The sequence below is a fragment of the Lathamus discolor genome, chromosome 3 (assembly GCF_037157495.1).
Source record: "Lathamus discolor isolate bLatDis1 chromosome 3, bLatDis1.hap1, whole genome shotgun sequence".
NCBI lineage: Eukaryota > Metazoa > Chordata > Aves > Psittaciformes > Psittacidae > Lathamus > Lathamus discolor.
This window is the reverse complement of record NC_088886.1, coordinates 137,520,053-137,574,862: the sequence shown is the minus strand read 5'-3', so window position 1 is coordinate 137,574,862 and position 54,810 is coordinate 137,520,053. Positions and strand designations below refer to the sequence as shown.

Genomic DNA, 54,810 nt, shown 5'->3' with positions numbered 1-54,810 from the left:
ACCCTGTCTGCGGACCGGGGGGGCTTGCGGGAGGGAGAAATCGGGATCCCTTCCCCCGCCGCCCAGCGCGGGGCCCCGGCGCTGGCGGCGTCCCCCCCGGTGTCCATACGGGGACCCGGCTGTCCCTAGGGGTGCCCTGACCCGCACGTCCCGGGGCAGTCTCGCTGGGTGCGGTGCTGCGCACATCGCTGGCTGCGGCTCCGGCGCCCCGAGGTGTCCCTTTGGGGGTTCCGTGTCCGTGATCCCTGCTGCTGCCCCTCCGGCAGTGGCAGGTCCGTGCTGGGGGCTGTTGTCCCCACCGCCCCTCCCGGGGTGGCCACAGCAATCCCTGGGTGCCTGGAGCAGCGCACCCACTGCTAGGCTCCCCTGCCACCCTGCGTGCCACGCTGGCACTGCTCCCCCTGTTCCTGCCGGGTGGGGGGCTGCGTGGGGCTCAGGGACCCCCGCTGCCGTTCAGCACCCTGACCCCCTCCTCTTGCTCCTTCCTGCTTCAGCGGCCGGTAGAGCTGTGTTCGTGGTGTGGGGGCCCGAGTGGACCGGACGGATGGGCAGCGGCTGGCGAGGTGAGCAGAGCCGGGGTGGGGGTCACCCACCTTCCCACCCCGGGGTGTCATGGGCATGCTGCTCTGGTAGGGGTGCTGGTGGCAGGGGGGGTTCTGACTCGCCGGTGTCTCTCCCGTGCTCGCCCCCACCCCAGGCACTGGCAGGCGGATTGATTTCAGGTGACAGCTCTGTGGGCAGTGCCCCCCCGCCTGCACCCCGTGCCAGCCGCAGCCATGTGCGAGATGCGATGAGGCAGCAGGGGACGGATCCGGCCCTTCGGCTGGCGCCCGTCACGCAGGCGTATGGCCTGGGCTGGGGTATGGGGGCACTGGCAGAGCACCCCCCAGCTGGAGGGGAGTGCGTGGGGTGGGAACAGGGGACACACATGCACTGGGGCTGGGAAAGAGCCTTGTGTTGCATCCTGAAGCACCCACCAGCCTGGCAGCTGCCCCCTAAGTGGCCCTCTCTGGGGGACCCTGCCCCCCGCTGTGGCTGGTTGGGTGTGGGGGTCACCTGCAGTGGGGTCATTGGCAGAGAGGTGGGGGCTGTGGGGCAGGGAAGTGGCTGTCCCCAGTGTGTGTGGCTGCCCCCCACTCTCTGTGGGGGCTGCGCTGGCGGGCGCCGTGGGGCAGGCAGTGCCGTGGGGCAGGCAGGCAGGCAGGCTGCCCGGGAGCTGGCTCTCCGTGGGCCTCTTGGGATTTGCCTCCAGCCCTGGCACACTTCCTGCTGCAGGGTCATGCCAGGGCATGGCGGGGGCAGGACCACATGCCACTGCGTCATGGTGCCACCAGCACCCCACAGCCCCAGGATGCTCCACTGGGGTGCTGAGCCCAGCTTGGGGGGTGCTGCTGCCACCCTCCTGGGCTAATCCTGGTTTTATTCTGGTTCGTTTGGCATCTCCTGCCAGCCCTTCCTTGGGTCAACCTGCAGCCGTGGCACTGGGGACGGTGGTAGCCAGTGGGGCACGTCCAGCGGTGCCCACAGCTCTGATGCCCTCTCTCCGTTGCCTGCAGGCTGCCCGTGTGCCCCTGCCCGCCGGGGCTCCCCCCGTCATGGCCATCGTGCAGACGCTGCCAGTGCCCCTCGAGGCCGTCGCTGAGGGGGCTGCACAGCTCCGTGCTGCTGCCCATTCGCCCCCTGCCACCATGGGCAGCGTCGGCAGCCTCCTGCCCGGCCGGCCCCGCCACGACCGTGCCAGCCAGCCCTGCGATGGGGACCCCCCCACCGCCTCCTTTCGCAAGCAGGAGGGGCTGCTCCGGGCCACCCAGCGGGACCCCCCATCTCCCGAGGAGTCGCACCCAGCCATGCCTGGTGTCACCCATGCCTATGCCAATGGAGGCTTCTGCGGTGACTGGCTCGACGTCCCATCTCCCACCAGCCCCTGCAGTGACTCGGATGAGCCCCGCGATGACCAAGCCCCAAGTGGTCACCTCCAGGGTCCCCCCCCCAAGCTTGTCCCTGTCTCTGGCAAGCTGGAGGAGGTAGGGAGGGGGGAGCAGCGGGGTGGGTTGGGTGTGTGCTGGGTCTTGGCTTTGCCCCCTGTGCCACACTAGGGCCATGTTGCTACCTATTTGGTGTCCCTGGGCAGGTGGTGGTCCCCATGCCCATGATGTTCCTTCTTTCATGGGGGTTGTGTGAGTGGGAGCCCACCTGGATACCCCATGAAGGGGGGATGGAGCAGACAGCAGCTGGCCCTTGTCTGGAGTGGGAAGGCATCGCAGCATCCCCATGGGAGAGTGATGGGTCCTCCCCAGCCCCCCCTACTCTTCCTCTCTTCCTTGGCAGAACGTGGAGAAAACCCTGATCCGCCCCATGGCCTTCAAGCCGGTGGTGCCCAAGCTCCGGAGCGCCCAGACAGTGGTGCGCCCTGGGCTCTCGGAGAGCCAGGTGAGCCTCACCCACTTGCTGGGTGCCGAGAAGCCCGGCTCCCTGAGCTGCCGCGCCAGCACCCTGTCGGACTCGGGGCGCAACTCCCTCTCCAGCCTGCCCACCTACAGCACGGGCTGCAGCCAGCACCCCGAGGTGGGAGCCCTGCCGCCCACCCCCCATGGTCCCCCCGACCCACCGGGGGGCTGCCGCCCCTCCAACTCGGACAGCGGGCGCTCATCCTCCAGCAAGAGCACGGGCTCGCTGAGCGGCCGGGGCCGGCCCTCCTCCGAGAGCGGCTCCTGCGGGCGCTCGCCCCTGCCCGGCGAGGAGGCCATGCTGGTGCAGGAGCTGGAGGACAAGCTGCGGGAGAGGGAGGCCGAGCTGCAGCTCCTGCGTGACAGCCTGGATGAGAACGAGGTGGCCATCTGCCAGGTGTGCCTCTGGTGTCCTCTCCCTGTTCCCTTCCCCTGAGTGAGCTTCCCCCTGGTTGGAAGGCAGGGACACCCTTTGGGAACCCTCTCCAGACACTTACATGAGGATGCTTTTTGCTGTGTGTCGGTGGCTTTTCCCTCATGGTGGGTAGTCTTATGTAGTCCCTGGGTTGTTGGGGACCAGTCGTACAGCCTGGGATGCTCCATTTTGGAGTGCCCTTTTTGAATGTGCCTGAGACCTGCAGCTTCTCCCTGCTTGTGGTGCAGCTGGGGGAGCCCTATAGATTCTGGGGGTGCTGACATGGGGGAGCCAGCATGCAGAGGGATGTGGGAGAGCACAAACTGGGGGGGCAGCACCACATTGCACCCTTCCTGTACCCCTCCTCCATTTGGGGGTATGCGCTGTGGGGAGGGGGGTGCCCATCCCGCAGCAGGCGGAAGTTGAATGTGTTGTGTGTGCGCCCCTTGTCCCCCCCAGGTGTACGAGGAGAAGCAGCGGCGCTGCGAGCAGGAGCTGGAGGGTCTCCGGCAGCGCTGTGCGGCCCAGGCGCGGCAGGCGGCCCAGGCAGCGCAGCGGGGGCAGCAGGTCCTGCAGCTCCAGGTGCTGCAGCTGCAGCAGGAGAAGAAGCAGCTGCAGGAGGACTTTGCCCAGCTGCTGCAGGAGCGGGAGCTGCTGGAGCGCCGCTGTGCCTCCTTCCAGCGCGAGCGCACCGAGCTGGCACCCCGGCTGGAGGAGACCAAGTGGGAGGTGAGCTGCCTGACAGTGCCGGGCAAGGCAGGGGTGCAGCCGGGGGGGTCCCGGCCGGCACCTGAGCCCCATTGTCCCCCTGCAGGTGTGCCAGAAGTCGGGTGAGATCTCCCTGCTGAAGCAGCAGCTGAAGGAGGCGCAGGCGGAGCTGGCGCAGCGCAGCACGGAGCTGCTGGGGCTGCGGGCGCAGCTGCGGGAGGCGCGGGCGCAGCTGCAGGCGGGCGAGCGGCGGGCACAGGGGCTGCAGGAGGCCGCCCGCCTCAAGGCGCTGGAGCTGGAGGTCTGCGCCAACGAACTGCAGCGCCGCAAGAGCGAGGCCGACCTCTTCCGCGCCAAAGCCGGGCGGCTGGAGCAGGAGCTGGCGGGGCTGCGGGAGGCTGCCCACGCGAGGTGCCCTCCACCCGGCGAGGGGTGCCCACCCCCCGGTGAGGGCTGTCCCCAGCCTGGTGAGGAGCCCCGGGGCAGCGTGGGGCTGCGGCGGCAGCTGGAGCGGCTGCGTGCAGAGGTGGCCCTGGAGCGGAGGCGCGGGCAGGAGCAGCGGGATGCCTTCGAGCAGGAGCGCGGCACGTGGCAGGGTGAGAAGGAGCGGGTTATCCGCTACCAGAAGCAGCTGCAGTACAGCTACATCCAGATGTACCGCCGCAACCGGCGGCTCGAGCAGCGGCTCCAGCATCTCCGGCTCCAGGGTGAGGAACCCCCACCTGAGCACTGTGACCCCCCTGGCCCTGAGCCACCCTTTGAAGAGATCACGGCCACCGAGATTTGAGACACTGCCTGCCCTCACCCCGTGCTCGCAGGGGTGAGGAGGCTCCAGCTCCTGGGATTTTGGGAGCTTGGGTGATCCCTGCTCTCCCTCTGGTTCTGCAGAGACTGCTGGTACTGGGAGGGGGGGCAGAGGGGACCGAAGGAGCTGCCCCCTTCCCACATGGAGGTGTTGGGGTGAGGGTGGGTTGGCACCCTCTGCATTGAGGGGTGCCCGTGAGATGTTGGACCAGGTGGGTGCTGAGTCCTGGCATTGGGGCCATCCGGAGCTGGTTCCTGCTGATCCTCTTAGTGCGCAGGGATTAGCAGCGCTGGCTTCAGCCAGGGTCACCTTGGGCAGAGGGAGGGCTGGCTTGTCCCCTCCCTCTCATCCCTACTGGCACTGCTACACAGCCACTTCCACATGAGATGGTGTGTGCCCATCCCTGCCCATGCCAGCCTCCCCCTCACCTCCCGTGTGTGTGTGTCAGGGGATTCATTTCTGTGCCATTTTAAATAACTCTATTTTTATAGGCCCTACGAAAACATATCACCTTGTCCTAGCTCACACCCCACCTGTCTGTGCCCCCATCACCCCTGCCACAGGGAACCTTGCCCTCAGTGCCTTTCCCATACCCTCACCCCCAGCATCCCCCTGTTCCTCCTGCCTCCAGAATAAGCTGGGCCCATGCCCCTGTGATGCCCAGCCTGCCAGGGAGAGGGGCACAGTGCCAGGGTGGGCAGAGGTGGGGGTCCCAGCTGGGCACCCAGCAGGGTCAAACCAAAGGAAAAGCCTGGCTGTGCCCAGCTCTGGCTTGGTCGCCCCCGGCTCCGGGGGTGGGGGTTGTACTTTATTTCAGTGGTGTGCTGTTCCCAGAGCCCGGCTCACCCGTGTACCACCCGGAAACGCTGATTAAAAACAAGCCCCTGGCTGTGTTTTTTTCAGGGCTGTGTCTGTGTGTCCAGAGCAGGGTCAGGGGCTGTCTGTCCTTCCATGTCACCACTTGTGCCCCACCTCAGGTCCTGCTGCGAGCAGTTTCCCCATGCCTGTGGGGCAGGTCTGGCTCTTGCACCCTCTGGCTGCACTGAGACTGGCCACAGCTCAGTGCAGAAATGATCCACCCGGCTCCTCGGGAGCACAGGATGGTTTCTTGAAGAGGGGGATATGTACAGCATCACTCCGGGGCACCTCCAGGCACCCGCACCACCAGCTCCATGGGCTCCTTGGCCTTGTTGCGGTAGGCCTGGCGGATGATGTCCACCGCCCGCTGGTGGGTGACATTCTGCAGGCTCTGTCCATCCACTGACACCAGCTCCTGACCCGCCTGGACCCCATAAGGAAAGGCAGTGGAGTGAAGCGCAGGTGCTTTTGGAGTGCCAGGGCACTGCCAACACCCGGCAGCACCACGGGATGGGGGTGTTTGGGTGCTCTCAAGTCTCCCCCATACCTTGAGGATGCCGCTGAGGAAGGCAGCTCCCCCAGGGAAGATCTTCTCAATCTTCACTACCGGCTGCGCCCTTGACTCGATGCCTCCAGAGATGCTGATCCCTGCAAAGGAGCCAAGAGGCCCTCACACCAGGTAGGATGCGACCCACTCCCAGGCATGGGACACCCTCTCCTGGGCACGAATGAGGGGCTGGGGCAGAGGCACCTCCTTCTTCTCTTCTATTTTGGAGGAGGGCTTGGGGCTTTGCCCCCTAAATGGGGTGCCCTGCAAGCCAGTGATGCTGGTACCAGGAGGAGAGTCCCACCCCTAGGCTCCTACCCATGTGCCACCTACCCAGCGAGTGCTTCAGCTTGGAGAGGGTGACTGTAAGCAGCCGATACTCCTCCTCTTCCTCCTCTTCCTCTCTGCCAGCATCCCCAGGGCCATTGGTGGCCGCCCCAGCTCCCGCCTCACCCCCTGCCCCCCCAAAGAGAGGTGCAAGGGGGGGCCGTGCTCTCCGAGCCTTCCCCAGCACCTCGGGCCCCCCATCGGGCACCATCCTGGAGGGCTCCTTGTGCCAGGAGCTGCGTGAGTGCCTGTGTCCCTCGCCCGGGGGGGCCTCGGCCAGCAGCCAGTTGGGGGGCTGGGGGGAGGCGGGGGCCGGGGGGCGGCTGGTGCTGGCGTAGGCATCCACTGGCACGTCGGGGAGCGGGGTGTAGGTGCACGGGTGAAGCCGGCGGGGACTGGCAGAGGCCCGTGGCCGGCCTGGGCTCGCCTGTAGCCCCCCGGCTCCCTCCAGATCTGGGGCCCCCGCTGGCTTCAGCAGGAACCCGCCACGATAGTCTGCAACGAGAGGGGCTCAGATGTCCCCGCCAGACCACACAGACCAGCTTTCCGGGACCCCTGCCACCCACGGATCCCTCCTGAACCCCATACACCAACTGCCTGGGACCCCTGCCATCCCCTGGGAATCCCAAAGCCACCTATGGACCTCCTTGGTGTAAAGGGCCCCAGATCTTCCTCCTCCAGGGACATTCAGACACCCCAGCTCCCCCTCCCTAGGACCTCTGACACCTGGGAGCCCCCAGGCACCCCATCTCTCTCCAGGGGCTGTGTCTCCTTTCCCCTGGTACCCAGGAACCAGAGATCCTGCTACTCTGGGGCCTCCCAGCATCTAGGGACACCAAATGCCCTCTCTGCTGCGACCCCCTGCACTCAAGCATCCCAGCTCCCTTTCTCCCACCACAGACTGCCCCTGGACCCCCTCCAGCCGGCAGACCCCACCACAGGCCAGGCAGCCCCCATGGGGTGGCACTCACCAGGCACTGGTGTAATGAGGTGTCTCCTGGGAGGGACATCGTGGTGAGCCGGGCGCAGGGCAGGCGAGCGCACTGCACTCAAGGAGAGACACCGGTCACCCCCCCACAGTGGTACCCACCCCTGCCTGCTGCCCCCAGCCAAGGTCCCTTGGGGACCGGGCTGTACCTGAGCGGCTCTTCAGGGCATCAAAGGCTTCCAGCTCCAGGGGCATCACCATGCTGTCAAACCGGCCCAGGTCTGTGGGAGCCACCACACTCCTGCCGGGGTAAAGAGGGGGGACAGGTTGTGGCAACCTCTCGGATGGGGTGTGATCAGGGCTGGAGTGCACGTGAAACTGGGTCAATCCACCCAGCTGGAAGCACTGGGGTACCCCAGGACACATGCCCGGTACACCCACCTCACATCCCGCAGCAGCAGGACCTTCTCAGGCCGATCCAGGATAGCCAGCAATGGCCGCACCAAATCCTCCACGCTGCCCTCATGCAGGTACTGTGGGTGCAGGAGGGGTGTCAGCAGACAGGTGCCCACCATGCCTCAGTTTACCTCCCAGAGCTTAACATGGGCACATAGCGCTGACGGCAATGCCCCCGGGATGCAGGAGCTGCCTGGGGATGATCCCGGGATGCTGGCACTGCCCTGCTCATTCTGCCCGCGGTGCCATACCCTGGAGCAGTGGCGAAGCACGGCCGTCACCTCGTCAGGGCTCAGGAGGCGTGCAGCAGTGTCCTGGATGTGTGCGAGTCTCGCCTCGGGGTCGCTGCCATTGGGCTGCAGGGCAGCAATGCCCATGGGGCCTAGGATGCTGGCACGCCGGCTTTTCTCTAAGGGGGCACAGCAAAGAGGGATGGCCAGCGGGGCAGGGACCACCCCGGTCACCCCACAAAGCCCCCCACCCCAATGGCTCATTCCACACCAGTCAGGCACATGCAGCACAGGGGCAGGCACATGCAGAGCCTGCCCCGCAGCACCCCTGGGCACACGGGCACCCCGTTACCCCGCTTCAGGCTCCGGATGACAAACTTCTGCACAGCGCCTACTGCAAGGGAGATGGAGAGGGGTGAGCGCCAGGGGGAAGCAGCGTCGCTGCCCATTGCCAAAGCTGCATGAATGGACACACCTCCCCGTGCCCCCCTCCGTGCCAGGGATGCCACAGTAAGGCCACAGTGCCCACATATGGGGGAACCAGTCCAAGGCTGGGTCCCTTTCCATCCTGTCCCCCAGTCTGGTACCTCTGTCCCCGTCGGAACGCCCTGGGGACTTGGCGCGTGCCCTACGTTCGGAGGCGGGGGGCTCCTGGCTGGGGGGGGCCCAGCTCTGGCTGGTGGCACGGCCCCCCTTGAAGAAGAGGTTGACGAGGGTTTTGGAGCGGTGCAGCCCCGGGGCCCCCGCCCGGGCCCCTTGTCCCTCCGGCTTCTCCTTTTTCCGTTTCTCCTCTGGCAACAGAGATGAAGAGGGCTGGAATAGGGAGGCCAGGGGATGCCACCCCTAACGGGAACTTGAGGGGGACGTTTGGAGGGGCTACTGGGGGTGCTGACTGGAAGAGAGTCCTGCTGTGGGGTGCAGGGGGTCTTCAGGGGCTATGGGGCTGGACTGCCAAGCCCCAGGGGCAGTGCTGGGGCTACTCAGGACTATAGGATGGCCAGGGCTGGTGGGCAGAGATCAATATGGGCTGGGGGAGCTATTGAGCGCCCAGGAGCAGGAGCCAGGTGTCTGTGTGTCAGGGGCTGTACGATGGTAGAGCAGGAACAGGGTCTGAGCAGTGGGACTCCCAGGGCCGGGGCTGCATGGTTGGAGGGGACCGCAGCTAGGGGCAAGACTCACAGACAGAGCCATGCCCCGGTGCCTACCAGCGACGGTGAGATCGCTCTGTGAGCGTGTGATGGGCTGCCGGGGCCGGCTCAGGGCCAGCAGCAGGGCTGTCTTGGGCGAGTGGGCAAAGGTCCGTCGCGGATGGGTGCCGGGGGGCTCGCGGGCGCCCTGGCCTCGGATGGCCGTGTCCCGCAGCAGCTCGGGGGGCCGCACCGTGCGCCGCATCTCTGGCAGCGCCTCGGCGGCCGGCTCGGTCTGCATGGCCCGCTCGGCACGGTCCCGCACCCAGCTCCGCCGCGGGCCATCCTCTGTGGAGATGGCCACGTCCACGGTGCGGGCAGGGGGCCCTGGGCCGGCCGTCCCCAGCCCGTTCACCACCCCTGGCGCTGGCCCCGAGGAGTAGGAGGAGATGGAGGAGCTGGTCTCTGAGGTCTGAGAGAGCTGCTGCAGCTGCCCGTCGGTCACTGCGAAGGCACAGCCGGGACATGGGGTGACATGCTGTGGGGTCACAGGGAGCTCTGCATCCCAGCACAGCGGGTAGGTGGGGACCTGTAGGGCCACAGGGACTGCAAGGCTGCTGGTCCTGTGACCCCTACAATGAACATGTGGAACCCCACAGAGTTACGGGAACCAGCAGGCTCCAGGCGCAGGGAATACGTAGGACCCTGATGGATTACCAGGACCACGGGGCTGCTGTCCATGGCAGGGGACAGGGACCCTGCAAGCCCATGAGGAGTGTGGGATGCTAACCATACACAGGGAGCTTCATGCCCCCTCCAAGGCTGTGGGACCCCACGGCATGTGGACCTTCTCCCTCCCCATGGTGGCCAGATGCCACTTGTATGGGGCCCCCAGCCCGGTACCCCTGCCACTACCCGCACAGCGTTGCCCTTACAGCGACTGAGCCAGCAGTACTCGGCCACCAACTCCTTGTAGGCAGGGAACCGGCCTGTCTCCTAGGCACAGGGGGAGAGGACGAGGGGTCAGCACACACCAGCCATCCCGGGCAAACCCGATCCGGTGCCAGCCATGAATAATGCATCCCCCTGCCTTCCCACCCGCCTGAAACCCAACCAGCTGGCAGCCACACCAGCCCCACAGGCGCCTGGCTGAGCTGGGGCAGTGCCAGCATGGGGACACGCCAACCCCCCCCCTCACCTGGGGGTCCCATGGGGCCAGGCAGACGTACCTTGATGGTTAGCATGATGTGGGTCTGCCCCTTGAGCACCTCCACTGCCTTGCTATGGCTTATGTCTTCAAACTTGACTCCATTGGCTGCAAGGACTTGGTCTCCCACCCGAATGCCATTCTGCTCTGCAAGCCCCCCAGGGTCCACCCTAGGGCAGTGAAGGGGGGACAGGATGGGGGCAAGCCCTCACGGGAGCCCTGCTCCTGTCCCACACCTCCAGGCTCCATGCTCCAACACCCATGGAGGTGATACCCACAGTCTTATGAGGATGGGTGAGGTAGCCAGGGAGGGGGGCAGAGCCCCAGCACGGGTACAGTGGTGAACAGAGCACCACATCCCCCTTGTGCCCTCCAGGGTGGCCGTACTTGGAGACGTAGATGCCGAGGCCGAACTCCCTGCCACCGCGGATGTTGAAGCCCAGGCAGTAGTCATCAGAGGTGGTGTAGAGGTGGACGATGCGCCGCAGCCCGTCCTCAGAGCCACTCTCCGATGGAGTTGAGCCACTTTTCTCCACCACCAGGCGCCTGTTCACCACGTCCACCCTGGAGCATGGGCACAGTGTTGTGGGGGAGCTCAGGGGCCACGCTCTTGTCCTCCAGCAGGATGGGTTCATTGGTGTCACCCAGTGGAGGAGAGTGATGGGAATGGGGGATGTTGAGGATGGGGCTTGAACCTACCCTGCCTGCTCCAGACCTTTCTATCCCATCCTGTCCCTCACCCTGGGCTATCTCCACCTTTGTCAGATACCCTCAGTGCCCTCCCACCCTGAGGGTCCCCCAGCTCTGGGATCCTCCCTGTCCCCCACCATCCCTCACCAAGCCTCCCCACGATGCCCTCCATGGGGCTGGGCTTTGGATTGCTGGCATGGGGGATGCCCTGCTCACCACGCCGTCTTCTCCTTGGAGAACTTGATGCCCGGCACACGGCCCATCCGCCGGACCACCATACGGAGGCGGTTGTTGCCGGTAAGGACCTTGACGGCGCTGCTCATGGTGATGTTCTCCAGGCTCACACTGTTCACCTCTGTGATCTTGTCACCAACGCACAGCCCAGCCTGCTCTGTGAGGGGCACACAGATCAGCCGGGCACCTGACCCCACGCTGGTGCCCCTGTTTGGTGTCCTCTCCCTAAATGTGTCCCAAACCTGATCCGGACCCCAAGAGAACAGAGTTGGGGATGCCTGTCAATTGTACTGAGGCCATGGTAGGCATGGGGGGCTATCACCTTGCTGTGGCTCGGGGATGGAGTTCAAAGCCATCAGCATGGTGCTGCTCTCTCCCGTCCTGTTCCCTGTGGGAAGCCTGAAAATCCCATGGGAAGGGGCAGCAGGGGCAAGCAGTTGCTTGTCACTGTGAAGGGTGGCATCACCACTGTGGCACCATGTCCCCGGGAGCTCCCTAGGAGGGTCTTGCTGGCACATGCCTGTCCCCACCGGTGCCCCTCACCCTGTCCTGCTTACCAGCAGCGCTGCCGTCCTCCACTTTGCTGACAAAGATGCCCAGCCCGTGCTCGGAGCCACCCCGGACGCTGAAGCCGAGCTTGCCATCCACACTCTTCTCCACCGTGATGGCGTTGATGATGTCGCTCTCGTTGCTGCTGGCTGTGGGCACAGGATGGGTCACCCAGGCAGCAGCAAGAGGGGGTTTCTCTTGCTGGGGATGTCCCCAGTCCCAGGTCACCTCTCCCTGCCCACAGAGCCAGGAACCCCAGACCTCCAGGCCCTCTGGCCGTACAGTGGGCAGGGGGCTGGGACACCCCCCTCACCTTCGATGGGGGTGTTGATGAGGATGACACGGCCCATGGGGGAGGCGGTGCGGCTGCCCCGGCTGGTCCCGTTGAGCAGGCGGCTCTGCTTGCTGAGGAGGCAGCGGGGCGCCAGGCTGGCCTCGCTGCTGGAGCTCCATGACCGGCTGCCTGCCGTCATCCCCGACAGTTCCGCATCCCAGCCCTGGGCCATGGCGGCACTGGGCACCCCGGTGTCCCGGTGTCCGGCTCGGGGCTGGCTGTGTCCTCACGGGGCTGGGGCTGCCCGCCGGCCGGGGAGGGACATGGCATATTCCAGCAGCACATGCCCGGGCTCGGGACTGCTCCCTCCTAGCAGCGCGATAGCGGGGACGGCTGGCGTGGGTGCCCGGAGCTGGCAGGACCGGTCCCGGGAGCAGCGGCACAGCCTGGGGAGGCAAGGAACTTCGTGACCCCCTCTCCAGCCTTGTCCCCTCCCGCCCTAGGACCCTGCTGCAGGGCTCCTGGGTACCGCCATCGATGGGGCAAGGACTGGCCCTCCCTGCGGAGGGGTTGCAGCAGGAGCAGGGGAGGGGGACCCGCAGCCCGGAGCTGCCGTGGGGAAGGGGATGCTGTTCCCGCGGGGATTTTCCAGGCGTGGGGTGGAAGAAACTCCACCACGGCCCCTCCACCGTCCTCCCCGCTCCGTCCCCTGCTCGCCCCAGCCTGACCTCAATAAATAAGTGATGGCCCGGCCAGGGGGATACGTCGGTGCCCCCGCCGCCTGCCAGCCCCCGACGGCGACCCCGCCGCTGTCCTCCTTCCCCAGCCCTATCCGGCACTGATCCTCCCCGGAGGGGCGCTGAGGACCCCGCCACGGCCCCCGTCCCCCCGCCCCGTGCCCTCCTCACCTGTCCCCATGGTGCCACCGGTGAAAGAGACACCTGCCAGCGGGGGGGACGGAGAGGACGGGGGGGGACGACAGCACCGCCTCCCGCCGCCCGCCCTCGGGCATTGGCTGTCCCTGAGGGACCGGCGCTGCCATCGGGAGCTGGAGCTGTCAATCAAGGGCGGCAGGGGCTGGCCTCGCAACGGGGCGGGGGAGCCCCGTGCGTGTCTCACCCAGCGGGGACGACGTGGGGAGGTCCGGGGGTGCATCCCCCGCGATGCTGTTGTGGGGCGCAGGACGCGGTGTCCCCCCGAGAGCCTTCTGCATCCCGAGGCACAAGGGGGAAACTGAGGCACGGCCGGGGAGGGGACACACACACATACACGACGGGTCGCCCGTCCTGCTCACCCCGGCTACTCAAGCCGGTGTCCCCCCGTGCCCCCCTTCCCGGGGGGCATCGCGCCCACCCTGGGCTGCCCTTGACCCCCAACCCGGGCCCGGCGCCGCCGGCGCGAACCCGACACCGCGGCGGTTTCAGGTGATGCGCGGTGGCAGGAGGAGGGGAGGCGGGGACCGGGGCGGGGGGAGCCCCCCCCCAACAACCTACCGGGGCAGGTCCCGCCCCACGGCCCCCCCCCCGGGCAGTGGGGAGCTGCCAGGGGGGAAGGGGGGGCAGATGCCGCGTGTGCCCGGGCACGTACCGGTTCCCCCCCCCGCGGCTGCCCCGGTCCAACGTAACCCCCGCCGATCCCCGCCGCGGGGCCACCCTCCCCATCCCGTGACGGCTGCGGACGTCAGCGCGCCGGGAGCGAGCGGGGCGGCGGCGGCGCGGGCACGGCGGGCGCCTCCCGGAAAGCCGTGAGTGGCTGTGGGGGGGTTCCCTGGCCCGGGTCGCTCTGCTGGGGGGTACGCGTGAAGGGAGGGATGCTCGGCACGGGGTGGGAGCAGGGCCCCCCTTCTCGCGGGGAAGGGCGTGGAAATGCGGCCGAGCGGTGTCCCCGTGCCTTCCGGGGGTACTTCTGCTTCCCGAGCCCTTCCGAGCGCCCCCGCCACTGGCAGCAGAGGGTCCCCGTTCCTCGCCCGTGGCCCGGGGGCCCCGGTGGAGTGGGGGGGTCCCGGGCTGGGTGGTGTGAGCGGACCTGGGGATCGCCACTGCCGGGTTGCGGGGTGAGGGCGGTGCATGATGGGGTCACCGCACCAACGAGCTGCTCCGGGTGCTGGGGGCGGTTCCTACTGAGCTCCGCTGCAAAGGGGGTCTCCATTCCCTGCCCCGTGTCCCCGCGGGCTGGCGGAGCTCCGCTAGGAGTGCACTGGGGGGACACACATGGGCACCACGTCCCACATAAGCGCTGCCCCTCCCACCCCAGAAGATGCCACCGTCCCTGCCTGCCACCATCAACATCCGTGAGCCCCGCTGGGACCAGAGCACCTTCCAGGGCCGGGCCAAGCACTTCTTCATGGTGACCGACCCCCGAAACCTGCTGCTCTCGGGGGCCACTCTGGAGGAGGCCCGCCGGGTGGTGGAGGACTACAGGTACCAAACGGGGGCTATGACCCACACGTACCCCCACACCACTCCCAGGCTCCCTGACAGAATACAGCCCTGGGGCCGTTCCTCGGGCTGGGAACGGGAGGTGGTGCTGTCCCGCCCTGTCCAAAGCCAGCTCCCCAGGTTGCCTGACTGGTCCCTAAGGCATCTCCCAGCTGCCCCACACGGGGCGGGAGGGCAGGCAGGACATGGGTGTTGGCAGAGGGTCTCCCAACAGGTGCTACCCTTACCTGGCAGGGCGGGCAGGATACCCCCAGGGCTGACAGAGGACCAGCTTTGGAAGGCAAAGTACATCTACGACTCAGCTTTCCACCCGGACACGGGCGAGAAGATGCTCCTCGTGGGACGCATGTCTGCCCAGGTCCCCATGAACATGACCATTACTGGCTGCATGTTGACCTTCTACAGGTAGGGTGGAGGGGTTCCCCCCACCCCTGGCCCTGGGGTGAGATGGGGGGACACATCCCGTGCCCCACAGCACATCCATGCTGTAGGAGCATGGGTGGCATCCTGCAGTGCCACCAGCACCCTTCTCTCTCTGGTAGGACCACGCCGGCCGTGCTGTTCTGGCAGTGGGTCAACCAGTCCTTCAACGCTGTTGTCAATTACACCAACCGCAGCGGGGATGCACCCATCACCCCCAGGTAAGCATCTCTCTGAGCAGTGCCTCGGGGCACCCCAAAATGACATAGCTTCTTGAATAGCTTCTTGAATGGTGGGGAGTTGTGAGATGGGATAATGGGGACCTGGCACAGCCAGAGATGGACACCAGTGGGGCTGCCAGGATTAGTGGTGTACTGATGCTGTTGAAGAGCATGCTGTCCCTTCCTCTGTGTGTGGGGGGGTATAGGTGGGATGTGGGGGGGTATAGGTGGGATGTGGGGACCCTGGCTCGTCAGTGTCACCTCCTGCTCTTACAGCCAGCTGGGGACAGCCTATGTGAGTGCGACCACGGGGGCAGTTGTCACAGCGCTGGGGCTCAAATCTCTCACCAAGGTAAGGTGGCCCTTGGCCATCCCTGGCTGGGGCACTGGGACCCTCCCTGTGGGGTCTCCCTGAGCTCTGAGATGAGCAAGGGTTCACCCCAGCACCTGGGGCAGGAGAGAATGTGGAGAAAAGGGGTTTCCTGGGGGCATCCACACAAGGCAGCTCCTCTCCCCAGCAATGGCTCTGGAGGTGGCCTGTCCCTCCAGCCCCTTTTCGTCCCCAGCTGGGTCTCTCCAGGCTTCTTTCATCCCTTGGCTTCCTTCCAGGGCTGGGAGGGGACATGGGACACCCTGAACCCCCTGAGCTGTGCAGCTTTCACCATCTGGGACCTGCAGGGGAGGAGGGAACAGTTTTCTCCACTGGTCTTGCAGGGGGATGGTGGCAGACCTGGGGACAGCCAGCTCTGCCCCCAGACCCTCTGTGTGACATGCTCCCTGCTTGCCCCCCCAGCACTTGCCAGCCATCATCGGCCGGTACGTGCCTTTTGCAGCTGTGGCTGCTGCCAACTGCATCAACATCCCACTGATGAGGCAGAGGTGAGCCCCTGGGCTGGGATGGGGTGCTTGGGCTCACACTGGGGTTCACCAGGCACTGGTGGAGGATGCGGGAAGCATACGGGCTTGCAGGGGCACCGTATCTTCCTTCCTGGCCCTGCTGGCATCCCTCACCTTGGGGCATTGGTTTGAAGGTGGAAGCACTCAGTTGCATCACAAGCAGTTATTGGCTGAGCTGGCTGTGAATTCCCCATCCCCATCCAGCCCTGTTGAGGACCCCTTAAGTGGGAATGTGGGGTCAGCTGAGGCCCTCCCAACTTCCTATGCAGGCAGTGAATGGGGAATACTGGAGGATGTCAGCCTCTCCTTGGAGATGTGCTGTATCCCTGCCCTGTCCCTTGATCCCCCACCCATGGACACTGGGCTCCACTCACTCTCGCTGTCCCTGCAGGGAGCTCAAGCTGGGGATCCCAGTCACGGATGAGAACGGGAACCGCCTGGGTGAGTCCACGGCCGCAGCCCAGAAGGCCATTTTCCAGGTGGTGGTGTCCCGGATCGGCATGGCAGCCCCGGCCATGGGTGAGTGCACCCTTTCTACCTGTGTCTGGAAGCTGCAGCCAGTCCCTGGCAGCACGGGAAGGCTTTGAGCACTGGAGCTCATCTTCTTCCCCTCTGCTCAGCCATCCCCCCCGTGATCATGAACGTGCTGGAGAAGAGAGCTTTCCTGAAGGTACCTGGTGGTCCCGGGACGGGAGGGTGGGCAGGGGGCACTCCCTGGCTTGTCACAGTGCTGGCACCCTGTCCACCCCACTGACATGGCTTCTCCCTGTCCCCGGCAGCGGTACCCGTACCTGAACGCTCCGCTGCAGGTTGGCCTGGTGGGATTCTGGTAAGTCATCCTCTGCTGATGGGCATTGCTGCCAATAGACTGAGCATGGTTTTGGGGGCAGTGCTGCTGGGGGTCTGCTTGGCAGGGGAGGTGAGAGTCACCCCAGAACTCCTCGGGGAGATGCCAAGGTGATGCCCCCCAAGGCAGATGGGATGGGATACAAGGCCCTGGGGCTGAGAGCTGGTTTGCTCCATCTCAGTGTCTCTCGAGCCTGCCGTGGGCTCCTGCTCAGCATTGCTGTTCTCCCACACTGATGGGGCAGGCTTTGCAGGTGATTTGCGCAGCCCCACTTCTGTCAGTGTGTTTCCCTTGCAGCTTGGTGTTCGCGACCCCGCTGTGCTGCGCACTCTTCCCTCAGAAAAGGTAATGTCCGCACCTTGCCTATGTGTGTGGCTCCCATGGGGCAGGGCATGGGGTGCAGGCAGGGGGGGTGTGATCTCCTTGTGCTCTCTGACTCCCAAGAAATGTTTTTGCTCCTTTGAGCAGTCGGAGGCTTGAAACTGTGTGCACACGTGTCCCTGTGCACACACAGTGGTGCAGACCCAAAGGTCTGTGCTCACCCATGGGCATGTCCCCACGGGGTGCTGCCGTTCCGCAGTGTGAGGCCACTGATGGGTATGCCCCCTCAATGCTCTGTATCCATGTCTTTTTTGCAGCTCAATGCCTGTGAGTCGCCTGGAGCCTGAAGTCCAAGCTCGGATACGGGAGAAAGACCCACAGCTGGAGACCGTCTATTTCAACAAAGGGCTCTGAACCAAGGTCCCAGGGTGTCCAAGATGCGTGCCATGGAGCTGCCAGGCCAGCGCATTGCTGAGCTTCACCCTTCAGATCCCTTTGGGGCCAAAGCTGCTTTCCCTTGTCCATTGCGTGTCCATAGGTCCTTGCTTCCTGGGATGCCCACAGCACCGGACCGAACCCTATTCCCATACCCAGGCTTAGCGCTGCTTTGGAGACCTGGTTGTTACCCTGGTGTGCTTCTCCCATGCTCACCCTGTGTGTGCCCATAGCTGTGTGTGGTACATGGGGGAACATAGGCAGCTGCACCTTGTAAGCAGCGATGTGGAGTGGGGAAGAAAAAGGTGCTCCCCAGCTTTAGGAGGCAGCAGACAGTTAACAGCCATCAGGGGCTGAACCCTTCTGCAGGCACCCCGCGCTGCCCAGCAGTTCAGCAGCTGGTGCCTGGGGGTGACAGAGCAGTGTTTGGAGAGGGAAGCTCCCCATTCCCAAAATAGCCATGGGTGAGTGATTTCAAGTGCACACAGTGGCTCAAACCGAGGGGGGGGGGGGGGGCTCTCCCTGCCCTGGTTTGTGCTCTCACCTCACCCTCTGCTCTCTTCCTGGCTGCTCCAGGGATTTAATCTGGATTTCTGCTCCTTCCATCCCCAGAACAAATGGCACATTTTAATCCCAGCAGAAAGTCCCTCTTTTTATTCTCATTTTAATGCCATCTCTGTTCAGGGCTGGGCTCCCCCAGAGGGGTCACCCTACCCCTTCCTGGAGTGCTTTGCTTTCAGGTGGACCTTCTCAAATAGCTTTAAGTGCACTGTGGTTTCCTCTAGTTATTTTTTATATACATATCATATACCTATATGTACCAAATAATAAAGGCAGGTTCATACAAAACCAAAAGCAAAGAGAAGCATGCTGCTTGCCAGTTTGTATATGGTGCAAAGGGACTGCTGTTGGGATGAGGATGGGAGTGGGAGGTAAGGGAAGGAGGGCTGCCAGGGTGCCCCTGTTCTCCCTGGGGCTGGGCTCTGCTCCCTGTTTTCCACCCTGCTGCTTTTGCAGCAGCTTGGGCAGGCTTGGTGTGTGCTTAAGCTTATCCAGCTGTCAGGAGGGCTTTTTTTAGCACAGTCAGCTTTGTACCTCGCTGTGGCGCAGAGGCTCTGCTAAGCTGCTGCCCTGCATGCTGCTGATTTGGAGAGTCCAGAGCATCCCCCTGGCTCTGCCCGTGCTCGCGCCCCTTCTCTCAGCCTGATCACAGGACACTCAGCTTCAGCCCTGGCCTCGGGCCTATGCCTGTGCCTGTCTCTCCAGCGGGGTTATTTTTATCCCGCTTTCTCTGCATGGCTGTCAGAGAGCACATTGCTGCTGTTGTGGCACCCTGGCAAACCTGGGTCAGGCTTGCCAGGTCCTGACTATCCTGGCCAGGGTAGTCAGGAGCGATGGATGTCCACGCAGGGAGAGGAGGGATGGAGGCAACCACGCTCCAATGACCCCTGTGCCAAAGGATGGAGGAGGAAGAGTTGTTGCAAAGCCCAAGATGGGCAGATGCAGCAGTTGGGTGACATAAGGGACCAGCAGCCCAGAGCCACCCTGTGCCGCAGCTTCCTGAAGGGCAGGGGCTGTGGGTGCTCCCCCAGCAGAACATCTGCACCCAGCACCCACCCAGGGTGGGGGAGAGGACTGGGACAAGCACATCAGGGATCTGTTCCCCTCCTCCTGCCAGCCCCGGCATATTGCAAATATCTCCCCTGAGCCAGCCATTGGCGGCTTATAAATAATGCAGCCCCTCGCCGCGCAATAAGGGCTTGTCAGTAGCTATTCTGCTCTCATAAATTAAAGATGAAAAGGTACAAGGCTCTTGCCAGAAAAATGAAGACAAATTTTTAATAGCTTGCCAAGACACAGGGAGATGGAGCGCTCGGGAAAAATGAATTACGTTTTTATTATGTGTTTTATTGTGGTGTAATTGAACGGGATTAGCGGAGAATACAATATATATCCAGGGCAGAGCAAAGAAAACAAAAATAATGATGACACCTGCCTCCCCCCACACCACCAGCCGGTGCAGGGACATCCTCCATACCTGCAGTGGCTGGGAGCTGGCCCTGGCTCCTGGTCGAGGCAGAGATGGGGATGGGAAGGACTCTGGATGGAACACAGACTCTGGACTGGAGACACAGAGGCTCAGGGTGGCAGGGCCTGGGCTCACCCCAGTAGCTCCCAGTGTTGTGGGGCTGGTGTGCACAGCAGGGTGGCATGGCACCACTCAGCCACACAGAGCCACTGGGTGTCTTTTGCCTGTCCCCATGTCCTCAGCTGCTTCATCCCATCTCTGACATCTCCTTTGGTCTGTCCCCAACCCACACAAGCTGGCACTGCTAAGCTGAGACCTGACAAACTCAGCTCTGGTGGGGAGAGAAAGATGACTCCCTGGCCAGTGAGTTCGGGGGGGCTGACAAGCCCAAAGGCAATATAGCTGCCTCTGTGGGGGAGCCCATTAGCATGGATGCTCAGTCCCTTCCTGAGCCGGCACATCCCAGAGGTCATGGGCCAGTCCCCAGAAGGCAGCAGCTGGGTGTCCCCAGAGGTGCTGGGCAGCGCTGGGCTGGGGACATCGATTGGTCCTGGCATTTTTGATGAGCTGCCTGACCGCAAGCTTTAACCTTGCCCATAATGAGGGCGAGCGGCAGCAATTCCTACCGCCACAGCCGGCTCCCCCAGCCTTAATGAGCTAATCAATACTTGTTCTCAGCTTAATTTCCAGCTAATTGCTCTTTAATGACGCCTGGAAATGGGTAGCCTCTTGCAGGGGGGGTAGGCAGGCTCCCCCTCCCCAGCTCCCGTCCTCGGTGGCAGCGGGTGCCGGGGCACTGGCGGTGGGTCACCTTCCCTGGCTGTGTCCCAGCCCCGCTGACGCTAGAGGAGGATGGGAAAAGGGATGTGGCAAAGGGGACAGTGTACCACTGGGCTGGCATCACCCTCTGGAGCAAATACCCCATCCGGGGGGCTATGCATCTTATGCACCAAGGGCAGGCTGAGCAGAGAGCTCCTAAGCCCTTGAGGACACTACACTGCGGTTGGGGCTTCCAAGATGGGTTCATTGCGGGGGGGGGGATTGCTTTAGGGTGCAGGGAGATACAAGGAAAGGGGCTGAGGTGGCCGTGCATTGCTCCAGGTCAGTGCCACGGCAAGGGGACAGCGACGAGGCCGGCAGTGCCCTGGAGGTGGCAGCAGAGACCCCGCAGCCTGCTGCCTGCACCGCATGCCTGCACATCCTGCCCGCATCGCCTGCCCTCTACTCTCTGCCGGGTCAGCCCCGCAGGCGGTGCGGGGGGCAGGCAGGGACGTTTAGGGGTGCTCCCGTTTGCTGCGGGTCAGGGATGCGGGGGGAGCCCGGCATGTCGCAGGGCAGTGGGAACCGAGGTGTCAAAGTTAACATAGCCATGTCAGCCGGAGGCCAGGCAGAGAGGGGGCATCCCTGGGAATGCAGCCCCTGCTGCCTGTTTGGTTCCCGATCCCAGGTTATACGAGCTGCTCTTGGATGAGGCTGCTGGAAAAATCCCAGCAGGGAAGGAGAAGGGAAGCATCCGGTCCTGCCAGACCCTGGCTCCTGCGGGAGAAGAGGCCCAGCAGGCTGCGGTTGGGGACACCATGGCAGCCTGGGGACTGGAGCATCCCTTGCCACCCAACTCCTCGGGGCTGGCTGAGAGCCCCCCATCCCTCCTGCACGCAGCTGCAACCGTTTCCCTAAGAATTTGCTGACAGGTTTGTTCTTGGGAGGAATTTGCTCTGGAAAAGCTTGGAGAAACCTGAGCCTGGCTGTTTCCCAGTGCGGGTCCTGCCTGGCACGAAGCTGGGAGCGATCTTGTCCTCTCAGCAGACTCCGGGGATGTGGCTGAGACCCCCTCAAGAGCTGCACAGGCTTGGGGTGGGCTCGTGGATCCCAGCTGTGTCAGGCTGCTCCAAACAGCAAGAGAGAGGAGCAGCAGTGTGTTTGGGGTGAAATGAAGGTGACTTAAGTTTATTATCAGAATGAGACCCCCAGGGCCCCAGGCGGTGTGCTGGCAGCACCCCTGCCCCAGCATCTCCCAGTGACACTTGCTTCTGCTATGACATAACCTGCATTCCTGTCTCGGCCAGCCCTCCCTGATGCGAAGTGCATGAAGTCACTTGGCACAAACCTTTTTTCCAGGGTGGGTTTTTCACTTCCTCTTGTCTTCCATAAGCCCCAGATCCCCCTGGGGTGATCCGGGAGATCAGCCTGGGGCCTGGGGTGGGGTTAGTGGGGCCAGGAGTAGGGGGCACCCCAACCCAGCTGTTATGGCTCTGCCATCAGGAACATATCCTGATGACAGAGCTCTGGAGGGATGCCATGACTGTGGGTTTACCCAGAGCATCCACAGACTCCTGGCTTCAGTGGGACCAGCATGGAATGGGGGAAATGGTGATGGAGAACAGCCCACCAGGGAGGGGAGAGGGGGCTTTGGTGCTTGGGGTTTGCTGAGCCTTTAAAGCCAAATTTCAGGAGCTTCACTGAGCTCAGGGCAAATGAAGAGAAAAGAGGGATAACTAGGCAGGGAAAGGAAGTGATTTACTCCAGTGTCAGGCCATGCAGGGCTGCGAGCACCCTTTTCCCCCTAAATCTGCTCCCAGCAACTGGAGCTGCAAGCCATGGGTGCAGCTGGAGGGTCACACTGGTTGGATCAAGCTGTGGCTGAGCACAGCTCCTTGTTAAGATTAGGTCTTCCACCCCTCAGTCGTAGCTGCTGCTATTTATTAGCACATTCAACAGTCTCATTAAGCAAGAGGTTTCATTACCTGCCAGGTTTGAGCTCCATCTTTTTAAGCTGACCTGCCCATGGCTTCCAGGTGCTGAGTTGTGTTGCACCGTGGCTGGATCTTTCCCTGATCAGATCTGTGGCTGGATTTCACCTCTGGCCATGGATCTCCATCTGGAGATGTGGCCTCTCTCCCTCCACCTTGCACGTGGCAGATGCTGCAGCAATGCTTGGATGAATCCAGCCACCCAGAGCCCATGGTAAACCCAGGAGAAGGAGTCAGGTCTGGGCCCTCCTGTATGGGGAAGACAGCAGCATCAGGGCCTGTCCCTCTTTATTCCCCCTGTCAAGGACAAGAGAAGCAAATAACCAGGGACCATCACTGGCCACACTTTTCAGCAGTGCCTGGGATTTAAGTGCTGGCTCTATTTCTGTGCTGGCCAGGAGTTGTGTGGACTGAAGGTGGCATCTAGGGCCGGGCTTGCCTCACTGCCTTGCCCCTTGTGTGGGGCAGTGACAGGTGAGGGCGTGCTTGGTGCAGGGATGCCCGAACAGGAAGGCAATACTTTGTCCCAAGGTGGGGAAGCAGGGCACCCCTGGCTGGGTCACTTATAGCTTGTGCCCTTTCTGCTCAGGCTCTCGTCCAGCTCTGGGGGTGCATGTAGAAAAATCTCAGCCCCTCCTGACTTATTCCTGCTCCCAAAGCAGCTGCAGCCCCAGCTGCTCATGGATGTGGGGCCCAAAAGCCTGTGGCACGCTGGGACCTCACTCAATGGGCTGGGCGAGGGGAGCAGAGGAGGGAGGCAGCCCTGAGCCAAGGGGCCGGGGGCCACAGAAGGGGAGCAGGATGCGAGGCTGAAGGCAGAGCCAGCAGGAAACCCCCCTCTGCAGTGAGGGGCTGGAGTGGGGGGTTGGCCAGCAAAGGCTGGTTTAGGGAGGCCGAAGCCTGGAGCATTTTCCAAACTACGGCTGGATTCACAACGTGAACGTGCGAAAGCCCTGGAGCCCAGAATGAACTTGCAGGAGGGTGCTGGAAAGCAAAAACAGACTTTTGCAGTGCACTGAAGGAAACCAGATCCTCCGAGGGGTCCTGCAATGGCTTCGCTTTGCCTGGGCTTCACTGGGGAAGCAAATCCCAAAAATTCCTCGCCTGGAGGAGGGGGACAGGCTGTGGGATCCCCACCAGCACAGCAGCAGGAGCAAGACGCGAATGCACACCCAGTCCCCTGCTTCTTGGAGCCAGGGAAACTGAGGCAGGGAGCAGTGAGGCAGCCTTGAAGCCCCAGCCCTGCGCACCCAGGTTTTCCACTGCTGTGGCCTGGAGCAGCCCCAGTACCACTCCCAACAGCTCTGCTCCAGCCAAGGTAATGCCATTTCTAGCACCCAATACCCCCTTTGTAGCTGGTTGAAGGGGTGGGATGAGCGCTGGCACCCCACAGGGATTGTCCCGCTGTGCAATTCCAGCAGCAGCTCGGTGTTTCAGACTGTGTTTCCTATCGAAATTCCCAGCCAAACAGGCTGAGAGATGTTTTTGCCCACTTCCCCAGTCGTGCTCATCCCTGGCTTTATCCCTTCCGTTCACTTGACCCCACAGAGCCCCGCAAAGCTGGTCTCTGCCCCTCAGCCTGGTCCCCTCCTGCCCATGGATGGAGCTGAGCATCAGCCCAGGTCCCGACACACGGCTTGGGGCGACTCCGGTGCCGGGAGGCCGGAGCGGCAGAGCCCCGGCAGGGAAGGGGTGCCGGCCAGCCCGGGTCCCGGTCCAGGGCTGGGCCGCCGGCCCGGGGAGGGGAGGGGCGGGGGGATTCACGTTTCGCTGACATCACGGCGGGTGCCGGAGCCGCCGGGGACCAGCAGCCCCGCCGCCAGCGCCGCTGCGCACCCCGAAACCGCCGCTCCCCGGCACCGCACCTCCGGTAAGTGGCGGCTTACGGCGGGGTGGCTCCCGGGGGACCCCTCCCCAGGGCTCAGCCAGGATCGCCAGCGCCTGCACCCGGACCCGGAGAGCCACAGAACAGCTTTGCGCTCACCCTCCGTCCCCCCACATCCCCCGGGGGCTGGAGCCTTGCTCCGCACAGCCCGGGGTGGGGGCTCTGGCACCCCGTGCCCTTTCCAGCCCTGCGGTTCCGTGGCCTCCGGTAAACGGGTCAAAGCTTCGCAGTTTGTTACCAGGGAGGTGTGTGTGTGTGTGTGTGTGTGTGTGTGTGTGTAACCCGCTGACCTGGCCGTCCCCAGCGCTAACCCCAGCTCTGGGCTGCGTTAGTCCCACAGACTGGCAGAGGCTGCGGGGTGCCCTTGAGTGTTGCTCCCAGCCGGAGGCGAGGGGACAGCCTGGGTCCCCTCCGCAGCCCCGCTTGCTCGTGCTGGGTGGCCCTGGCAGGGACTGTAATTTTACTTCACCTCAGGGAAGGCAGCCAGGGTGTAACCGGAGGCCAGGGGGTTCACAAAGGGGTTTGGTTCATTGTTACCCGCTCTGGAGACAGGCTGTGGGCCCCTGTGTGTCCCTCCCAGCAGAGAAAGCCTGAGGTGGATCAGCCTCCCAAACCTAGGGTTGGGGGTAATGCAGACTTGGGATCTGGGGACAGGGACCTGCTGTGCTCGTACAGGCTCACAACAGTGGGCCTGCTGCCAGTCCACTTGCGTGCTGAGTTTCCCTGTGCTCAGCCTCTGTTGCCTGTGTGACAACTCGGGGTCACAGAGCTTTCTCATGGGGGTGTTTTTTTCACTTCTTATCTGGGTGGTGTCTTAAAAAGAGGGGTTATGGCATAGGGAGGAGAGGAGGACAAAAGCCAGCCGAGAGCAGGAGCATCCTTCTGGCTCAGCTCCTCTGAGCTGGCTGCCTTCAGCTTGGAAAGAGCCTCTCGTCTGCAGGATGAGCCACTCCACTGCGCTTGTTTGGACGAAGAGGGAGGAAAAAAGGGCTTGTGACTCTTGCAAAGTGATGGGGAGAGGAAAGGGGCACCTGGGTTGAGAGCAGCTTTCTGAGAGGAGATGACAAGCATGGTACAAACCAACCGAGCCATGACGATGTAGAGCAGCCTCTTTGCCCCCCTGCCAACCCTGTGGTCCCCCAGGCCATGGTGGGGTCGGCGCAGGCTGGGCTCTACCCAACCAGCAGGTCTGGGATCAGCCACCCTGTCACACCAGAGCACAGTTGGTGTCTTGGGGCAGGAGCTGGCTGGAGAGCCCCAGCATAGGAAGGATGTGGCTTCAGGACTCGGGGTGAAAGGGGCCAGGACCAACTCTACCCTGTACATCATGCAGTGCTGCTGCTCAGGGCAAGCCAGACAGGAGCCAGAGGGGTGGGAGATGTGTCCTGCACTGGTAACATCCATCCTCTCTCCTCACAGGCCAGGATGGCTCCTCGGATCTAGCCAGGGAGGCCAGAGCAGTGCTGGAGATCCCTGTCCAAGTGACAGTGGGACTGGGGTAGAGGAGCTGCTGCGAGGATGTCTGAAGCCAAGACCCTGATCTCCTCTTGCCTCATGCTTTCCTTGCTCTCCTTGCACTGGGCTTTGCTCCAGCTGGGCCAGGCTTTTCCCAGCACCTCTGACTACCTCCAGCGGGGCTGGCAGCGGCTGCTGGAGGAAGGGGAGGGCTGTGCCGAGTGCCAGCCGGAGGAGTGCCCGGCACCGCGCGGGTGCCTGGCTGGCACGGTGCGGGATGCCTGCGACTGCTGCTGGGAGTGCGCCAACCTGGAGGGGCAGATCTGCGACCTGGACAACACCAACCACTTCTATGGCAAGTGCGGGGAGCACCTGGAGTGCCGGCTGGATGCCGGGGACCTGCGGCATGGAGAGGTGCCCGAGCCCCAGTGCGCCTGCCTCTCCCACATGGCTCTCTGTGGCTCCGATGGCAAAACCTACACCCAGATCTGCAGGTTCCTGGAGGTCGCCCGAGCACACCCTGATGCCAACCTCACCGTGGCCCATGAGGGTCCCTGCGAGTCAGGTAGAGCCCCAGGAGCAGCTGTGTGAGCAGCAGGATGGAGGCTGTGCTTCTTGGGAAGGGACAAGTAAGGGGGTCTGGCAGCAACCCCACAGTGTCTGCAGGGACACATTAGCACTGGGGGCTGCTCCTTACAGTGGCAGGTCCCTCATCCTGCTCCCCCACACTGCTGCTCTGGGGCAGCCCCTGCAGATCCAGCTCCTGGAGAAGTCTGGGAGCAGCCTTGCCAAGTGGGAGTGGGGTTTATGGGAAGTAGCAGATCCTGGTGGAGCATATGGGGAAGTTCCAGGGAACTGTTAGCAAATTCTTGGCTGCGGTGCTGGGTTCACGCTGGCCTGGTGCTCCCAAGAAATGTGCTGCTTCCTGCAAATGGAAACCTGGGTCAGTTTGCCTTCTCTATGTGATTTACATCTCCCATCTGAAACCCAGCTGGCTGGGCAGGCAGTGGTGGGGAGGCCATGCCCCAGCCTGCCCGGCCCAGCTCAGGTCACCCAAGGCTGTCACCGCAACCCGAAGGATATCAAGGTTGACTTTATCTTCTGTAGATCATCACATCCTTGAGGCTTTGCCCCGGGTGTATTTGGAGGCAGAGGCCTTCTCTTAACCTCCGGCTCACGGTTTGGGCTGGATCCTGGAGAGGTGTGGGTAGGAAGCATAGTCCTCAGCTGGATCCTGGAGAGGTGTGGGTAGGAAGCATAGTCCTCACTCCATCCCTCCAGGAAAGGGATGTGGGATCTGGAAGTATCAGCTCCATACAGTAGCCAGGGACTTGCTGGCTGCCTTGATCAGTGGCACAAGCTCTGTGCCAGAACAGAGACCTTGTTTGGCTTAGAAGGTCATCCACCTCATCCATTCTCACCAGCCTTGGGCTGCGTAAGTGTTTCTCTGCTTTTTCCCTCTGGGAAGAGCATGCTCTGAATGTGCAGGAGAGCTTTGCTTTGTAGTGTTGCTGTGTAGCTCTGAGCACCACTGCACAGGCAGGGAAAGTGAGGCCAGGAGGGGTGGTAAGCCCTATGGACTGGGGAGGCTGGGGAGGGAGTCCCTGGTCCTGGCCTCAAGGAGGGACCATGTCCTAGCCCCAGTGTGGGGGTCTGCCATGAGTGAGACAAGAGAAGGGCATGGGAAAGGTCCCAGCATCTCTGCATGAGCCAAATGCTGCCACCTCAGAGGGGACCAGTCCAGGAGAGCCCATGGGACCTGCTGAGGGTGGGACCTCTTCTGAGCCCACCCTGCTCTCCTGTCCCTGCTCCCCAGAACCCCAGATCACCTCTCCTCCATATGACACGTGGAACATCACCGGGCAGGACGTCATCTTTGGCTGCGAGGTCTTTGCCTACCCCATGGCATCCATTGAGTGGAGGAAGGATGGCACAGAGATGCTGCTGCCTGGAGATGACCCCCACATCTCTGTCCAGGTGAGCGCTGTGCCTAGGGTGTTAGACATGGTCCCTGGGTGACCCAGCCCTTGTCAGAGCTTGTGGACAACCAGACCTGAGGGTGGTCATACTCTGGGGATGACCAAGCCTGACAGCCTGGGCATGAGAAGGGTTGATTGAAGCCTGCACACCATGGGGGCTGGCTGAGTGTCTGGGTGCAGGAGCCATCAGCATAGCTCGTCTGCAGTTTTCTCTTGTCGTTTTTGAACTTACGAATAATTCTTAGGACCTACAGAGTCCTGCAGTAGGGAGTTTCCCACCTCCCTGCCTTCAGTTTGCTCTGCCTGCTGGCTCTATTAACCAGGGGTCGGCATCCAAATATAGTGCCCAGCCGGTGTACCCAGCTATTAGAGGGTGTGGGCAGAGGCACAGGGGCCATACATGGCAGCCAGGCATCACTGGGGAGGAAACTGTGGTGGAATGGATGTGGGGAGTGAGGGGACCAGGTGGGACCTGGCACTGTTGCTGGTGATGTGCTGGTCCCCTTCCATCTTTCTGCCCTTCCTACTGTCACAGGGTCTGGTCAAGGACCCCAAACAGGACAACCCTGCATGCCTGGAGGAGACTCATCTGTCCTCCACCCCTGGCCACCGCAGCATAATAGCAGCCTGCAAACACAGCAACAGCTGGGTCAGGAGAAGGTTATTTCTTGCTGGGGACATGGAAAATAGCATGGTTGGTGCCAGAGCAATCCTGGGACCACACTGCCTGCCAGAACAGGGGACCTGGGGCTCCTCTGATCCATCCCCAGCTAGCTTTGCCCATGGCACAGATGCCCCCTCTCTTCTGCCACCCTGAAGAGCATCAGTGCTGACATCCTCCTGCTGTTTGGGGACCACAGGGGGACAGCTGAGAGTCCAGTCATGTCTGCAGAGTCCTGCTCAAAGCAGGGTCCTAGGCCCTCCTGAGAGCAAGAAGATGCCCATTACCTGCACCTCCCCTGGGCAGTGAAAAAAGGGGGGACCTTCATCCAGGGAATCTGTGCTTGTCACCAAAGTGGTACTTCCGGAGGTGGGGCCAGGAGTTTCCCTGTGTTTGCTTCCCCCTTCCCATCCATCCCAGCCCCATGTGGGGTTTTCCTGGCTCCAGCACTAACCAAAATCCTCCCTTTTGCAGTTCAGAGGCGGCCCCCAGAAATACGAAGTGACGGGCTGGCTGCAGATCCAGGGCGTGCGGGAGACAGACGAAGGCACCTACCGCTGCTTCGCCAGGAATAGGGTCGGGGAGGCGATGGCGTTAGCCAGCCTGACCGTCCTCACGCCGGGTGAGCACCATGTCCCTGTCCCCATGCTTTCACAGGGGTGGGAGAGAGGATGTTTGGGCAGGGTGCACTGGTGTGGTGGGAGCTGCTGGAGCACAGGGCTGTGCATGCAGGCTGCTGTGCATAGTTTGGGTTTGGTTCTGGTGGGAATGGGGATGGGCACTGCAGGGGTCAATGTCACATTGTCCCGTGTTGCCGTTTCAGACCAGGTCAACCTGACAGGCTTTTCCCTGCCGAAGCCTCACACCGCACCAGAGGACTATGGGGAGAGCGAGGAGGACTATTACTAACCCAGAGGTGGATGTCTGGCTGCAGAGATCACCTTGCCCCCAGTGGCCATTCCCAGGGGCGGGGACGTCTCCAGAGCAAGCACATCTCAGCCCAAAACTCCTTCTCTGAACAGTCCTGGCACCGCGGCCTCTTGCTGGGGTGTGGACAGGGCGGCACATCCCTTTGCTGCGGTGCTCAGGGAGGGGACCCTGGCTGGTTGGTGACGCAGGGCTGGGACCGGGGGTGGGTCTGTCCTCCAGCACTGAGCGGGGACAGGGTGGCGGGTGGGATGCTGTGGGGACACCCATGCTGTGTGTGATGAGGACTTGGTGCTGGGGGTGGAGGCACCCCGCCATGGGAGAGGGAAGCCAGGGCGAGGGCATTTCTGCCCTGTGTGAAGCATCTTGGGGAAACCAGAGCGGAGGGATGGGACCTGTCTGGGACACCCAGTGCTTCAACGCCATGTCTCCCAAGCACAGGGACAGCCAGGCTTCTCCCCTGGACCCAGGGAACCTGCTGCCAACACATCCTTCCCTTCTGTTTTGTTTTTAGCCAGAAAAAATAGTGATTTGAGGAAACCAGACACTTGTGGTTTTCAGCGCTGTCTTTTCTCCAGCCCAGCTGCCCATGTGGTCAGAAACACACTGGCCCTTTTCAACTGACTTTGTTCTTTCCCTTCCACACAGCTCTCTATTTTGCTATTTCAGTTAACGTTAGTTAAATACACATGTAAGTCAAAGCCAGCACAGACCAGCTGACTGGCCTCTGCATCCCCAAAGATTATTCTGGTGCTGAGGCATGGTGCAAACACTGTGGATGCTACCTTGTCCATTGCGGGGGTGCTTGGGTTGAGGAGCCCTCCCGATGCTCACAGCTGGTCCCAGTGTGGGTCCTGCCCCTTTTGCCCAACATGGCTATCCCCAGCAGTTCATCCCCTGTGCTATGGGGATGCATCAAGCTGGCTCATCGCACCCCCATCAGTTTGGGTCCCATCCCACCTTGGTCCATCTTCATCTTTGAGTCCTGTTCCCCATGACATCAGGCCTCCACCCAGGTGGCCGCAGCACAGATGGGGCAGAGCAGCTCTGTGCCTGGCCTGGTGGTTTAGAGCAAACTGTCATTGTGCGAAGGAAGCCCGGAGATGCTCCATGCTGGAGAGGGCTGTCAGGACCCCTTCCCATGCACATCCCGGGGCTGAGCTCACACTCAAGGGGAGCTTTGCCCCCCCAAAACCAGCAGTGTTTACAAGACTTCTGGGACTCAAAACTTCCCTGTGGACTAAACTGCTCCTGGCTGCTTGGTCCCAGCTCCAGGGAGGTCCAGAGCTGCGACAAGGAGCCAGACCCTGGGAGGAAGGAGCTGGCCAGCCCCAAGGCAGGAGCAGGCAGGATGCAACAAGGCTGGTGGCTGGGGCGCCAGGCTGCTCTCCTTCCCTTGTCTTTTCTTCTCTTCCTCTTTCTCTGGAGAGCTGGCTCAGACGATGCAATTACAGCATCAAAACCTGAACAAGCAAATAAAAGGGATTTGTCTGGAGTTGGCAGCAGAGCAGAATTCCTGCAGCCGGTGAGGCTGGGCCAGCCTGGGCCCCTGTGTTGCAGCTTGATGGGGCACAGCCGGCAGCACTGCTGCCCTGCCTGCCTGTTCTCTTTGGGAGCAAACCCACTCTCGGCTGCGGAAACGCACAAGCCACCGGTGCCTCATTTCTCTTTCCATCTAACAGCGTAATAGCATCCTCCTGGGGCTGCTGCGTCAGAGGGTGCTCAGGAGCGACCAGGGACAGAAACCTGCTGTTGGCTTTTATTGTGCTTTCTAGGGGCTCAAAACCTGCTTTTGGGAGAGCCAGAGCGTTTTCACCCATCCTGATTCCCCTCCCTGTTTCACACACAGACGGGCTGGTGGAACTGGGCCATGATAAGGCTGCCATGAGGAAACCTGAGAGTGTCCGGAAACTTCAGCATCAAGAGCTGCTCACTGGGCTCCCTGCTGGTGCCCAGGGCTGGCCCCTGGCCAGGGCTGCCATGCCAACCCTCCCCAGAGCCAGGCTCACCCTGCTTGCATCGGCACGAAGCCGGGTTGTGACGGATGTGGGTGCAGTGCTGGGCTGGCTGGGGGGTGTTGCACCCCCAGACGTGGCTCTCCGTGTGCTCTGCAGCACAACGCCCTACCTGGGCACATGTGGGCATCTGCATTTCGGTCTCAGTCCTCTCCTCCTCTAAGCTCCACACACGGTCCCTGTGGTACCCCACAGGTACCTGGCAGGGGATGCTGTTGGCTCGTGTTCCTGCCCTGCAAGGAGGGCAGTGGGGACATGGTGGTTGAGAGAGTGGGGAGCTTGAGCAAGAGCCTTTGGCCAGAATTAACCAAACTGCAGGTTATGTCACCCAGTTTGCTCGGATCCTGGTGCACCAGGGGGCTGCCTGAGTTGCAGGCTTGTAGATTGGCCAGTATTGGGACTTTACTCCCCCCAAAGCAAGGGGCAGCAGAATGGCCCCAGGGTCGAGGTGGGGGCTGGTGTTCCTCCACCCCAGCTCCCAGTCTTGCCATTTCCAGCCACTTAAAAATTAAAGGAGCCAATATTGCTGCACAGCTGGAATCGGTCACTGCCACAGAGCTTAATTGAGGTTATTTGTTGGCTCTAAAAATGTTTGGTCAGCTCTGCTGCTGGCTGCTCTGATGCTTCCCACTGCCCCTGCCCTGAGGAAAGCATCCCCCCAGGGTCTGCAGATGCTCTTCTCAGCTCCAGGCACAAGGAGGGTCCCAAGACCCAGCCAAACCTGGTGTCAGTGTGGGGACAGAGTGCCCTGATGACATGCAGCACTAAGTCCCTTTGCCAGCCAATCTCTGGGGGGGTTGCTTTCTGCTGGTGGAGGGGGCCAAGCAGACCCTACCAGCCCAGCTGCCCATGCTCAGAGCAGCCCCTCAGCCCAGATATTGGGTTGACATCAGGGATGGGGGCAGCTGGACTATACAGCATCAATGTGACCACCAGCCATGGGCACACACCGGCCACGGCACCTCCCAGCTGCCAGGGTTTGGGGCAGGGTGCAGGTACCTCCCCAGTTACCGAAGGTCACCACAGGGCTGGGGACAAGGAAAGTGCGGATTGTCCTGTCAGCACCCAAAAGACCCTGCAGACACTCTAATGGAGCCAAAACCAAGGTTAAAAACCCACCAGACCCCAGTCCCGGGGGTACACGCACAGGGCTGGCACTGCCCTGCCACCACCAAGCACTTTGACCACCTCCTTGTGTACTTACAGTTCTGGGTGCTAGGGAAGGAATTCAGCTAACACAGCCTCCCTCCCCACCCCCCCACCCCACCCCCCCACCCCCCCCCCGGTTCCAAAACAGCTGCTTTCTGCCCCAAATCTGTGGTGGGATATTGGCTCTTTCCATTGCACTTCAGTGATGGGGCACCGTCCTGGTCCCCAGACCACTCCAGGGACCACTGTGAGCCAGGAGGCCACCGAGTTGGTCAGCGGCTGACCCAACGATGACACCAGGGTGCCCTGCTCCCCTGAACAGCTGACCTGGCACCCCGCTGCCTCTCTCATCCTTGCAGTCCCCGGTGCTGCCCAGGGCAGCCGGTACCCCGAACAGCCGCCAAGCCGCAGGGTTTTATGGTCTGCAGGGAAACCCCACCAGGTCTGGCAGGTGAATACGACCCAGCAGCAAAACCACGATGTCCCCAGTCCTTTCCTGCTCACGGCCCACATCTGCGCCTCCATCCCCCCGGTCCAGATTTGGGCCACCGGCGTGATTAGCCGCTAAACAGTGCCATCTCCTGGCAAGGCCACCGGCCACGCCGAGCCCTGCCACCGTGGTGGGTACATGGGCCCCTGGGCACCCCTGGAGCACCCCGATTTCCCGATTCATCCCCGCCTGCTCCATGCCCTCCCGTGCCTCTAGCAACAGCTCTGCCTTGCTGGGAAGGGCGATGCCATTGCAAGGGACAGGGTGCTCAACTGTCCCTCGGGATGATCACAGGAGCCAGAGCATCCTCTTGACCCCAGCTTTGGGTGGCTGTGGCAAGCTGGAATGGGCAGAGCTTGGAGATGTTCAGCTGCTGTCCTTTGGGGGTGTGCTTTAAACCGGGGTTGCAAAAGGGTCAGAACCCCTCGTGGTCACACTGCCAGTGCATGGGAGTTTGATGGCTTCTGGCAGGGGTCTGGGCCAGCCTGAGATGAATGCTGGTCATACTTGGATAGAAAATTCGCATTACCTCACTCTTCTCGCAGGTAAACTGAGGCACAGAACAACCAGGCATTGGGAATTCAACCAGAGCCAGAGAGACAAGCAGGGCAGAGCAATCAGCTGCACCCAGGACTTTGCCTCCAACCTGACCCCATCCTGAGGTGGGGGCATATTTTCCTTTGCATGGCACGTCTTCATCCTGCTGTGCCGGCTCAGGGAGAAAATAAAAGGAGCAAGACTGCTTCCCTTCCTCCACCCAACACTTATGCCATCCGATAAACAAAATGGAAATAAATCCTCCTGCATTTGCAGCAAATAGGTCTCCATGGGGGGTTGCTTTCAATAATTCAAATGCTGTTGCAGAGCAGAGCCCACGCCAATGGGTTTTAATAAACACAGCCATAATGTGACATGCAATTTATTATTAAGCTTAAAACAGGAAGCAAACAGTTTAATAAAAGCACCAGGTTCCCCGTATCAGTCACAGCAAGTGGCGGGGTGCTAGCTGTGGGGGAGGCTGGCTGAGCTGGCTGAAGGGACACGCTGAGCTGGGTTTGTTTTGCCGTCTGCCCCACAAGCTAGGACCACAGGGGCCGCAGGCAGGGCATGGAGATGTGATCTAGACGGGGGGGAAATGAGGGTTATTACATGGAGAGGGGTAAGGCATGAAATGCTGCCTGCACCCTGCCTGCTGCACATCCTGCAGCTGCCCAGCCACCCAGGGCAGCTTTGGCAGAGCTCAGCCCTGGTGTCATAGCGTGCTTTTAAGGGAAGGTTAAAGCCTTTATTTTAGTCCCTCTTCCCCAGGACGTTCTCACCCACATCCTAACTCAGCTCCACCTGGGCAGCCCTGCCCTGCCCTGCTCCACCCTTGCTGCCCCTGGGCTGTCTCTAAAAGCAGGCAGAGGGGGCAGCTGAGTCTCCTGTGGATGCTGTGGCTGTGCAAGATGAGGTGCTGTGAGGTGTGGGGCACAGGAGCTGGTGCTGAAGCAAACATGCATGCTGCTCACTGGGATGCATGGCTGTGCTTCAGGACAGGGTTCTGCCTAATGCCTGGTGAAAAGCAGGATGTGGGGAGGTGGCTCAGCTGAGGGATGGAGCTGGGTGGGAGGTAGCCGGTCCAGCTACCTCTGAAGGCACCTCTGGGCAGAGATGAGGGGAGAAGGAGGTGCAGCATCCCACATTCATCACCCAGCAGGAGCTGGGCACTGCTTTCCCACTGTCCCTGCTATAGGCCTCCCTGGGTACTTGAATGCTGAAGTTTTCACCAGGGATGTGGCTTTTTGACCTCCTTTCCTCAGTCTTGCATCCTAGCAGCATCCTTTCTGTTTGGGATGGGTCCTGGCAAGCCCCACTACCCACTCCTGCAGAGACCAGCACAGCAGCTGTAAGGGAGGTGAGAAGTGGTGCAGGGACTGCATTCAATGGAAACTGGGATTGTATGACTGCCCTGTGCTCTGGCTTGGGGAAATGGCCTCAGGGAGCGGCAGTTCTTCTCATGCAAGCTTTGCTCATGTTATATCAGACATCAGAGAGTCCCTTCTGCACCAAGACTGTGGGAGATACGGGCTTTGTCCCAGTCCAGCCCAGTGACAGCTTGGTGGGGCTGAGCCAGGGGCACCAAGGCACCTGCAGCTCCTTCCAGCAGTGAGCAGCCTCCTATCTTAAGAAGGGCTTTCCAGCCAGACAAAGCCACACAGGCAGCGCTCTGGGGTCCTCCAGCCTGGCTGAAGTGCTGGCAGGGCTGTGTGTGGGGCAGCGTTTGTGGGCTCTGCAGCTGGTGTTGACAGCAGAGGGTTCATGCTGGGATTGATGCTGGGATAACACGCACTGGTGCCTGGTGAAGTCTGTGAAATGCTCTAACCTGATACTGCTCCTTTTTTCAGCTGTGTTTGCTGAAAGCTCCACTAGCTCTGCCTTAAAAATTCCAAGGGCTGCCAATGTGACTTTATGTGTGTCCACTGCCGAGGCTGTGAGTGGGATGTTGAACCTGGACCCAGTGAAGGGACGTGGTATCTTGCCTGTCCCCTTGAGGTGATGATCCCTGTGCAGGGCCATCAGGATGCATCAGACACCATCCCAAGGAGGGCTGGAGGGCCCACACAGCTCTCCAAATGGAATGGAGTCTCCTTGCAGTGCAGGTGGCTTTTTGACCTTCACCCATGGTCAGCTGGAGGAAAAGACCTGCCCCTGGTGGTATATGGGGATGGTGTGGACACAGTCCTGGTCCTCAGGTCTTGTGTGCATCGGATGTCCTGGGTCTGCTCCCCATGCCCAGCACTGCCCCTTTTGGGCTGAGTTTCCACTCTGCGTGGGGCTGAAGTGTGGGACTGGGGTCTGACCCCATGGGGAGAGGTGGATGAGCTGGAGCAGTCAAATAACCTGTGCCAGGGCACAACCTGCAGAGAGCACAGGTACCCTTCAGAGAGCGCCTGGGGCGTGTTATCTCGGAAGCAAGGAGGTGCTCAGCAGGGACCTGCCTTATCGCAGCACTGGTTGCTGTCTCTCCTCGCAGCCCTTTCTGCCCCAGGGCTGCTCTCTGTCACTTCTCTGCTCTGTAACAGCCGGAGGCAGGCGGAAATGGGAGCCCCTGTGCCTGGTCCCTGCCGGAGCGCACTGTTTCGGAAGTGGGGGGGTATCTGGCTTGCAATTACTGTGCCTTTGGCTTGGCAGGCCTGGAAGTGTGAGTGATGGGGTCTCTGTGGAGCAGCCCCTGAGCCCCAGTGGGTTGGGGAGTGGTCAGACCCATCAGCAGCTTTCCCAGCTGCCTGCGCTCAGTGGTTTGGGAAGAGCAGTTTTATGCTACTGGTGAGAACCCCAAAAATTCACTCGGCTGGATGTCCGCATCCAAAGCACATCCTGAACCTTCCCCTTTAATAACCTCTCTCTTCCAGTCATGGCTGGGATGAGAGACAGAAGCAGTGGGACACTCACGTCTCTCATTCCCATCCATCCTTCCCACTTTGCAGCTGCATGTTGCTGTACACGATGCAGGGCTGGGGCAGCACTTCAGCATCTCTCCAGGACATCTGCTAGAGCCAGACCTTCCCTACCAGGAGAGCTCAGGTAGGGAGGAAAAAACAGGAAAACCCCAACCCTATTATTGCATCTTGGCTAGGGAGTGGGATCACTCGAGACCCCTGGTCTGGTGTGTCCTGCAGGTACAGCTGTAGCCAGTGGATTGAAGCCCCTATGTCTGTAGATAGCAAACCATCAGCACAGGGTTGCGTCTGCTGCAAGATGCAAGTGGCAGCTCCCCCACAGGGAAGGAGGATGCTGCCTGTCCTGCCCAAGGATGGAGGAGCCAGGGAAGAGTGCTGTTGATTCCAGTTTGACAGAGCTCACTTTAAACAGTGGGGAGAGGGCCAAAACCACCAAGCACATTAGGATGGTGTTCTCAGGAGTCATCCCAAGCTCGAGGTCTCTCCCACTGACAGCTTGCCTTGGCCTTGGGAAAGGAAGGGTTAAGCTGCAGGTCTCAGCAAAGCAAGTGCTCTCCAAAAAGCCAGCCAAGCTATCCAAATGATGGCCTCCCCTCTGCCCCCACCCTTATCCATCTCTCTTATCTGCCCTGGGCAAGAGCGGGGCATTTCCCCTCCTCAGCCTGACAAGGACCAGAGCTGGACAAGCGGAAGCTGGCTATGGCTGTGCACAGTGCTCAGGGAGGCCATGGCCGTGGCATCCTGGCTGGGGGGTGGCCTCTGTAGCTGCAGATCAGATGTGGAGGGGTGGTATGGTCCACTATGGGGCTGGACTGAGTGGGGGGTCACCTGTCCCTGGCTCTCTCATACCACGGTGACCTCCAGAGGAACCTCTTTTCTGCAGTATGCATGTAATAAGCTGCTGGGTCTCAGCTCCTCTGGGGAGCAGGGCTCACATTGCAGGGGATGGCAGCTCTGCAAGGTATCCTCTGAGCACTGATACCAGTACTGATATCAGTGACACTGATACCAGTATCCTCTGGCAGTGGTATCTGAAGGCACGGCAGCCTGGTTTGGGGTGGCACTGTGCAGTCCATGGGCTTGGCTCTGCCAGTGCTGAGGGTGCGGATGGAAGGGGCTTCCAAGCAGCCTAGACAGGGGTGTTTCACCCAGTGAGCGCTGCAGTGTGAGCAAGGTGCCAGGGCACCTCCGGCAGCGTGGTGAGCTCCGCCGACGTGAGGCAGGCTGGGGTGGGCTGTTTAATTAAATGTGAAGGGCGCTTGCACTTCGCAAGCTGCGGCCCTCACCACAGCCTGAGCGACTTTGGGAAAGAGGCCTTTTATTAAAAGAGAGAGAGGCTCCGGCTCTGCCAGGCAGCCATCAAATGGCACATTTAATTGTCTCGGCTCGTTTAGCTGTCGCACAGGGAGGGACACGCTCTGAGCTCTTCAGCCTTCCCTATACATCCTTCCAGGCAGGCACATGTGCTGCCTGCATCTCGGGTGCTCCCACCGCCCTCCGGGAAGGCAGAGGAGGAGGATGAGCCTCCATTCAAGACCAGCACTGGGAGCTTGGCAGGGAGTTGGCAGAGCCCTGGCCAGCTCAGTGCACTGATGACCCAGCCTGCCTGGGGCTGAGCACTAGGGTTTGAAAGGGCTTGGAAAAGCAGCTGGGGAAGTAGGAGCCTCCTGGGGTCATGGGAGCCGTCTGGAAGGCAGGGGGGAACTAAATGGCAGCTTTAAAGTATCTTCTCATTTATTCCCATGGTATAAATGAGGCAGATCACGTCTGGCTTTGCAGAGGTTATCCTACCCTGGTTGCAATGGGGCAACCTCAAAGTGTAAGCCACAGGGTAGGCTGGCAGTGGGTTAGGATAATTGTGCTGCTCCTCTCCTCTAGGAACTTAAGCCCCTGGAAGTACCTTCTGAGATCTGCACCACCCCAGTAGAGGCGAGCTGCCCTGTTCAGGGTGCACATGGAGGGAGAAAGGACCTTCAGATGGCTTTGCTTTAAATCTGCCGGATTACGCAGAAAGACTGAACTTGGGTTCAGATGCTGGTACCAAGCCCATTGCCCTGGGGAAGAGGCTGTTTGGCTGAGTGAAGGGAGATGCCCCTTGGGGGAGTCACAGCCTTTCCCTTGGCTGTGAGGGAGCAGCCATGCTAAAGCTCACCATTTGGAGATGGGCAAGAAAAAAAGATGCAGAGGGGAGGAAATACAGGCTTTTATCAAAACCTCCTACTTCAAAGTTGTCCAGCTGAAGTGCTCCCCTTTGGTTTAATTTAAAGTGATGTTTCCTTCAGCAACTGCAGCTAAATGGCATCAAACGAGGCTGAAACAGCCGGAAAGCCTGGAAAAGAAAGGCGCCATTTGGGAACGGCTCAAGGCAGACCTTCCCATTGGGGTCATCGTGAAAGCCATTCTACGGGGAAGAAAACTGCCAATGCTGGCATTTCTCATCCCTCAGCTCATGGCATGGGATAGAAATCCAGACCCTTTTAGGAATGGGAATGCGGGTAATTTCCCCGCCTGGGTGCAGCTCTACCCTCTGAGCTGGCCACAGTGTCTGTGCTCGTGAGCAAGGAGAAGGCAGGAGATGGGGATCCCGGTGCTGCTCTGCCCCAAGGAGCCAGCACATCTCCCAGGCTTGTGGTTCCCAGCCTTCAGCCCCCACTAAAGCCAGATGCTGAGCACTGCTTGGGCAGCCCCTCCGCATGGGTGAGAGCTAAACCAGACCGCGGGGAGCACCAGGGGAAGGGGCGTGAATCCATCTTCCTGATGAACCCCTCCAAACCCTCCTGGAGCGGAAGAGGCCAGCCTGGGGAATTCCTGTGTGGGGGCAGTGGGGAAAACCAGCAACAGCAGGACACGTGCTCCCCTGTCACAGCATCCCTTAACTACTAAAAAACTGCCTGGGAGGCAAAGCAGCTGGTTTTCCCTGGGAGAGCCCGATGCGCTCCTCTCTGCTGCATAGGAACTGATTTTCTCCATCTGGCTGGAATATGGGAAGAAGTTACTTTGAAGGCAGCTGTGTCCTGTCCCTGCTGGGGACAGGGGGCCGGGTGCCTGCTGGGCACTAGGTCTGGTCACTGGGAGGACAAAAGTGGTCAAAACAGGCCAGCAAATCTGAAAGCCTCTCTGGAGAAAGGGATGTGTCCTGGGAACTGGAGTGAAAGGTTGTGGTCATCTCTTCCACCTCCAGCAGTGGAAGCAAGGTTATAATGGCAGTGATTATGCTGTACTAAAGCCACTGTCCAGAGAGGAAAGTGAAGGACAAGTCACCTGTCACTGCACATGGATGAGGGATGCTCAGAGCTGTCTGCTGGGGACTTCTTGTAACAGCACCTCCAAACCTTCTTTCACCCAAGAGAATTCAGAGCTGTTCCAGCCAGAGGCTGCCTTATGGAACGGGACTTCAGAGACCTGTGATGGTGCAGAGCTGGGATGCTGATCCCAGATTTTCCTACATGAAATCTCAAGGGGAAGATGGTCAAATACACGTATGTACTTGCTGTGATGGGAGCTCCATGGAGCAGAAGACATTTGACCACATGCTCCTCATGCTCTCCCTGATGCTTGGGGAAGGGTTTCTGCCTGTCTTATGTGAAGCCTTAAAGCTGCATGAAGAGACAAGGAGGGGAAGAAAAATCCTACTCCCGTAAAAGTGGGGTGAAAGGAGTTGCAATTTCTCTTGTCCCACTCCAGCAACCCTATGTCCCCCCCAGCAGATCCATTCCAGCACTGGTAGGGTTGCTGCTTTCTCAACTCTCCCCCTTCCCCTGCCTCCCCCCAGCTCCTCTCCATGTGCTCTAGGATGATACAGGCAGGCGCAGAGTTCATGGGAGCCGTACCTGTGCTTTGTCTTCATCTGTCACCCCTCCTGACAGTCAGATCCATCTTAAACTGGGAGCGAGAGGGGAAGAGAAGGAAGCAATAATTAACCTCTGTGCAGGCCGCTCCCGAAATGCTGCAGTCTGGTGATGCACGAGGAGACATCCCTGACACTTTTATTGCTGCTCCAGCGCTGTGCTGTAGGAGGTGATTTGCCTGGGCTGGGATACCTGAGACTTTCATTATCGTTGAAGAGTCACTGGCATCTGCAGTCCTTCCCTGCTGGGTGCACTAGCGGGGGCTCCACACCACCCCTGCTTGCAGAGCTGGGGGGAAAAGCTTGTTCAGGGTGTTTGCAGGCAGGTTGGGCTGGGGTTTTCGTGGCACACTCCCTGAGCGATGGTGTTAGATTTAGGGGTTGAAGTTATCTCTGGTGTGGGTAGAACACAAGCACTCAGGAGCAGAGCTGGTGGGGTGATCTGGGATGGAGAGTCCCAGCCCCAGAGTAATCTGTCAGGATGTGCCTGAGGTCTAGGACAGGAGTCCAGGTATTATGGAGCCTGAGCTCCCATTACCTGTAACAGATCCTTGGTGACAACCTTGTCCTGGACTGGGAAGTTTCCTTAACGGTGTCATGAAGTGGGGAGAGAGGCTGGGGCCTTTTGGTCCCACTTGTGATGCTGTGCTGGACTGAAATACCACCTTGGCGAGAGACAGTGCTGAACATCCTCCAGGATGCAGCTCCCTCCTTAGGTGCCTGTGGGTCCCTGTGCTGGCACCTTTGGGATGATGTGCCCCCACAGCCACCTCCCAGCAAGGCTGGGATAGCAGTGACACTGCACAGCTAACAAAGCACACCTTCCTGCCTGGGACCTTGTAGCAAGGAGACCAGCAATTAAAGCAGCACTAATGGCCAAACACCATGAGATGCAAACACAACATTGGTTCTTGAAAGCCCAGTGGAGATCAGGGACAAACACAGCCTGACCCTGCATGGAAATTGGGAAGAGCCATTCAGGGGCTGGTATTTGGCTTGGCTGTCTGCTCCTTGGTTCTTCAGCAGGATTGCTGGGCTGTCAGTTGCAGCAGTGACTGTGTTTCATCACATGCTGATGCCCATTCAGCAGATATTGCAGCCTCATCTCATACAAACGTGAGAGAAAATCAGTGCCAAAAGCACTTGGCAGCTAAACCCTGGGTCATGCCAATCCAAAGTGTCTCGTGGTCAGGCTGGTGATGTACCAAACTCCTGGTCCTCCATGTGGGGGTGTGAGGATGGAGAAGGATGGGGCAGCACCGCCTGCAGCTGGAGACTGGGTGTAGGACCAGATCCTGGTGTGAGATGTGCTATTGCGCAGTGTCTTGTGGTGCCCTGGACATGGCAGGTCCTGTGTCTGGGGAGGGGAACAGAAAGGACTCTTTGGGATATATCCCTGAGATAGCACTGGCATGTCATGTTTGGCCGTGGGATGGATTGCAGTGGCTGCTCCTCCCCAGCAGTGGTCCCAAGCAACCAGGACTGTGAGCGGGCAAGAGCCTGGCATCAGATCCCAGTGCTGTTCCCAGGGTCCGCAGCAAGGGGTGGCCATCCAAGGGCTATGAGCTTCCCGAAATGGAGGGTCGGTGGGTCAGTGCCGTCTCCTGTATAGGGGGATAGAGATGCCAATGGAACTGGCAGAGGGAAGAGCCAGGTTGGGATGTCAAGTCCAGAGGAAGTACCTTGTAATGGCTGGTGGAGTGGTCACTCTGTAAGGAGGAATTACCAAGTGCTGAAAGACTGGCTCATGAGACTGAGTAAGGGAAACGTTAATCTGGACCCGAGTTCAAACAAAGAGGAACACACTTAAAAGCAAGATCCATTTTGTTTTCCAGTTGTTTTAGCAGTGAGAGGGGCTGTGAAATAAGCCCATCCACCAAGATTAGAGGTCTTGGCTTAGCCTGCTCTTGTCTGCAGAGCAAACTGGATCCATTTCCGTGTGCTTTTGTCATAGAAATGCTTTAAGCAAACCCAAGTTACAGCTGTTGGTCTTTGGAGGCAAACTGATATGACCTGGCCTGGATAATTTCCAAGGCAACTGCGGAGGATCCTGGCATCTCTCCTAGCCTTCACTTCTCTAGCTGTAGCCTCAGTCCTGGCAGGTTTGTTACTCCATGTCCTGGCACCCGTGTCTTATGAGCTGTCAGACCCATTGATGCCCCAGGCTGTATCTAAGGACTCTAAGAAAAGCCATCAAGAAAGGCAGAGGTGGCTTCTGCACACACCAGAATCTGGGGGAAATTCCTAGTGGGAGGCAGTCTCTGCATGTAAGAACTTGTTGCTTGTATCGGTTGGAAATGGGCAAACTGAGGCATAGAGGAGGAGGATTTTTTTCCCAGGGACCTGATGGCAAGCCCAGAGATGACTCAAAGTCTCACCCAGCTTTCCCTCTTCAAGCTGCAAAAGCATCCATTGGGAACAGGTCAGCAGAACGAAGAAAACCAGCCCCAGGCTTTCCAATTTCAAGGGGGAGTTTGAGGCAGGGGGGAAAATGCTCCTGAACACCTGAGATGTCCGGACAGGCTGCAGACAAGGCCATGCACAAGTGCTGCCAGCTCCCTGGCTTCTGAGCAGTGGCAAGACTCGGCCTTTCCCTGCACAGATGGGGGTTTAATCAGGCACAGTTTAAGCACATGGGTGTTCAGCAGTAATCCAATTTTCCTCCATTCATTAGGGTGGTTATTCATCACTCAGGAATGATGAAAGGCTGCAAGTCCATGTGGATGCTGGAGAGCAGCAGCACTGCTCAATGCTGGTATGCGGCTGTGAGCCCTTCCCTTGCTGCTGAGCCTGATGGCCAGTGGGATGGCAAGGGAAGTGCTGGATGATCCCCGATCTCTTTACAACACCAGATTGCAAGCTAAGCTTGCTTCACCAAGCTCTGGAAATCAAGTCATCTTAGGCTAGTCCAGCAATCAGACGGGAACCTCTCTGAAGCACCAGGTAGTGGATGCAGAGAGGTGCTGGGTTAAGAGAGAACCTAAAGGGATGGAATCCTGTGGCCCCACTCTGCTCCATCAGACCCTTACATTGCTCCTGAGGTTAACTCTATGGTAACCTTGCAGGGCAAAGCCAATCTCCCGCGGTTCTGTGGGCCCACAAACCGCTGTGTTCAACAAGCTGGTCCCAACCCTGTGGAAATAAACCGCAGTCTGTGAGAGCAGAGCTACGGGGAAACAACAAAGTTTGCACAAAGGTCTAAGATTTTCCCTCCCGTCTCTCAGTTCCTGCCTTCAGTGCAAATATCTTGGCCATTAAAGCCAAAAAGCATAAATCACCCTCCATGGTTGGTGTAAATTCTTGTGTGTGGTGGCTGAAAGGGGCTGCAAACACTGTGCAGGAAGAATCAAAGGCTGTTTAGCGGATGCAAGTGTGAGCGTTTCCCTGCTGCATTTGTTCCCTTGGCCCCAGTAAAAGGTCCCTGTGGCATGTCTCATGGGGATGGGAATTACTGTCCTGCCCCAGGGAGCTAAAGGGTAACTACCAATTAGTGGCTGGAGAATTACTGGATAATTCTCATTATCATGAGGTGTCTGGGGAGCTCCGGGTCATCACCGCAGGGCACCCGGGCTGTGAGCAGGTATTTAACAGTGTTCCGCAGCGGGCCACAGTGACTTTCACACCCAGCACCTGGTCTTGGCAGACCCCACTTGGGGGTCCCAGCACAGAGCCCAGGAGGGGCAGGGGGTGAGAGCTGCTTACTACCACCCATGGACCTGAGCTCCCAAGTTCCTGGCCAGTCTGTCTGCCCACCCTGTGCCCCCCTTGGCTGGGAGCTGTGTACTAACACATCTGAGATGCTGTCTGTCCGGATCTGGAAGCTGAACACACCTCTGGTACCCTGAAATAGCCTTCAGGCTGCCTGCTGGCATGACATCTCCTTTGCCTCCTCCCCTTCCCCCTTTTCTTTCCTCTCCTCTGAAGGATTTCTCCTCCAAAGCACTGACCCCTCATTCAACCAGCCTCCAGCTCATGCCATCTTCCACCCCCACCCGGCATCCTCGCAGCCTCCTGCCTATCCCGAGCCCATCTCCCCTCCCTCCTCAGCACCACACCTCCCAAACCCTGGCCAAGCAGTGAGGCGCTAACACCAGCACCCCTCTACCTTCCGAAAGGGGCTGGTGGTTGTGTTTGATGGAGCAATCCATCTCCATCATTGTAATGACCGTTCCCATTAATCGGCCATAAACTAATAAAGTAAGCACTTTCCCCTCCATCCCCACCCCCCCCCCCAAACTTCATTAAGTCTTTAGTACATTAATATGTCTTACTTAGTGTCTGCTTTGGCCTCTCTTTGGTTTGGTGGTGTTTTTTGCTTGGGTTTTTTCTCTTTTTCCTGTTTTTGCTGTGGGTAGCAAGGGTTTACCTGATGTTATTCCCTGCAGCCCTGAGGCCTGACAGCTCAGGTCATCCCTACAGCAGCAGGAGCATCACGCGTGCTGGTGAGCCCAGAAGAAAGGGACAGGGATGAGGAGGGGGGGGGCAGAGGGAGGAATAAAAGATCCCGTACACCTCCAAATTAAATTTGTGATGCCTGGCATCAGATGGGCCCGCAGCCAGAGATTAATTCGACTGATCAAGTTATAAAGAGCGCTGAGGCGGGTAATCAATCTTGGAGCTGTCAGGCGAATAGGCAGCAGTATTAACCTGGCAGGACTCGCACACACATACACACACACACAAACACAGAAGCCTTTTTAATTCCTTTCACACTGTCTATTATTTCCCAGGCCTGTTTATTTTGGGAAGGCTGGGGGGAGGTGAGGGGTAGCAGCGCTTTGCTCTCTCCTCCTCCATCCCCAGCAGCAATAGCCCAGTCCAAGCAGAGCATCATTCTCCCCCTCTTCTGCCCACCACCTCCACATGCAAAGGAGAAGCTCTTGGCCATGAAGTTAAAAGCTTTTAGGGTCAGTTTTCCAAGGGACAACACTGTATTTTCTGCCTCATGCTGAAAAGACTCAGGCTGGAATTCCTCCTCTTCCCAGCAGCAGTGGTGTTCCTTTTCCCTGCCATTCCCCAGACTGGGACTGTCCCCGGGCTTGTGCTGCTCAGCCAAGGACACCACCCAGGCAGGCACAGTCCCCACGTGTCCCCAGAGGGTCACAGAACTACTGAGATGCTCCAGGCTGGCTGCAATCTGTAACTTCTTGGAGCTCAATCTGCAGAACCCATAGTGGATGAAGGCCAGGAGCTCTCCTTGGTCAGGAATGAAATGCAAACAAAGCAGACTGGAAGTGACGTGAGCTGGGCAGCTACCTCTTTGATCTGAGCCTTGTGAGTGACAACCTGGAAGGCAGGCCCTTGTATAGGCTGGGCACCTCTGTGCTGGCTGGGTGCTGTGCTGAGGCCTTGTCTGGTCCAGCCTTGGAGGCAGATGAGGCATGTCCTACAGGCTCAAGGGCTGGAAGTCCAAAGAGTCTTGGATCTTCTCCACAGAGACAAGGAGGCTCTCAGGGAAGGGCAGGGGCAAATCCAGCTAAGGACCCACAATGGGCTGTTTCAGGAGGGAGCTAAACTTGGACCAGTTGGAAGGACAACAGAAAAGGCAGGATTTTGGGGTGCTCAGCCAGCACTGTAGTCTATCTGGAAGATGCCCCGTGTCCCACAGGATCATTGTAAATGTGGACCCAATGGCTGGCTGTTCACAGCAAAGCGCCTGTGACAATTAGGAGGCAGTGGGACCTCCTTATATGAAGACAGCAGGATACCATCCCCTGCTAACTCCTCTCTGGCTGGGAATGTCTTCTCAGGGGATGTAGTCAAGGAGCAAGGTCTGCATTCAGAAGTCACTGTGAGCAGCCACCACAGGCTGGTGTTTTGTTGGGTTTGTTTGGATTTTTGTTCAAGGCCAAACACAGAGTGTTCCGTCTGACATCCTTTAGGAGCTGGGAGAGGACCTGGCCAGGTCCAGCTCGTACTGGTCCTAGCTTTGAACCCAAGTGCTGGCTATGGCCCAAATGCATGGGGGCTGGGAGCTGGCTCCCTGGGGTACTTCTCCTGATGGCTGGTCATCATGTGGACCCCATCTGAATGTGAGTGCTTGTTTAATGAAAAGGCTCTGGCATGTGCCCTGTATGGTAGCCCTTCTGGTTGCCCTGGCTGACCAAGGGGGCTGGAGCCTGGGCTTGTAGTCCTTTGTCTTAGAGCTGTGCTGCCCCGTGCCCAGGCAGGCTGCAGTTTCACAATGGTCCTGAAGTCGTTTCCAAACATCAGTGTGACACAAGCAGGACACGTGGCTGCTGCTGCTGGGAACGTTGTGGCCTTTCTGGGATGCTTAAGTGGGTCCTCTGAGGCTGGAACAAACTGCAGGGGCAGCCAAGGGGTCTCTGAGAAATGCTCCGGGTGGGAGCCAGTGTCCCTGCCAGAGGAGATGCTTTCCAAGTCCCCTGGTCAAACATTTCAAAATCCTTTTGCTCCCACAGTTTGCCTGCACATTCCTTTCAGGAGCTGTCAGTCAGGCTGCAATGGCCCCGCAGTGAGCCAGGGCATCCAGCACAGCTGGAGCGTGCAGCCAGCACCCATATCTGTGCATCCAGCTTAGTATCGACTAGGTTGGAAAAGACCTTTAGGATCCAGTCCAACCTTTACCCCAGGACTGACAAGACCACCACTAAACCATGTCACTGAGAGCCTCATCCACACGGGTTCTGAATACTTCCAGGGGTGGTGACTCCACCACTGCCCTGGACAACCTGTGCCAATGCCTGACCACCCTTTTGGTGAAGAATTTTTCCCTAATATCCACTCTAAACTCCCCTGGCACAGCTTGAGGCTGTTACCTCTTGTCCTATCACTGGTTACCTGGGAGAAGAGACCAGCCACCTCCTTTCTCCATCCTCCTTCCAGGCCGTTGTAGAGAGAACATGCATATGTGTGAGGGCTGTGCCAAGGACTGAGAGAGGCACTCACCTTCAGGGTGCTTGCGGTGGGTCCCCAAAGGGGTCAGACTTTGGGGAAGGATTGTTGGACGATGTACTCAACACCAACACTCATCCTCTGTGTCACTCCCTTTCTGAAGGGGATGTGGGGCTCCCCACAGCCTTCTTGTGATGGCTGATGTGTCCCAGGGGTGTCTCCATCCTCCCTCACGTTCCCCATAGAGCACAGCAGAGGTGCAGGGACTGCTCTTGCCCTCATGGAAGGCAGTCATCCTCTTCCCTCTGCTCAGAGCACATGGCTGCAGCCATTCCCCCACTCCTGTCCCCATGCTGTCCTGCAGAGCTCTGATTGATGCCACAGCTCCTTCCTCCGGACCTGCTGACAAACACCTGTATCCTCTGCTGGCTGTGCCGACCCCGCCAGCTCACAGGGCTGCAGGCAAGAGGGCTGCATCCCGCTGCCAAGCCGCTCCCGCTCAGCCGGCAGGTTTTGGAGCTGTTCACTGCCAAAGTCTGCTCCAATTAATCTTCCCCCTCTCTGGCTCCCTCCCCTCCTCTCTGGGCCACATCTTCAGAAGGAGCCATCGATCTCAAAAGTGCCCAACAAAGCATCTGGAGCTCAGGCAAGGCTGCATTGCCCAGCACCTTCTCCAGGTTGCTGGGTACTGGTGCGGATGCCGTCTTCATATTTGATGGGATTATTAGCACAGGGGGAGGAGGGGAAAGAAAGCGCTAATTGATCTGGTAATAAAGTTAATAGAAGCTCTTATGAGCTTGCCCATTAAGAATAATTACGGAAGGGTGAGTGAGGGAAGGAGGGTGAAGGGAAGCCCACTGAGGCTGAGGAGGGCTTGCTTGGTGAGGGTTTGCAGAGGCTCTTCCACCCCACACCCTCTACCCTTGGCCTTTCAACCCCAAATCCTCTCCTGTCCCTTCTCCCAACATCCCAGGCAGGCCCAGCTGCTCCTGTTGGGACTGATGCAGCCACAAGCAGTCACACAGACTTGGGAGGAGTGAGGCTGGGACCCTTCCCATCTGCACCCAGGCAAGGTGGGGAGCCCAGGGTAACTCAGTGGGGACAGTGACTGGAGAGGATGGGGGACTTCTTCCAAAGATCTTGCAGCAAAAGAACACCAGCTTTTGCCAGGCTTTTCAGGGATGCCAGGACTGCTCTGGCTCACCGGCTGGCTTGGCAGGAGCAGCATCCCTGTGCTGGGCTGTGGACCCTTCAAGCTGGAAAGGGCCAGGAAGTAGCCTGGGCTGGAGACAGGATGGCTGAGCTCTGGATTGGACTAAAAAGCCAACCTCCAAGCACTTGGTAAACACAATTGTCAAAAGAAGAAAAGGAAAGCTCAGTGGGGTCAGGGGTTAATATGGACAGGGCTGCTACTACAAATGGCAGGGAAAACAGGCGGGATTTAGGTGGCTGACAATAGGAGGCAACCAGGACAGGCATGTGGTTGGGCTGTGAGCTGGCAGCGGCAGGACCAGCCTGGCTGTGGGGCAGGGGACTGCTGGTACCTGGGAACAGTGGAGAGTGTATCCCCTGTTCCTCCCTTGCCCCTGGGACTCCAGGCAGCAGGGCACAGGCTGCCCACAGCATGTCCTCTCCAAAACCCTGGAGACACTATCCCCTACTTCCTCCTCCTTGCAGGGCTCATTGTAGGTGCGTGCCCAGCTTGGTCAATGCTGCCAGCTACCAGCACTGAGCTGGACTCCAGGGAGCTGGGTGGAATATGCCAAATAAACAAGGAATTCACAGGATGAGCAGGATGCTGCAGCGCTCTCTGCAGCAAACAGCCATTGCCCAGCCACTGGGCACTGAGAGCGCATGGGAATCCTCAGCAGTGCTGGCCCCGATTGCTACCCAGTCTTCAGGTGAGGCTGGAGGCAGAAAGCAGGGACCTGCCTTCTCCTGCAGCTCTGCCCCTACAGTGGCACTGGGTTCACTCTGCCTGCGAGCAGCCTCAAAGAGGGATAAAGCTCCCGATGTCTTCTAGCTCCTCTACCTGCTCCTGGGCTGCTCCCATCCCTTCCGTTTGCAACCAGCCGAGACACGCCGCTGGAGCAGGGCTGCGGGGCAGGCGGATGCAGGGTTGCTTTGAGTGGCAGGTGGATTTTACCGCAGGCGCCAAAATGCAGACATGAGATTGGCTTCACCATCACTGCTGCCCATCAGCGCTGCCAGCACTCCCCCCCAGCCTGGACTCCTCCACATCCCCCTGCCCTTGGCTCTGTAGCTCAGATCTGACCCTCTCTGCCCATCCCCCAGGTACCCTGTGGCTGCAGTGTTGTGCCCATCTCCAGACAGCCCTGCCACACGTGGCATTATCTTTTGTCCTGCTTGTACCATACAAAAGGTGGCTTTATCCTTGTGTGAGTGACACAGCAGTCCCAGCAGTCCCCTGCCAGGGGGAAAGATGGGATGGCTTCTCCCATCAGTGGAATGCAGGGAGGAGCTGGTACTGGGCCAAGAAGGGAGATGTAATGGGTGCAACCTGGAGCACCCAACCCAACCCGGTATGCAGCATCCCATGGGAGGACGAATCCTGCCCACCTGTCCTGGTGTCCCAGCAGCCAATGCAGCAGGCGGTGCTGTCTGTGTTTGTTTGCTTTGAGGAAAGGAGTGAAATCAGATCCAGCCTTGTTGCTGTTTGTGGTGAGGCCTCAGCCCAAACACAGGGGACACGGTAAACAGAGGCAGGAGGCCAGCACCCACCACAGAGACCATGTCTCTCCTGTGAGTGTCTAGGCCACAGGGAAGTGTCTGCATGATGCTTCTCAGGGTATCTGCCTCTGTCCATCCTATCCCTACCTGCAGCCTCTCAGTCTCCTGTCTGGAGCAGAAAATCCCATTTGCTGGTGATTTCATACCATTGCCGTGTGATGTGCTGGGTACCAACATGGGCATGGGGACCAGGATGGTGGTGTGACCAAGCAGAAGTCCATGGACTCTCCCACTGCTTCAGCCTACGTGACTGGCAGAAGGTCCCTGTGAGGAGATCAGTGACATTTTAAAAGCTTCTGCAATACTATCCAGTGGTTTGGAAACACCCATATGCTCTGCCAGGCCCTGGGGAGGGCAGCCAGGGCCAGCAGGCTCCAAATATTGATCATGGCCAGGATGCTCACAGAGCATCTTCAAAGCCCTGCCATCACGGAGATCCACAGCCAGATGTCACCACTTTAAACACCCTGTGGGTACAAAGAAGTGGTGTCTGCTCCTTGGAGCCCAGACAACTCGGATCACCCCTTCTCTCTGTCATTGCCCACAGCAGATCAGGCATGTCCTGTGTGACTGTGGATCACCTCTGCACACAGATGACACCCTTTCTCCCCTATGAATACAGGCTAACTAATGGGGCTTGGGATCCTTTGTACTAATCCCAAGAAATGATTTACATTTAATTAGCCAAATGAATATGAAAATAGACTCTGCCCAGGAGCCTGTTAATAACTTTCTATGTTAATAGCTTGGGCTAATATAACTCCTCTCTGGCAGATCATTGTGCCATGTGGTGGGGAACAAGTGCCTGGCCATGCTGCAGAAGGAACTGGAGCTGCGCACACCGGTGAGCAGGGCAGGCGGCTTTGCCACTAAGGGATCTGTGACAACAGCCTTTCTCCTTCTTTTCAATGAGTGCTGCATGTGTTACGCAATTAAGGTTTTAAAATGCAGTTATAACCTAACCACACAAAGATGCCACCAGCAGTGGCTTTCCTAGTCCTAAATTTGGTGTTGCATTGATCAGCAAAATCTAGATCTGAATAAACAGGCATTTTGTTATTGAGGCCAATGATACAAGAGGAAGGAGTCAGGTATCAAACAGCAAAACACAGTCACTATGCAGAGCCAGGGCAGGAGGTAAATCCAAACTGCATCACACCACATCTGACACCTGTGAGTGTGGTAAGGGCTTGCCTACAAACCACCAGAGCTTCCCCTCTTTTTGTCCTCTAGCAGACGCAGAAGCATCTCTGTAAGGCTGCTGGCCATCAGAAACTGATCTGTTGGCACCCACAAGGCAGAAGAGGGATCCTGCCCCAAAAGACCGAAGGTCCCATGAATGTTGGCCTGGCAACAAGTGCATCACAAGAGGCAGCCCTGGACAGGGTGAAACAGGGCATTCGGAGTCAGCCCTTAGCAGGGAATTAACATAGAGCTTGTTAATTAATTAATGTTAATGAATTGATATTTAGTTAATTATTGTTAATCAAGCCAGAGGTGGCATTTTTTACCTTTAGTTTTTCAAACAGCCTCTGCACCCCAGGCTCACCTGCTCACAGGGCTGGCCTGATAAACCTGCAAACCCGTGTGATGGATGTGGCCTAAGAACCAGCTTTGATGGCTTTGCACTAAATCACAAATGCACGGGGTTGTCAGAGCGTGCCTGATTTGTGTGAGCATGTGTGTGGTTTCTTAACCTGTCTGAACCCCATTAAACCTGATTAAGGCTAATATGGGGCGGATCCACTCAAAATCCTTTACAGTGGCCTGGGGTGTCCCCAGTCAGTCTCGTCTCTGATTTCTTGCTGCCTGGGAGCCCCCCAGCATCTGTAATTGAATGTAAGGGCTTCTGTCCAGGGGAGTGGCACTGCATCAATCACTGCAACCTGGCAGAGCCAGGCCGATAGATCTTCCCAGCACGTAAAATAACTCATGTTAATCACTGCTTGTGATTTATCCTCTTCTCTGTCTCGTACATGAATTATTCAGAGTGGTTCTGGGGGAAGCTGGGGCAAGGAAAGCCATGAGAAAGTCCTGTGGTTAGTGCAGGCAGCCCCAGCCCCACAGCTGAAAGGGCAGAGTGGGACACGGTAGGGTTCCCTCTCTAGCCCTAGGCACATCCAGGCTGCAGGAGGCGCTTGGCTGGGGTCTTCCCTCTCACAGGGGCTGCTGAAAGTTAATTGCACAGTCCATAGCCACGTGTTGAACTCTCTGGGCATCTCCACCTGGGCTTCTCAGGACAGGCTCTCTTCCCATCTGTCTTCGTGCTGGCTGCAGGGCTGTGTCCATCATTGGCGCCGCATTTGTTTTGCTGTGGGTATTTTTCTTTAGTCCCAATTACGCTCAGGCTTACACCAAAACAAACAAGCCCTGGGACCTGGAGGTACCTGCCTGGCTCAGACAGGCTGGTGCCACGGCTGGCCCCGGGGCTGATAAAGGACCTGAAGTGTCGCTGCGCTGGAGTCTGGGCTTGCAAAATGTGACATGGTTTCTCTTGACAATTAATCACTGGGGAGCAAGCGGCATCAATTAATGGGTAATTGGCCTTGGTTTAGGTCAGGGTTTCCGGGCTGGGCTCCTTTTGGCTCCCTCAGTGCTGCAAGGATGGGTATCCCTAGAGCAGTGCTTGGATGCAAAGCCCTGAGGAAGATGGTGGATGGAAGTGAGGGTTGATTCCCCAGTGGTGGCATCCAAGGGGCTTATTTCCCTGGGCAAATGGGAATTTCAGCAGCAAACCCTGACATGGGGAAAAAGGACGCAGTTGTGGTGAGGATGTGACCAGCCCTGTGCTCACCACTGCCATCTGTACCCCAGCCAGGCTGGGAGCATGTGTCCATTTCAAGCCATGGGGTGTTGTGGAACCTGGATGCTTTCAGTGGTTCAGTTCCCTGTGTGGCCCCATGGTGGGGCAGAAGCAAGAGCTGCTGGCTTTGGACTTGGGGGTGAACTAAGATGCCTCTAATGCTGGGAAACACAAACATTTCTGGTCCACACTTGCTTTAGCAAAGGCAGCAGTGAGGCAGCTGCTTGCAACACTTAGTGGGTAAACTGAGGCACTGAAGCAGCTTCCCTAAGACTGAAAACCCCCTGATGAAATGGTGCCTTCCCAACCTCACCATGTGGCACAGGGGGTAGCTCCCGGGGCATCCTCATCCAGGAAAACAGCTGGGTTGAAGGACAGAGATGTGCATCGGGTTGCCAGCAGCGAGAGCCCTTCCCTGGCCATCCACAGACCACATCCTGCTGCACGGTCCGGCGTCTCCGGTGAGCGCCCATCTGGAAGCTCAGAAACAGTTCAGAGGAGGAATAGGGGATGGGAGAGTAATTCGATGCTCTGAGTGTCCAGAAGAGATCCTGCTAGACATACCCATCTGACACTGCTTGAGATAAAGCAGGGGAGGCGGCTTTACTTTAGCTTATCAGACACATTTCCTCTAGAGAGATCTCCATCAGCTCGGGGAGGAAACTATTGAATTTTTGTGTTTTGGTGGCTTTTTTCCTTTCAATTTTTTTTTTAAATGAACAAAGATGGTTGGGGGAAAAAAAAAAGTTTCACTTGGTCCTTATTCTGTCGTTGAGAAAGTTTTAAATTGGGAGGGTTTTGCTTCTCTTTTCTTTTCGTACCAGAAGTAGAAGATTAAATACTTTTTTTCCCCACAGTTAAGATGAAGTAAAAAATACTGCCTGGAGAATGAGGTAGAAGAGAAAGTTTAAGTTGAAAAAAAGAACAAGTAACGCACTTGGAAAGCTGTATTTTTCATGATTATCCAATGGAGATAAAGCGAAGCGCAAGCACAACATGGGAATTTCCCCCACTACTTCAAAGCAGATTTAATGAAATTCCATTTTTCAGGGAAGGAAGCAGCTCGTCAGAAAGCATTTGCAGACATCGCCATCGCTGGGACCTGACCCTCTGCTTCTCACCCAGGCCCTGCATGGGCTGAGGAGGTGCAAAAAAGCATTGTGAATTCTCTCACCCCATGAAGATCCATGGAGGGCTTTCCTTGACCTCACCTGCTGTGCACATTGCTTCACTGCCTGTGTTTGCTGTCACCAGCCTTTGCTCAGCAGGTATTGGGGTTTCAGTGCCCCCCAGTTCCCCCAGACCCATTGCTGCAGGAGGGTGGTGGCTACCCGAGCCTCTTTCCCGGGGCCACATCCAGGCACTGGGCCTCCCAACAGGACCTCCCTTCCAGGGCATCTCCTCCTGGGGAAGTGGGGACCCCCATGTGCCCACTTTCCAGCACACTCCTGCCCCTCTCCGGTTCCAGATGTGCACACAGTGGGGCATGTGAATGGGATGCTGCGGTGCCAGGCAGGATGGCTGCTCACCTGGCACAAGCCCAGGGAGCTGTCGTCTCACTGCTACCATGCTGCTAAGCATGAGGCATTCAGCATCACTGCCCCAAAACCCATCAGCAGCTTCAGCAGATCCACCTTGCGAGCTGAAGCATGAAAAGCTGTGTCATGGTGCACCACTGACTCGTAAAAACTTCTGCAAGGCTGTGAGCACACTAGGTACCAGTTCTGGTACAGAAGCATGCAGGGACCAGATGCTGGGGAGCACGGCCAGCCCTTAGAAGCTGAATTCCCTTTGTCCATTTGACTTTCCTGCTCCTTTTAACAGGATATCTGAAAACTGCAAGTTTTGCAAGCGCCTCTTTTTGCCCTTGGCCTGGGAAACACAGCCCTGGGACAATGCTCTCCCCACTGATGTATCCTTGAAGCACTTTCATTCATTTTCTTTCCTGTTTTTTCTTCCACTAATTCCTGGTCTGTTTCAGTGAGGAGACACCTTTTCAGCTTCCCAGGTTTCCTGCTCTCATTTTCAGCTCTGCGCTAACCTGTCCCAGCCATTGCTGAACATAAGGTTTGAGTTTGCTGGTAGTCATACGGTATTTCCCTGTGGCCCCAGCACTTGAGACCATTATGGCTTCAGCGGTTCCTATGGGCAACAGGCAGGGAAGACAGGCACTGATCAGACACAGCAGTCTGGAGGAAGGCATCGGCAAGAGAAACAGCCATTGCTATGGTGTGGGCAGGGCTGGGGTGTGCTAGCCCAGTGGTGATCTGGGCCCTTTGCTGGTCTCCATTAGGTCCATAGAAAGTGAAATGTCCAGGATCGCGGTGACCTCCAGTGCCTGGGCAGTGTTGGGTGTGTGGCCAGGATGGGTCGTGCATCAGGTAGCTGAT

At 59.1% G+C, this 54,810-nt stretch overlaps 4 protein-coding genes across 7 annotated transcripts; 3 read left to right on the top strand and 1 right to left on the bottom strand.

Moving 5' to 3' along the window:
• The first annotated feature begins 500 nt into the window (after positions 1–500).
• Positions 501–5,277, top strand: LZTS2 (leucine zipper tumor suppressor 2). Its single transcript, XM_065672121.1, has 5 exons — positions 501–563; positions 1,557–2,024; positions 2,329–2,844; positions 3,322–3,591; positions 3,677–5,277. Exons 2-5 carry the CDS (start codon positions 1,596–1,598, stop codon positions 4,355–4,357), a joined length of 1,896 nt encoding a protein of 631 aa, XP_065528193.1. The 5' UTR covers positions 501–563; positions 1,557–1,595; the 3' UTR covers positions 4,358–5,277.
• PDZD7 (PDZ domain containing 7) lies at positions 5,144–12,777 on the bottom strand. Of its 2 annotated transcripts, XM_065672119.1 has the most exons (17): positions 12,711–12,777; positions 11,842–12,248; positions 11,537–11,677; positions 10,962–11,136; positions 10,443–10,619; positions 10,078–10,225; positions 9,784–9,844; positions 8,927–9,352; positions 8,309–8,512; positions 8,074–8,115; positions 7,743–7,900; positions 7,477–7,568; positions 7,245–7,336; positions 7,079–7,150; positions 6,114–6,602; positions 5,781–5,881; positions 5,144–5,657 (listed from the first exon to the last, which is right to left on the bottom strand). In XM_065672119.1, exons 2-17 carry the CDS (start codon positions 12,032–12,034, stop codon positions 5,508–5,510), a joined length of 2,721 nt encoding a protein of 906 aa, XP_065528191.1. In that variant the 5' UTR covers positions 12,035–12,248; positions 12,711–12,777; the 3' UTR covers positions 5,144–5,507. The 2 variants fall into 2 exon arrangements, with proteins under 2 accessions (XP_065528191.1, XP_065528192.1); XM_065672120.1 differs by lacking the exon at positions 8,074–8,115.
• A 157-nt stretch (positions 12,778–12,934) lies between these two features.
• On the top strand, positions 12,935–19,282 carry SFXN3 (sideroflexin 3). 3 transcript variants are annotated; one of them, XM_065672117.1, is made up of 11 exons: positions 12,935–13,226; positions 14,056–14,222; positions 14,475–14,645; positions 14,783–14,881; positions 15,158–15,233; positions 15,675–15,760; positions 16,170–16,297; positions 16,399–16,448; positions 16,558–16,607; positions 16,923–16,970; positions 17,264–19,282. In XM_065672117.1, exons 1-11 carry the CDS (start codon positions 12,966–12,968, stop codon positions 17,358–17,360), a joined length of 1,233 nt encoding a protein of 410 aa, XP_065528189.1. In that variant the 5' UTR covers positions 12,935–12,965; the 3' UTR covers positions 17,361–19,282. The 3 variants fall into 3 exon arrangements, with proteins under 3 accessions (XP_065528189.1, XP_065528187.1, XP_065528188.1); XM_065672115.1 differs by lacking the exon at positions 12,935–13,226 and adding an exon at positions 13,329–13,546; XM_065672116.1 differs by lacking the exon at positions 12,935–13,226 and having other exon boundaries at positions 14,103–14,222; positions 14,455–14,645.
• Positions 19,283–23,930: 4,648 nt separating this feature from the next.
• Positions 23,931–29,612, top strand: KAZALD1 (Kazal type serine peptidase inhibitor domain 1). Its single transcript, XM_065672114.1, has 5 exons — positions 23,931–24,030; positions 25,465–26,065; positions 27,317–27,477; positions 28,615–28,762; positions 28,964–29,612. The coding sequence occupies exons 2-5, from the start codon at positions 25,564–25,566 to the stop codon at positions 29,047–29,049; spliced, it is 897 nt and encodes a 298-aa protein (XP_065528186.1). The 5' UTR covers positions 23,931–24,030; positions 25,465–25,563; the 3' UTR covers positions 29,050–29,612.
• Positions 29,613–54,810: the final 25,198 nt, after the last annotated feature.

Bases quoted from the DNA above. Each gene is read 5' to 3' on its own strand.
- SFXN3 (XM_065672117.1), top strand. From the start codon at position 12,966: ATGCTGTTGTGGGGCGCAGGACGCGGTGTCCCCCCGAGAGCCTTCTGC. The intron at 14,646-14,782 runs GTAGGGTGGAGG...TCTCTCTGGTAG, and splicing joins TGCATGTTGACCTTCTACAG to GACCACGCCGGCCGTGCTGT. The intron at 16,449-16,557 runs GTACCTGGTGGT...TGTCCCCGGCAG, and splicing joins AGAAGAGAGCTTTCCTGAAG to CGGTACCCGTACCTGAACGC.
- PDZD7 (XM_065672119.1), bottom strand. From the start codon at position 12,034: ATGGCCCAGGGCTGGGATGCGGAACTGTCGGGGATGACGGCAGGCAGC. The intron at 9,353-9,783 runs GTAAGGGCAACG...GTGCCTTCGCAG, and splicing joins GTACTGCTGGCTCAGTCGCT to TGACCGACGGGCAGCTGCAG. The intron at 8,513-8,926 runs GTAGGCACCGGG...CTCTGTTGCCAG, and splicing joins GAGCGATCTCACCGTCGCTG to AGGAGAAACGGAAAAAGGAG.
- LZTS2 (XM_065672121.1), top strand. From the start codon at position 1,596: ATGGCCATCGTGCAGACGCTGCCAGTGCCCCTCGAGGCCGTCGCTGAG. The intron at 2,025-2,328 runs GTAGGGAGGGGG...CTTCCTTGGCAG, and splicing joins TCTCTGGCAAGCTGGAGGAG to AACGTGGAGAAAACCCTGAT. The intron at 3,592-3,676 runs GTGAGCTGCCTG...GTCCCCCTGCAG, and splicing joins TGGAGGAGACCAAGTGGGAG to GTGTGCCAGAAGTCGGGTGA.
- KAZALD1 (XM_065672114.1), top strand. From the start codon at position 25,564: ATGTCTGAAGCCAAGACCCTGATCTCCTCTTGCCTCATGCTTTCCTTG. The intron at 27,478-28,614 runs GTGAGCGCTGTG...TCCCTTTTGCAG, and splicing joins ACCCCCACATCTCTGTCCAG to TTCAGAGGCGGCCCCCAGAA. The intron at 28,763-28,963 runs GTGAGCACCATG...TTGCCGTTTCAG, and splicing joins CCTGACCGTCCTCACGCCGG to ACCAGGTCAACCTGACAGGC.